Consider the following 71355-nt stretch of genomic DNA (forward strand, 5'->3'; position numbering starts at 1 on the left):
CCCAGCAGCTGGCTGCCCGCTCTGGCCCTCACTGGGTCCCTTTTTTCCCCACACATCAGTGAGGTCCACCCAGCCCCTGGGACTTAGTTTGCTGTTCTTACGGGGGCTCCTGGCAGATGTAACTCCCGGACAGGGCGTCTGCCCATTTCTTTCTTCTCATCCAAGGCATTGTGTTGGCTGGCCCTCCTGCCAGGACTCTTTGTGTGTGTGTGTGTGTGTGTGTGTGTAAGTGTGTGTGTTTAAGTGTGTATGTGTTTAAGTGTGTGTGTGTGTGTGTAGAGGCTGGTGGTGCTCTGGACAGCTTGTCCTCTCCCAAGCCATGGATCTGGGACCTAGAGATGATGGGGGAATCCACGCTGCTAGCAATGGAAGGAGGGGGTGCCCAGTCCCAGGACACCCCTGGTTTTCTCCCACGCCCTGTTGCTGTGGGCAAGAGGCTGCTCCTGGAGCCTCAACACTTCCCCAGGGCCACGAGAAGCTCGCAACAGGAAAGTGACAGTGAGTCATTGGAAAAGACTGCAGTTTCATCTTTCACCCGTGCTGCTCAGATACACCCCTGAATCACCCTGAACACAGCCCAGCTCAGTTTGTGTAGGACCCCTTGGAGGTGACAGCCACTCTCGGAGGTCCTGGAACAGCACCCGGCAGGAGGCTGCCCCACCGAGCAAGCAGGCGGGCAGCACAGCACACCCGCTCTAATGCCGGGAATCAGGTCAGCGGTGGAGCCTATATCCTTCCAAACCCGGCTTGCAGGCCTCCTCTTCCAGGAAGGCAATCCTGATTCCATGCAAACCTGCAGGTGTGCTAAGTCACTCCAGTCATGTCCAACTCTTTGTGACCCCATGGACCGTAGCTTGCCAGGCTCCTCTGTCCATAGGAGTCTTCAGGCAAGAATACTGGAGTGGGTTGCCGTTTCCTGCTCTAGGGGATCTTCCAGACCCAAGGATTGAGCCCGCCTCTCTTATGTTTACCTGCACTGGCAGGCAGGTTCTTTACCACCTGAGCATCCTTTTAACCAGTCCCGTTGGCTGGTAAAACAGGACTCCACCTGTTTCTCTAATACTCTCTCTGAGCGCTTCCAGCACCCCGTCCAGGAGCTCAGGTGGCCGACCTTTTTCTGCAGGCAGGAGGGTGAAGAGAGAACAGATACTGCCTCAGCCCCTGGGGTGTGCAGGACAGGCTGCCGGGCCAGCAGCCATTGCTTCGCCTCCCCTGACAGACGGGACGGGCACACCCGCTCTGGCCTCCCCTAAGCGGCTGTGGCAGGGCTCGAATTAAAGTTTGTCCCTGAAAGAGCTTCCAGCCCAAGAGCTTTCTGTCTTCTCACCGGTCCAGGGAGAGAAGTGAGCAGATTGGATGAAGTGCCTGACCTGCCTGTCTCCTCGTCTCAGAGCTGTGGCCATGAATTCCTGAGCTTGCCTTGCCCGGAACCACAGAAGGTCCCGAGGTGCGGCGACAGGGAGGGATCCATGCTGTTATTTTTATCTGTGGATGACAGTCGTCTCAGGCTCTGCAGGCTTTCGGACTGCTGAGAGGCTGCCTTCTGGGTGGAGAGGAGCTTGTCCTTGGGACGCCCAAGGTCTCTGCGGCAGTGAAGGCCATGTCAGAGCTCCTGGGGGCCCTGCTCGAGCCCGGGAGAAGCAGGCTTGCCCAACACCCCAGGTGCTTGGCCAAGGACCCCAGGCTCTATGCAGGGTTCTGCCTGACTTCCGTGCTAAGGGCGGAGGTGGCTACTGGCTTTCACAGCTGCTCATCAGGGCTGTTAGTTCTCCCAGCGCCCTGTCCCCTTCGCCCTCCCCCCGTCCCCAGCTCCATTTAATGTCTCCTCCAGCACAGCAGCCTGTCTTCCTGCAGGTGGAGGAGAGAGATGAGCTTTTGACCACAGTGTGAAGACAGCAGGAAGTGTGTGAGAAGCTCTCAGGAGGCCTCAAGAGGGAGGAGGGGGCCTTTAATGTTTTCTGAGGGCTCATCTTACCCTCCATGTTCCTGGGACATGAAGCAGTTGGGTTGCAACCTAGTCTGGTGGAGAAGACCAAAGGCTGAAATGCAGAACCCTGAGAATCTTCTGCCACTGCCTTGCTGTGTGTCTTGGGGCAAGTGGCTGACCCTCTCTGGGCTCAATAGTAAATGGAGACAGAGGGACCAGAAGTCTGGCAAATGTTTCCCTTCCTCTGCCCAGGGAAGGCCAGCCCAGGGGGATGTGGGCAGCCCCAGAAAGACTGACCCCTTCAGCTTCAAGGAAGGCAGGTTTGGACCTGGGGAACTGCAAGTGAGACTGTGCAGGGAGCACCCAGCCCGGTGTGGATGGGCAATGGCACCTGAGGATCTGGAGGAAGAAGATGAGGGGTGGGTGGGTGCGGCCAGAGTGGAAGCCTTGAGGCCCCTAGCCCTACTTCAAAGCAGGCTGAACGCGGCTTAGTGTGTAGGGCTGGAAGCTGCCATTGGGCTCATGACATCTATAAGTTGCAGGTTGGTGTGAATAGAATCATAGTCCATAGCCCACAGGCTCCTCCGTCCACGGGATTTCCCAGGCAAGAGTACTGGAGTGGGTTGCCATTTCCTTTTCCAGGGGATCTTCCTGACCCAGGGATCAAACCTCCATCTCCTACAGTGGCAGGCAGATTCTTTACCATTGAGCCACCGGGGAATCCCAGATAGAATCATATTGCTCACTAAATAAGGAGCTGTAGATAAAAAGGGCAATAATATCTTCACTGATAACTTATCTGTGTTGGGCAGCACGCTAGTTGCTTTATATGTGTCCTCCCACTCACTCTTCACAGTATCCCAGGGAGGCGATACTGACAGTATCATCACTCCATAGACCAAAGATAGTGGGGCCCAGAGAGGTTAAGTGACTTGCCCCGAGTCACACAGCTAATAAGCAGCAGAGCAGAATTTGAACCCAGCCCTATCAGAGCCAAAGTCCTGGCTCTTTACCTCGGGACTGAATGGTCTTTTTGTAAGAACTCTTTTTAAAAGGTGTATTTATTTATTTATACGTAAGCAAATGTGTAAAAGCACTTGGCTTGTGCTACGTCCCAGTTGCAGCAGGTGGGATCTTTCAGTGTAGCATGTGGGATCCAGTTCCCTAACCAAGGACTGAACCTGGTTCTGCACTGGGACTGTGGTGTCTTAGCCACTGGACCACCGGGGAAGTCCTCAGACCATCTCTTAGTAACAATAGTGAAAGGCCTGGAGGGACGTTCACGGGGCAGGTCTCCTTCAGGGCCCTTCGTTGGAGGCTAAGCTGCTAGGTCTAGCTGGTTGTGTCTGGCTGGTCGCTGAAGATGCCTCCTGGAGCTTCATAGCTGGAGAAAGAAGTCTTCCCCCAGAGTACTAGCTGCTCCATCTGCAGGGTCCAGCCCGGGCCTGCCTGTCCAGCTGGCAGAGCCCACGTCCGGGGCGGGGGTGCCCTGGGAGACTTGGGTGGGTGGCAGGCGGGGGACAGCTGCTCTCTGGGCGTTTCAGTGTTTGAGTGGAGTTCCGGCCAGAGGGGCCAGGTTTGGATGGCTGTTTATCTAATTCTCTTCTCTGCAGAGAAAGAAGTGATCAAACTCACGTAGATGGCACACACACACACACACACAGAACTGTGGTTCTTAGCAAGAGGACCTGAGGAGAAAACACCTGGGCGCCCTGGGTCTGCTCGCCCTGGCACACCGCTCTCATCGTGGCACCTACTCGACACAGACATTTTAGGTGCAACCTCAGCTTCTCAGCTGCTGGGGTTTCCCACCTGGTCCTCCTGGTCCAGTACCAATGAAGGATATCATGATGTTTCTAAAACACTGGCATCTTTTTATTTTATTCTGCCAATAGCCAGACCTGGTGTGGGTCTGCCTGGTGGAGACAAGAGGGTCTCCCAAGGTGTCTACTTCAGCACGCACTCACACCCAGGGGCCCTGGGGGGCCTTAGTGGCCTGCCCCTCCCCCACAGCCGCTACTAATGGGTGGCAGGGTCCCTTCTTTGCTCTTCCTTCCGCAAAGGAGTGACAGCCGCAGGCTGGTGGGTCCAGGTCCTGCCCAGGCACCACTGAAGGGTGATCCCGTGCTGGGTCAGGCTGAACTGCCCAGCGACCCCCTCTGAGGGGACCAGGAGAGAGAGACAGGGGCTGGCTCCAGGCACCCCAATGAACCCAGATACTAATCCTTAGAACTGACCCCTTTGGGCTGGCAGTAAAAACTTGGGGTTCCCAAGTCCATTTGCTCACAAAATGGACTGTTTCTAAGAGGTGATGTTGAAACTCCAAGTCCCTGTTTTGGATTCCCAGCCGATTACTGATGGCCAGGCCTTTGCTTACAAAAAGAATTTCTAATTTTACTCCAAGACCTGCTCCACGGTTTCCTCTGCAGAAGGATCTGAATATTCAATCCTTAAAAATATTTGATTTTCAAAATTAGACATCAGTGTGAACATACGAGAGACAAGTTTTTGTATAAAACAAGGTTTGTGTTGGTCAGCAGAGGTGGACACGGGCCTGGGACTGGGTGCAGTGGGGTGGGCTTGAGGTGGAGGGAGGGCGGGGAGGGCCTGACCCAAGCGTGGTCACCTTGTGGGTGTGCACACGTGAATGCTTGCTTGTGTGTCTGTGGGAGGCTTTCCACTGTCACATTAAGGTGGGGGTACTAGTGGGAGGCAGCGTCCAAGGCCACACAGCCGTGTTCCTTCTAGCAGAACAAAGCACACAAGATCTTGGGATGCAGGAGCCAAAAAACAAATAAATAAAACAAGCAGCCGGGGCTATAAATAGATGAAGGCAAGAGAAGCTCACAGGCAGCCACCCACTCCCTCCCCAGTGGGAGCAACAGCGGGAGGCCAGTTCCACAGCCCTAGATGCTCGTCCTTGGCCTTGGGCTGGGGGTGGGAGAGGCCCAGTCCCCCGATCTTCCACCTTCCTCCAGGGCCGGAGACTGGAGACCTCAGAGGAAACCCTTTTTGCAGCTGCTGTATCAATTCAGCCACCATTCAAGTCCCTCCTTCCTTCCCTGGTCTAGTAGACCTGGTCTCCTCTGCGTGTGCCTTCTTCTGCTCAGGGCAGAAGGCGGTTCGCTCCTGGGACAGGGTTGAGGATCCATGGATTTTTTTTTCATTTCCCACCTGGCCTCCTATCCTCATCTCCAAGGCAGTGCTGACCTGTGAGGGTGGGCACAGATGCTAGAATCCAGGGAAGCTCTTTGTGGTGTTCCATAGCTCTGGAAATGTCACCTGGAGTCCATCTGAAGTATTGAGCCTGGCTTCCTCACCCTCTTGCTTAATACTTTCCTCTCTGAAGTTTTAGGAAGTATCTTGAGAAAATGGCCCATCCATCCACCCATCCACCCACCCATTCATCCATCCGTGCACCCATCTTTCCATCCATCATCTACCATCCTTCCATCCATCCACCTCACACATTCACCTACTCATCCATCCATCCATTTTCTATCCATCATCAACCATCCTTCCATCAACTGACCTACCCATCCATCCATCTGTCCGTCCATTTTTCCAACATCTATCCATCAGCCGATTAGTTGATTACTCTGTTAAGCGCTAGTGGTAACCAGTGAACTCTTCACCTGGTTCTCAATCCCACTTTGCTTGCTGTTTGACGTGGGACTTGGACTTTTCCCCAGGTGAAGGCAATTCAGAAAGATCAGAGCCGTGGTAGGAAAAATACTGGTTGCTATGGGAGCTCACAAGCAGGGCTCTGTGCCAAGGGATGTTTATTTCTCAGCTCTTGCATGCAGGTAGGGATGGGAAGCTTTAAAGGGACTATACTACCTGACCACATTGCAACCAGCTCTAAAGTGTGTGTGTGGGGGGGGCGGGGGCGGGGGGGTCAGTGGTTCACAGGGTCAGTGTGGCTTAGAACCAGAGAGAGGATGCACAAGGCTGCAGGCTATCACTGTGACAGTGATAATGATAGTAATAATCTTCATCACTTGCTGAGTACCTCCTATGAGTTGGGCATCGTATCAACTCCTGTGCCTGGATCCTTCCACTGAATCCTTTCAACAACCCCATTTTACAGAAGAGGACTGAAGAGTCAGAGGGATTAAAGTCCCCTGGCCTGAGGTCATCACCTGGGTGAGTCCAGGCATCATGAGCCTCATAAGCTGTGTGACCCTGGTGAGGGCTCTCAACCTTTCTGAACTGCATTTTTCTTCAGCAAAAAGAGAGGATCTGCTATGGAGAGGAGGTGCCCCATTGTTTTGAGCCTGTGAGCTGCATTTTAATGTCAAACTCTTTGAGGATCTCTTCACATGCTGTGCTTTTATTTTTAGGATTCATTGGTTGAGAGAACTCACAATGACAAAAAGCTACTTTGAATTCAGCCGTGGTTTAAAATGAATTTGTATCTGATTACTCGTCACCACATGCACAGGCATCTGAAAAATAACCCTGAAGTGGGCGTTATTTATTCCGTCTACCCGTGCGGGTTGGATGTGTGGATCTTGGTCTCTGCGTTAAGGCTGAGGCGCCCCAAGGGTCAGGCCACGTGCTGCCCCTTCTGGATCTATGTTCCATATCCAACAAACCCAACAACTGCTACTTCCTCATCCCTCCGGGCTAACGGTGAGATAAGGCAGAAGCAGACCGGACAGGGGGCAGAGAGACCTGATGGAAACTTGGGTGAGAGGGTCTGTAAGGAGGCCCGTCGGTGCGGCCAGTGCCTGGCTCACCACGGCTCCCTCGTTCACAGCAGCAGATGGTCGATTCAGCAGGAACCCACGGCCTGGGGCTCAGGAAGGGTCTCCTCCATAAGTACCTTTAACACACCAAGGACTGTAATTGGTCTTGTTGGACCCAGAGGGGCCCACGCAGAGGTGGGACCAGGGACTCAACTGGGAGAAGCCCATGACTTCTTCTGGGGCAGGAGGGGGCAGAAAGAATCGAGGAGGGGCCTGGGGAGTCTGGCCAGTTTTGTCCAAACCCGGCTGGTTTTGGGGGCTTCCCTGGGGCGGAGCTTCTTCTTGGAGTCCACTTGGGACCCCACAGCAAGCAGTGGTGTTGGCACAGGCTTCCACCGCGGGACTACTCCTCAAATATCCGGACTCCTCCCCAATCTCAAGGCAGAAAAGGCAAAAGCTTGGGAGTCGGTCGGCTCCCTTTCTTTTCGTTGTTCTTCTCTGAGATTAGATTTGGGTTGACTGCATGCAGCAGCCTCGGGGCCTCCCCCGCCCCACCTTCCTGCCTCCCTCCTTCCTCTTAGGCCTCCTCCCCCATCTCTGACCCTCCTCTCTCCAGGACCCAGGGCTCAGTCATGACGCCACTGCAGGCAAAGGAAGCCCGGCAGGGTCCCCGCGGTCTCTCCCTTCTCTGGACAGTACATGGCCGCCTGCTTGGGGAGTTAGGCTGGGTGCATGGGGGACACAGTCTTCTGAAAACCACTCAGGAACTGGAGTTGGACTTGGGGTCTTGCAGTCCATTGACTGACTGGCTTCAGGGTCATATAACATGTTGATAAAGGAGGACTGAAAACGTGGTTGAGGTTTTCTTGGATGCCGTGTTCATCCCCAGTGCTCTGAGGGAGCTGGCCGTCCTCCTGCAATGTCTAAACTCTCCCCATCCCCTACCCCATGGGTTTCCCTCACAGCTCCCAGTTCCTTCCCATCATCACAGTTTGCAAATCACCCTGAGAGAGTTGAGTATGACAAAGAAAGGGCAATCTCCAACCTATCAGGGAGGCTCTCTGGAAGAGCTGATTGCTATTGTTCAGTTGCTCAGTCGTGTCCAACTCTTTGCGACCCCATGGACTGCAGCACACCAGGCTCCCCTGTCCTTCACTATCCCCCAGAGTTTGCTCAAACTCATGTCCATTGAATCAGTGTTGCCATTCAACCATCTCATCTTCCATTGCCTCCTTCTTCTCTTGCCCTCAGTCTTTCTCAGCATCAGGGTCTTTTCCAGTGAGTCAGTTCTTCGCATCAGGTGACAAAAGTTTGGAGCTTCAGCGTCAGCATGTCCTTCCAATGGCTATCAGGGTTGATTTCCTTTAGCATTGACTGGTTTGATCTCCTTGAAGTCCAAGGGACTCTCAAGAGTATTCTCTAGAGGTGATGCTTATGATGAAAAGTGAAGGGTGCATAGGCGAGACATGGCGGGACCAGCAGGTGCCCAGCCTGGAAGGGGGAGAATGTGGCCCTGAGGGACCCTGGGGGCCTGCAGGGAGGATGAGGGAAGGATGAACAGGAGCCTGGTCACGTGGGGCTTTGAGGACCACGAGGGACCCGGGGTTGCCATGGGAGAGGGCTGTGATGGCTGACTGTATGTGTCAACTGGACTGCCTCACAGGGCACATACAGCTGGTGAAAAGTTATTTCCAGGGGTTTCTGTGAGAGTGTTTTTCTAGAAGAGATTAGACTGTGAACTGGGGGGCTGGATAAAGCAAACCACCTTCCCCAGAGTGGGTGGGCGTTATCCAATCCATTGAGGGCTTGAGTAGGGCAGAAAGGTTGGAGGGAGGGAGAGTTCTCTCTGCTTGACTGTTGAGCTGGGATACGTGTCTCCTGCGCTCAGGTTGGAACTTACGCCGCTGGCTTTTCCGGTTTATAAATGGCAGATGGTGGGACCTCCCAGTGTCTGTAATTGTGGGAGCCAATTCCTTACAGTAAACCAACCTCTTTCTCTCTTATCTCTGTCTCTCCTGTTGGTTCTCTTTCTCTGGAGATCGCTGGCCAGTACAGAGGCCTCGAGGGACCCTGCTGTCCACTGTCCCTGGTGGCTGGGCATGAGTCCACCCAAACGTTTAAGGTGGTGTGGAACCCAGCCACTCCAAGGCAGCCCTTCCATGAGAGTGGGCTCAGTTCCCCTGGCTACCAGAAGCCTCCTGACATCAAGCCTGCTTCCTCAGTGCCACCGCCCTTCCCTTCCCTGCCCTCCAAGGGTGCCAGGGCCACAGACTCATCTCATCTTCCCCTGGCTGCCCTTCACGCTTCTGAAGACCCCTTCCTCACTGCCTCCGGTAAGACATCGCTCTGCGTCCGTGGGCTGCACACTCCTGCCACATCCCAGAGGATGCGATACGGCACCATCAGGGATAACGGCTCAGCCGGTAATGTGGTAAGCCACTCTAGTCCTATTCGACTCTTTGCAACCCGTGGACTGTAACCCACCAGGCTCCTCTGTCCATGGGATTCTCCAGGCAAGAATAATGGAGTGGGTTGCCATGCCCTCCTCTAGGGATCTTCCTGACCCAGGGATGGAACCCTCGTCTCTTACAATCTCCTGCATTGGCGGGCGGGTTCCTTGCCACTAGCGCCACCTGGGAAGCCCGTAACGCCCAGCCTTTAACTGCTTACTCCACGTGGATTCTGTGTGACTCTTTCCTGGCCTCAGGCATCTGAGCCGGCGATGAACTGGACCCAGGTTGCGCCCATCAGCTTTCTCTCCTGGCTTCCTGGGTCGGAGTCCCCTGTTTCTGGCCAGGCTCTAGGGCAGATCTGCTGAGGGCAGCTCTTTCCTGCCAGGCTGAGTAGCAGGAAGCAGGGACAGCGACTGGAGGAGGAGGAGAGACCGGACTACCTGCTGTCTGACCCTGGCTAGCGCTGCTCTCACCCTCGCTGAGGGCCCGCACAGCTCTGCTGGGGGGTCTGTGAGGCACTGAAAAGCCAGCCCACTCCCCCATCAGTGCAGGTTCCCCTCCGGCACCCAGAGTGCTTGGCAGCACCGTTTCTCCACCCTGCCTTCTCTCCCTTGCCATCCTTACCTGCCTCCCTCTCCCGGTCACCAAATGGGCACACTCTCATGTGTTAGAATCCCCTCTGAAAACAGGTGCAGAGGCCAGCAGGAGATGTGCTCCCTGGGGGTACAGGGGGAGGGCTAGTCTTGGGGAGCCCATGGCACATGGCGCTTCTAGTAATAAGATGGAGGGCCAGCACAGACCCCTGCCTGCTGAGCCCAGACAGGAAGTCCTCCTGTTTACTGTGCTGCCACTAGGGCCTCCTGGCACAGGTGCCAACGCGTGCCCACCAATTACGGTCCAGGTCTTGGGGTTTGTTTCCTCCCTGGCCACTTCCCCAGCCATCTGGAGCCTGGGGAATGCCTCTTGTCTCTAAGAATATCATCTCCTTGGTGTAAATGACTCCCTTAAGCCCGCCACAATCCTACTCAGCCAGGCTGTGATTAGGATGATAACTATTATTCTCATTATTGTAATTAACAATAATGGTGCGACAACTCCTGCTGAGAGCCCATGAAGCCCCTGGCTCGGAGGGGAGTGCACGGAGACCCTCCTCCAGGGATGCAGGGCAGCGTCCCACTATATCCTGTGACCCCTGGTGCCGGCCTGCTCCACTGACCCCAGGTCACATGGATTGGGGACCGTCAGGGTGGAAAGGACTGGCTCCTGCTACTTGGCACAATTGTGTCCCTTCACAGAAGGGCCATGGGATCTATGGTGTGAAAGGACGCGCCCAGGAGCATCACGGGAGTTAGTGGCAGTGCCCAGGTCACACCTCGGTGGCCCAGCCCTGGCCTTCCTCCTGCTCCTCCCTGTTCAGGACCAGTGGCTCAGGCCAGCCGCACGGGCCAGTGGAAGGGGAGGGTAGACCCCCACTGGAGGGACCAGGATGCTCATCCTCGCCAGCCTCTGCCTGGAGGGCTTGCTGAGGGTGGGAGAGATAGGAGCCTGGGAGGACCATTCTGCAGGACTCTCAGTTGTCATCACAGCCCCCTGGATTTGGCACAGAAGGTTGTGGGATGCGTGCTCTCTTCTAGGCTCCCTCTTCCTGGAGCAGCACCCACCCACTCACTTTACCTTTCCACAGTGGGCACACCCCTGAGAGAGCTCCATTTTTAGAGACACACGCAGGTGTTTGGGTGACTGCACACGCTGGCTCCATAACCTTTAAGTGGTATTAGGCGAACAAGTCCTTTGAAAGGCGGTGGGCTGCCCAGGCACCCCCTCCAGCACAGCTGTCAATACCTGGCCCAGGTCTCTCTTGTTTGCACAGGTGGAACCCCTGCACCCTTTGCCCTCCTCCCTTGGCAGTGATGCACTGACTTTGGGGACAGCACAGTCAGGCACCCTCCTCTGTGGCCAGGGCTGGTGCTGGACTGGCCTTCCCGGCTCCCCGCCTATGGCCAGGGCTTACCCTCCCTGCCTGCCCTCCAGCCGAGAGCCCAGTGCCAGCTTTTATACCCCCTGCCCGCCTCCATGCTCTCGCCCTCATGAATCTTTCACGGCACACTGAAGGCTGTTCAGGTACACGCCAGGGGGGCACTGCGGAGTTGCAGCTCCAGCAAAGAGCAAGACAGAGGAGGCATCAGCCAGGGTGGGGAGATTGTGGAGGCATGGGAGGGGTTGGGGAGGTAAAGACCTGAGTCCGACCGCAGCAGGTGAGTGACTGGTGGAGTCAGCCGCTTCCAGCATCTCCCAGCGGTGGGCACTGTGGCTGGGTTCACGTGGATGCGTGAGCACACACACACACACGCACACACATGTGGCGTTGAAGAGGGGTCTTTGCTGGGTCTTGGAAGGGAGAAAGAGAAATGGAGACAGAGGAAGAGGGAGGGGGAAGAGGACACGAGAGATAGGAGCAGAGAGGGGAGAAAGGATTGGGAAGCAGAGCCACCGGAAGGACCCGGGGTGTGGCCCTGACTCCCTGGTCATTTCAGGGATGTTTGTCAGGTGAGACGCCCCCCCCCCCAAGTCCCCCTCCCCCATACTCAGCAGACAGATGAGGCCGCAGACACAGGACCTCCAGACACAGTCCCCAGGCCTGGAAAGATGAGCTGTGTGGGCCTTCCCCCAAGTCAACAACTAATGTGTGCGTCGAACCAACCTTTCGCTAACTGGGAGGACACAGAGTAAGGAGGGGGAGGTGGGGATGCCGTCCAACTCACTGCGTGAGTCAGACGCGGACGCCCAAACATTCCATGGTCTCCTCCAGAAATTACTGGCTGACCTCGCTCACAAATGTGGGCGCAACAGTCCGGAGCCAAACACCAGGCGATCAGACCCGCTGCTGTGTAAAAGGGTGGATGCACCATGACCAAACTGGGTTCATTCCAGGAATGGAGAGATGTTTTCACAGAGGAGATTCTATCAGAGTAACTCACTGCATTAATGGAACAAAGGAGAAAGACTCTACCGTGGTAGAGCCTGACAGAGCATCTGTCACTTGTGTTCATCTCTGTTTCTAGCATTTATAACCACACCCATATCCACATTTAGTGCCCAGAATACATAAAGGGCTTCTACAAATCAATATGAAAAAGACAGACTACAAGGGTATAAAAAGGTGCTCAACTTCATAATCATCATTGAAACATACATTAAAATACAATGAGATAGCACTGGGCTTCTTAGGTGGCTCGGTGATAAAGAATCCACCTGCCAATTGCAACTTAGTGGCTAAACAACAGCAGTTATACCCTATGTACTCAGTTGCCCAGTCCTGGCCAACTCTCTGTGACCCCATAGACGGTAGCCTGCCAGGCTCCTCTGTCTATGGGTTTCTCCAGGCAAAAATCCTGGAGTGAGTTTCCATGCCTGCTTCCCGGCCTAGGGATCAAACCCGCCTGTCTTACGGCTCCTGCGTCGGTAGGTGAATTCTTTACCACTAGCGCCACCTGGGAAGCCTTTGAAAAGGAAGAAAGTGAAAGTGTTAGCCCCTCGGTCATGACCGACTCTTCGCGAACCCATGGACTGTATCCTCTGTTCACGGAATTCTCCAGACAAGAATACTGGAGTGAGCAGCCAGGGATTTGAAAGAAGAGTCAAGATCAATCTCTCGCCTGGAAGTCAAGTTGGTGGCTGTCTAGGTGGAGGGAGGTCTGGGACAGGAGGAGGCAGGAAGGGACCTGGGGGGGTCGGCGGTGTTCTCCTTTGGTGCTGACCTGGTGTTGCTCACACAGGTGTGCTACTAATACTTTGTGAAAAGTCAGAGTCGGACACACAGTTTTATGCTTTTCTTTATGTGTATTGCACTTCAATGAAACAGCTGATGCACCCTCTAGTAGCCTCTAAAGGAAACTTCTAGAACAGGGTCTGGGGTCCAGCCAAGGATGTCTACTTTGGGCTTGGATTCATGCAATGGGAAGCTCTTGACTCACAGAGGTGTGAGATGTGACTATTGTGGTTTTTTTTAAAATATTAATCTTATTCCTTTCTAGTTGTCGATTAATAATTTCTTATTCTGTCTTTGTCGTTTACTTGGACTAGTCTTTCAGTACATCTTGGTGGCTCAGCTGGTAAACAATCTGCCTGCCATGCAGGAGACCCCGGTTCGATTCCTGGGTCTGGAAGATCCCCTGGAGAAGGGATAGACTACCCATTACAGTATTCTTGGACTTCCCTGGTGGCTCAGTTGGTAAAATTTCAGCCTGCAACGGGGAGGACCTGGGTTCGATCCCTGGGTAGGAAGATCCCCTGAAGGAGGGCATGGCAATCCACATCAGTATTCTTGCCTGGAGAATCCCCATGGACAGAGGAGCCTGGTGGGCTACAGTCCACAGGGTTGCAAGGAGTCAGACACGACTGAGCGACTAAGCCCACACAGCAGGTTTTTGTCCATTTATTTTATTCTTCTGGTCCAGGATGTGTGTTATTTTTTAATTAATTAATTTTTAGTTTTGGCTGCACTGGGTCTTTGTGGCTGCACACGGGCTTTCTCTGGCTGCGATGAGAAGGGGCTGCTCTCTAAGTGTGCAGGCTTCTCATTGTGGTAGCTTCTCTTGTTGCGGAGCACGGGCTCCAGGGCATCTCGACTTCAGTCACTGTTGCCTTAGCACTGGTTTGTGCATCAGAGAAGCAGGAGGCTTGGCCTGTGGGGAGGAAGTGTCTGAGCTGCCCTGGGGTGGGGGCCGGAAGCCTGGATCATCCAGCTCAGCTTGGATGTTGGGTTAGGCTGTCTGTGCTCTGCGCACATTATCGATAAAATATTGGACCCGCCCACTCGTAGGTTTCTGCAGGTCGAATGAGCTAATGTGAAGGCCTATTAAGAGGCCCAGGGAGGTAAGGCATTGTTATTATTTGTTATGAAATGTCACAGGCATTCCTGCTGGGTGACTCATGGGGCTTGGAGACTTGGAGAGTTTCCCTTCCAAATAAGGCTGGTATATGGAGCTTCTTGTTGAGAGCCTGCGGGAGCTGGTCTCAAGGCCCTGCTAGTCCCACCTGGCCCCCTCTTCTCTTGAAAGAGAGACTGGCCCCAAAGAGAGTGATTCTGGGGTCTTTGTTGAAACTGATGAATTGCCTCCCTGAAGTTAATGAGGGCTGCGCCCCCAACCCCAGCATCAGGCAGGTGGAAGGGGCTAAGAGTCACCTTCATGAACATAGGAGGCTACCAGGGCCTGGTTTCTGGGTAAAAAGACAAAGAGAAAGATGGAGAGAGCAGTAACTGAGAGACACAGACTGGTTTTCTGGCCAGGATTTTGGAGGGTGATACTTTCTCCCATTTACTCACCACCCTTTGCAGCAAATCATAGGTAATATCAACACTGCCATTTCACCTTCAGGGCAGATTTGTTTTAAAAGTTGCCCGAACTCTTCTCTCCTCCTAAGTTGCAGTCTTTATGACTTTTCAGGAGATTCAGGCAGAAGAAGAAGACCTCAGGGACTAATCGGATGCTTGCCTGCGTGGTCTAGGCCGGGTGAGGGGTTGGGACTGCTCTGGAGGCCTTTTCCAGGTAAGTGGGAGAGGCGCTTCTGCAGATCCGTGTGATCTGTGGGTGGCAGCTGCCTGGAGGACCTGGCTGTCATCGAGGAGGGAGTCTGCCTCAGGAGAGGGAGATGCAATTCTATTCCCACCTCCTCATTTCACAGGAAAGGGGTTGAGACACAGGCTCTGAAGCTGGGTCTGTTGGCTGTGTTATTTCCAGGTCTGTGATCTTTCCTAAGTTACTTAACCTTTTCTTCACTCCACTTCCTTATTGCCTTAGCACTAAGCACTATGCGTGTGTGTGTGTGTGTGTGTGTGTGTGTGTATACTCTACTTATCTCTATCTATCTATATGTTAGCTATGATTTTCTGTTACTCTCATTAAAATTTTAACAGTTTGTGACTATTTAATTTACCTACTTTTATTACATCAAGTATCTGTTATATGCCAGGCACTGTCTTGGGATTTAGAGACACAGCAAGGCACAAAAGAGAGTCCTTGTGTTGATGGCACCAATGAAGCAGGGGAAGCAAATAACGAAGATGTGAGCAGTTCCGGTGCCATCGCTTGGTGGTCACCAAATCAGTGGGCATGAGTTTGAGCAAACTCTGGGAGACAGTACAAGACAGGCAGGCCTGGCGTGCTGCAGTCCACGGGGTCACTAAGAGTCGGACACGACTGAGCATCTGAACAACACGTGGTGATGAGCAGCAGAGGGAGAGATGAGAGAATGCTGGGGGTTGCCCTTTTAGATCAACCTTGAGCCACATCTGGCTCACTGTAGCCCATGTTTATAAATAAAGTGTTATTTGAATTCAGCCACGCTCCCTCCCTTGCGTGTTACCTATGACTGCTTTTGAGTTGGGTGGTTGCCGCAGAGATTGTGGCTCCCAAAGGAGACACTATTTACTATCTGGCCTTTTATGGGAAAAGTTTGCCAACCCTGTGTAGACATGAGGTTGGGGAGAGCCACTTAGGGAAAGGGAGGAAGTGCACCCCTCCAGTGTCTGTGGGAGGAGGGCTCAAGGCCCCAGAGCAGCAGGCGCCCTGGCCTTGAGGGTGGATGCGCCAGGTGTGCCCAAGGGCGGTGAGGAGGATGGTGGGAGTAGGTGAGGTGGGGATTGCAAGGGTGTGGCTCTTACTCTGCAGGGTTGGAAGCTACAGGCAGCCTGCTGTGCTGACAGCCACATGGTGTGTAGATGGGGTGTGTGTGTGTGTGTGTGTGTGTGCTGGGAGCAGGGGCAGGGGACCTGTTTGGATGCTACTGTGCTGACCTAGTTGTCCTGAACCATAGTGACCGCCTGGGGAAGGTGAGAAGTGGTCGATTCAGGATAAATGTAGAAGGTGACAGTGCCAGGACTGGCTGATGAGATAAGAATATCGGGGCTTGTTTTTTAATTGAGGAATCATTGACATATAACATTATATTAGTTTCAGGTGTACAACACATTGAGTCAATATTTGTATACACTGTGAAATGATTATCATGGTACACCTAGCTCCCCTCCATCGCTGTACGTGGTTACAGAATTTTTTTCTTGTGATGAGAGCTTTTATGATTCACTTTCTTAACAACTTCCAGTATTATTAACTATATAGTATTATTAACCATAGTTGCCATACTGTATATTATACGTGACTAATTATTTTATAAGTAGGAGTTTGTATGTTTTAAGTCCTCTCGCTCATCTTGCCCTTCATGACCTCTAGCAACCACCAATCTGTTCTCTGTATCTATGGGCTTTTTTTTTTTCTTCTTTTTTGCCCTTTCTCTTGTCTGATTTATTTCACTTAATGGCATAATGTCCTCAAGTTCCATCTATGTTGTTGCAAATGACAAGATTACATTCTTTTAATGGCTGCACAATACTCCGTTGTGTGTGTGTATTTCTTTATCCACTCATCTGCTGGTGGACACTTAGGTTGCTTCCGTATTTCGGCTGTTATAAATAACATTGCAGTGAAGGTGGGTACAGATATCTTTTGGAGTTAATTTTTTTTTTTTTTTTTTTGAAAAATACCCAGGAGCAGAGTTGCTGGATCATAGGGTAGTTCTATTTTTAGCTTTCTCAGGAGGCTTCACACTGTTTTCCATATTGGTACAGTGGCTGTACCAATTTACGTTCCCACAAACAGCACACAAGGGTTTCCTTCTCTCCACAGCCTCACCACCTCTTGCTATTTCTTATCTTTTTGATGGTAGTCATCCTAACAGGTGGGAGGTGATATCTAATTGTAGTTTTGACTTGTGTTTTCCTTGGTTAATAACATCTTTGAGCATCTTTTCATGTACCTGTTGGCCATCTGTATGTCTTCTTTGGAAAATGTCTATTCAGATCCTTTGTCCCTCTTTTAATTGGTTTGGTTTTTTGCTGTTGACGTGTTTTAGTTATTTCTATATTTTGGATATTAACCCTTTATCAGACAGATGGTTTGCAAATATTTTCTTCCACGCAATAGGTTGCCTTTTCTTTTTGCGGGTGGTTTACCTTGCTGTGTAGAAGCTTTTTAGTAGGATATAGTCCCACTTGCTGATTTTTGCTTTTGCTGTCAACTGAGAATCTCTGTTTTTAATGCCTTGGGGAACTTGTTGAGTGAATGAATGAAGTGACTTCCTAGGGCTACTGAGCTGGTCAGTACCCCAGCAGAACTTGGAAACCATGGGCTCCCATGACCCGCTCTGCCCCATGGCTGTCCTTCTAGAGGCTCCAAGGATGAGGGTCCTCCCTGGCACTAGCTGAGTGCTGACCTGTGGACACTCTGGGGGCCATAGATTGCCTGGACACCCAGGGACCATCTCAAATGGGTCTGCCTCTCTCGCCTCCCGTAGTGCAGGCCAAGACTTCCTCTTGAGCAGCCATGGTCTTCAAGTCCGCTGGAGGGGACAGAAGGAGCTACTGTTTCTCACCCACTCGAAACCCACCTCATTATGCTCCTCTCAGCCCTGAGACCAGACTTGCAGGGGAAAAAGTTGGAGCTGAGTCCTGGAGGAGTGCTCAGGGAGGGTTTTCATCACCTTTAATGATCTAATACCAACAGCAACCTGCTAATAGGTAATCTCCGCATTCCTATATTTACACTAATTAGTTAATATCCATGGAGGGCTTTGAAGGTGCCTGAGCCCAAGACGTATGCCAAGGACAGTGACTCATAAGAAAAGGAGAGACAGCCCAAGTCTTGAAGCCATCACCCACCTTGTGCATCACACGGGGGCATCACGAGGGGGCTGCAGGCTCTGATAAGCTGCCTGATGGGTGAGACATCTTTGGGGAGGGAGCAGAGCCCTCTGGTGCTGGGGGAGCCCACCCCTCTCCGCTCTGCTCCACATTCAAGCCGTCTCTGTGGAGACCTGGGGGCACCAGGGAGAGGAGAGGATGAAGGATGTCTGCCACCCAGAGTACCCCAGCATCCCACCCATACTCATGGTCTGGGGCACAGCCAGCCTTTCAAGCTTGTGTGGGGAGGTGCTGGCCAGGTTTGAGCTGTTTGAGGTCAGGGCTGAACCTCCCTTGGTGCCCCCATTGCGGGGGGGCTCTGGCAGCTGACTTGCTAGGTTTTCTTCTCCCGTACTTCCCATGTGAAAAAAAGTGAAAGTGATAGTCTCTCAGTTGTGTCCAGTTCTTTGCAGCCCCAGGGACTGAAGCCCACCAGGCTCCTCTGTCCATGAAATTCTCCAAGCATGAACACTGGAGTGGGTTGCCATGCCCTCCTCCAGGGGATCTTCCCCACCCAGGGACTGAATCTGGGTTTTCTGCATTGCAGGCAGATTCTTTACTGTCTGTGCCACCAGGGAAGCCCCGAATGCTCAGTAAACGTCCACAGGCTTGATTAGCTCTTCTTGTGGATGTTTGGAGAGACACCTGTCGCCTTGCCATGGGCTGTGACTTCTGGAGATGCTCCAGCCCCACCGGGTCCCCCTGCCCCACTGGGTTGAAGATCTGTTGGTTAGATTCCTGCCTGACACCTGGTCTGCCCGCTGTGGGGGTGGGGCAGCCGAGAGTCACCCTTTGATTCAGCGCCTGGAGAAATAAGGAGGGGTTCAATGGTGGCCTCCCTTGGAGAGAAGTCAGATCCCTTTCTTTGGCAAAGGCTGTAGGGAACCTTCACTCCTAAAGAAAAACAACTTTATGCAGATAAAATTCACAAACCATATGTTATGGGCTGAATTGTGTCTCCCCCCAAAAGCTGGTTACAGGTTTGGTTTTTTTTTTTTTTTTTTGATAAAAGTAAGACCATGACTCTCACACCAATTCACAAGGGATATGTGCCAAAGATTTTGTTTAACTCATCAATGAATGAAAACACCGTATGATGTCTGATGTTAGAACTGGTATGATATTAGAACTGATTCCAAGAACTTCACGTTAGAAAGGCTAAAGCAAATGTGGAAATATGCAAAACTGGTCACCATCCACAGGGCAGCAGGCAGTTGCATTCCATGAGATGTGGTGCTGTGTTTAGCCGCTCAGTTATATCTGACTCTTCGCAACCTCCATGGACCGCAGCCCACCAGGCTCCTCTGTCCATGGGATTCTCCAGGCAAGAATACTGGAGTGGGTTGTCATGCCCTCCTCCGGGATTCCACTAGATATTCAGCTACATTTCACTGGACACAGTTTTGTGTGTTTCTGTGCACAAGGATAACTGTGATGTTATGAGCTTTCTCAGGCAGCCCTATTGCACTGTTGACTCAGGGTGCATGACCACTGGCCAGTACCCTTATTTGTGTGGCTTGTGTGACTAGGAACAGGGTAAGGGGTGCTTGTGGCTTTGCCTGTGTCCCCAACTTATTTTGGAGCCCTCCATGCAGACCCTGAAGCAAGTGCTTGAGTCCAGGCGTATAAGAGAGGTGTGGTCCTCGGGAGCACCGGTAGGGCGGTGGGCTCTTGAGAGACAGTATGGAACAGAGGTCATCTCCCCACAGAGCAAGGGGCCTGGGCTGTGTCCCCACCAAAACTCACTGGGTTTTGACTGCGGCTGCTTTGGTGGGAGAATGTGTGAACTCCCTGGTCTTTTGGCTCTGGTCCTAGGGCCGGGAAGGAGATCCCGGTGCTGGTGGTGGGATGTTAGGTCAGTGAGCCCAGAAATGGAAAGGGCTGCAGGGATGCGAGCGGACCCCCGTGGACCCTTCCCACCTCCATCGCCCTCAGATTAAGCCATGCCAGCCTCTGTCTCTCATCCGTGGAGTTCTCCGGAGGAGGCAGGAGGTGGTGGCGGTCTTCTGTTCTCTCCTGTAGTGTGTGAAGGCAGCATTATTTCCATGCCTGCCCAGGTGCTTTTCACCTGACCTCCCTGATTCATTGTTTAAAGACGTTGCCTGCCTGGGACAGACGACAGAGTACCTGACTGTTAGGGGCTGGGAGGCCCGGGCTCTGGCTGAAGCAGGAATGCAAACCTGGCTACCCTTGGGACTTCCTCAGGGTAGGGAGGAGGGGCAGAAGAGGGCCTGCCTCTGAAAGCCACCTGCCCTCCTCAACCAAGTCTATGTGAGTCACAGGAACCGGGAAAGGGAATATAAGCTGCCCATAGCTCAGTGGGCTTGAAGGTGAGCCGGTGGCTGAGTGGGTGGCCTCTGGGAGTCAGGTTCTGGTGGATTGCAACAAGGAGTGTGAGGAAGACTTTCGGAAGGAGAGGGCTGTGCTCCATGATTAGGGCTGGGGGGCTACAAAAACTCACGGATGGGCTTTTGAAACTGGAACCCTGACTCGTGCTTTCAGAGTGGCAGTGGTCTCCCTCGGGTGGCCGGGGTCTGCCGGGGTCCCTGCCTGCCTGTTGCTCTCTCTGCCAGTGGTGCTCCCGCCCCACCCACTCAGGACCCTCCCGATGGTCCTGCTTCTTTTCTTTTTTGCCTCTGATCCAGACAGCGAGGGGGCCTGGGCCTCCCAGGCAGTGGAAGCCTTCGTCAGTCAGGGAGGAGAGAGAACTGCCAGGCCCGGGATCGGTGGCCGGCCAAACCAGGCCACAGGGTTTCATGAAGAGGATAACGATTCCCAGAGGCTGGGGGTGGAGGTAAGGGCAGAGAAAGTCTGTTCCCATTTTAATTTTTCCCTTTTGGCAGAAACCAACTTTTCTGTAAAAACAATGAAAAATCTGGGTGGAGTTTCCTCCCGAGAGCAGCTCGGCCCTCCTGGGAGGAAAGCTCTGTGGGCAAGGAGAAGGGAGGGGCCTAGCTGAGGGGCAGGGCTTGGCTAGAGCGGTGGGACCTGTCTGGAGGGGCGGGGCCTGGCTGGAGGGGAGGGACCTGGCTGGAGGGGTGGGGCCTGGCTGGAGGGGAGGGACCTGTCTGGAGGGGCGGGGCCTGGCTGGAGACAGAGGTGCCTGTGAAGGCTTTTGGACCAGTCCTTCAGGAGATGGCCTCTGGCCTGCCAACTGCTGCTGCTTCTGCTGTTGACCTGTGTCCTCTGTTGACCTGGGGCCTGCTCACCACGTGAACAGCTACATTGTGGCCTTAACCATGGTGGTCATTCTGTGAAGGTCACTGTTGTCTCCCAGGGACTGGCCATCGTGGCAAAGGTCCTGGTGACCTGGGGGAGAGGCGGCTGGGCCGATGCTGGTGAGGCAGAGAGCTGGGGTTGCCGGGACAGCCCTTACCCCCCGGCGGAGGGGGAGAAACATTTCTTTGAGTGGGAACTTGACATCCCACTGTCCTCGCTGCGTTTGGCACGTTTAGGACCTCACATCCGTGGGTGGTGCACGTGTAAGGCAAGTCCTACAGCTTGTTCCTGACCATGTCCCTGGAGCCTGCGGCGGCTGCCTGTCCCGTGGACCAGTGTCCTCTCTCTGACCTTCCCGAGCATTTACTTTATGCCTTTACGTAGTTGCTCTCAACTGTCTCTCTAAAGACCCATGTAGATGTCTGGCCTGGGAAGTCCTCAGAGATGTGGGCCAGACCTCCTGCCCTGGAGCCACCCAGACAGGTCTGTGGGAACACCTCCAAACACCCCACACCCCTGCGTTTGCCAGAGGAAGAGACCTGAGCAGTCCAAGGGGTGTCAGGGAAAGTTCAGGGTCCTGTCTATTGAATGGAAGATGCCTCCAAGAATCGGGGGCCCATGAGCAGCTTGGGGGTTGGGGCAGAAACCCAGGGGTCAGGGCTTTGAGTAAAGCGGAATCGGCAGCGTGGGAGCTATGGTCAGGAACTCGGGTGATGAGACCTGGGCCGCTGCCCAGTCAGAATCAAGTGGCCAAGTGCTAGGAGCCGCCTGGAGGCAGAGGACTGGCTCTTGTCCAAAGCAAGGTGGGCGGGGGCAGAGTCCTGGAACCAGAACTCCTGGCTGCACAGGTCGGGGCCGGGGAGGGCCCCCCCATCCCTTGTTGCCCACTAACCTTTGCCCCTCTCCTTCCAGGCCTGATGTAAACACTCAGAGGGCGGGACCTGCCGGCAGCCTTCTCTTTCTGTGCTTTGTGCTCAGAGTCACCCCCCTAGGTAATGGTAGTGAGTAGGAATAAAAATCCAGAGCTCTTGGGCTTTTGTGTTTCTGGAAGAAGGGGAATAAATGAATGAAGACAACTAGACACGCAACAGCCTACCTGCCTGCTCGGCTGGCAGACGGACGGCAGAAGCCACCGGTGGCGGAGGGTGGTCCCCGGGGGACCTGGAGGCTGCCTGGGGAAAGAGGGTGCTGCTAGCACTGGGGCCTCCCCAGAAGCCAGTTCTCCTGAAGACAGTTCTTCTTTGTTTTCGTTAGGGAAGATCTCAATTAGGCTAATTACAGTTACAAAAAAAAAATTATCACAGAAGAAAGGAGGGGAAAAAAAGAGAGTTCAGTTAAAAGCAAATATATTCAGAGTGATGTTATGAACTCAGCTCACCCCTCTAAAATTATCCTTTAACCGTTACACGCTAATTACCCACCTTTTTATTGTTTTAGACAGGAAGAGATTTCTTCTCTTTGGAAGGGAATAGATATCCAGAAAATATTGCCACGTACTTCGCAGGGGACCCAAAAGAACCCACCTTTTTGATAAAAGCACGAGGAAACTGGGATGGTTCTGCAGAGCTGAGAGCTTTGCCTTAAAAAACATGGGAAAATGAGCCTTTCCTTTGTGACGATTGCTCCCACCATTTTTTTGTCTGTTTGTTTTCAAATAGAGTAATTTGTAGTGGATCCCCAGGACCTGCTTGGTGTCAGCCTCTGTGCAGCTCCACCTGGAGGGTCTGGTGAGTGTCTGATGGCCTTATTATTTGCATCATTTTGCTTCTGGGGTAGGGGTGGGGCCTGGTTCCCTATCAGGGGCTGTTGTTGGCCTGACTCAGGGCTGAGCCATGAAGTCCAGGCCGATGGATGTCTCTGTGACAAGGATCGTGTGTGTTGGGATCATGGCCCAGGTAACAGGTGAGACAGGAGGGCTGGCCTCTGGGGTCAGGGTATCAGTGATGCCTGTGTCTGTCCAGGGAATTAGTCGGACTCCTTTGTGTGTTGAAGCAAGAGGACAAAAATCTTTTGTCAAGTCACATGTTCTAAATTTTGGTTCAGACAGTGAGCTCAGTAGACCACAGAGCAGGGTGGAAAAGGGCAACGGGGGCGGGGACAGGGAAGCCCCATGTCAGGTGGTCCCAGCTTGTCTGCTCCTGCTTTCCCTTCCCTGTGGTGGGTATCTTGGGGTTCCGGAGGGCAGGTGTCATCTCCTCCACAGAATAGACATGAAATCTCCATCCTGGGAGCCTGACTTGTCCAAGGTCACTTGGCTGTAGTGGAGGTTTTCAATTATGGTTCTGTAAAGCCCAGAGTTCATGACTTCCTCCTCCCTGCTGGGATAAGTCTCGAGGATACCACTGTGTGGTCCGGGAAGTTGGGGTGGGGTGTGCATGGAGCGTCTGAGGCCCTGGAAGTCCCCCAGCTGGAGAACCAGGGGTCATCCCAGCAAGTGCCACCAAGGAAAGGCCCCAAGAGGCCAGCAATGAAGTCCTTGTCCTGGGAGGAGGGAGGTGCAGAGAGAGAAGGTCCCAGTTGGTCTGAGGACTTAGGGACTTCTGGACTGTAGAAGTCAGCCTTTGTTCCCCAGAGGAGCCCAGATGTACTAGAGTCAGGGTGGGGACAGCCCCACGAAGCTCCATTCAAATGCTCCCTTAGAGCACTGACCGATCTCCTGATGGGAGTAATCCTGGGCCATCTGCCCCAACTGAAGGGTCCTGCTGCCTCAGCCCCCTCCTCTACTTCTTGGGGTTAAGATTGTACTTTAATCTTTACGCCGTCTTTCTCCTCAGTCCCTTTGCCCTGCCAGCAGCTGCCAGCCTTGGTTGTGCCTGCTCCCTGGACTCATCCTGCTTGGTCCTGCATGCCAGCTATTCCCCGTTGCTCTGCCATGGCCAGGTGGCCCTATCTGGTCTCAGCCGGGAACTTCCTACTCAGACACACACTCAGTTCCTTGCAGATGAACTCTGGCCGCTAGGGAGAATTGGGGCTGCCTTAGAGAAGCAGTTGTATGTTTATTCATTAACTCATCCACTGACACATTTACGGAGGGTCTCTGATGAGCGGGCTCCGTGCTAAGACAGGGGAAGCACCTTTGGAAAGCCCGCCATGCCAGATCCCCTTGTTATTGCTTTGTTTAGGGGGAGTAGTGGTGTGTCTTGCTGAGAGGTGCTGTGGGTGAAGGCGGTGAAGGTGAGTCATCTCCTTGGACATTTCCAAGACACAAGATCCAGAGACCTGACTGCTCCATCCCGAGAGCCAAGAGGTCCTCAGTAGAAGGGCCACACACGAACACACAGTGTCTACCGAGTGAGCCAGCTGGGAGACAAGTCACGACCCTCTGGGCAGGTAGGACCCTGAACCCAGGATGAAGGCCCAGTCAGTGTGCTCCAAGTGACAAGGTGGGGCTGGAAGGCTGGGAATGGCAGGTCGATGGGCTTCTTGCAGCAACGGCCCCGGAGGACACCATCTGGGAGGACAGCTGTTTCCAGGTGCAAAGTGTCAGGTGACAGGGCGAGCACGGGGACGTGTGCAGGGGGCCAGCTTCTTTACTGAACCCCGAGCGGGCTGTGCTTGGCAGCATCTGCAGGAGTACCTTGACCCGGAAACCCTGGGGTCACGGGCTCAGGACTGCCGCATCCTCAGGTACTTACCACCCACCACTGGGGCTGACCTCTGTGAGTCCTCATGAGGACCCAAGGAAGTGGGGGTCATTTTACAGAGAGGAGGGTCAGTGATTGGCCTAAGGCTGCACAGATGGCCACTAAGCAGAGCCCCGGGACTTGAACTCAGGCTGTCGATGCCTCACTGCCTCCTGTTCAGCGTGACCCCATCTGATCTTGTTCCTTCCCCAGACCCACCCCTCCACTATTCTCATCTGGTGAAGGCCGCCTCCACACTTCTTCTCCCAGAGCTGAGAACTGGGTGGAGCTCTGGTCCTGGGCTCCGCCCTCGCTCCGTGCCCCCAACCTGCAGATCCTCCTTTGTCCCTTTTGTGCAAACACCCAGTGGGCCTCCTCCCTGGACGGTGGCCCCGCCTGCTGGCTGGTCTTCCAGGCTCCCATCCTCCTCTCTGTCCTGCCTGCCTCTGCCCAATGCGAATCTGACTGAGTTCTTCCAGCTGCACTGCAGGCTGAAGGTCATGCTCCTTGTGGGGGCACAGTTGGCTTCCAGCCTCTAAGCCTGCCCACCTCTTCTCCCTCCCCTCCCTATCCAGGAGCCCCACTGGGGCAGCCTCAACCACTGGCTCTCAGAATGCACTTTGTTGCTCCAGGAGTCCACTCCTTAATCATGTCTCCTCTGCCCAGAGCTCACACCCACATTCCTCGTCTGTTTGGCAAACTCCTATTCATACATCAAAACCCAGCCTCTCATTTACCTTCCATTCTTTTGCCTTCTGGTCTACTTCTGACTACTCTAAACATTCTGTTGTGTCCTGATCACTTATTGTGACTGATCTGCTCACCAGTCTCTGCCCTCCTCTGGACTCTGAATCCCCACCCGCTGAAGGCATAAAGAGATGTTGGAAGCATCCATTTCTGCTCAGCATCTAGCAGAGCCTGGCTCAGAGTGAGTGCTCAGTAATGCTGGTTGGTGGTGATCGGTGGCCCCAGTCCTTGCCCACCTGCCGTCCCTCAGCCTCCAGCTTGTGTACCAGCCTGCAGACGTGGGAGCCTGCCTGTGCTTTACTAAAGGGCCTGCTTCTCTCTCGTAGCCTCTGTATTCTCTGCCCAGAAGACCATCTCTCTTGTGGCCTGAGCCCTCTGGTCTGCTTCTCCACTTCTTTGCTCAAAGAGCTGGTCATGGCGGAGGTGAAAAAACAAGATGCAGTTTTCCTCTGCAGAAAGGAGTATGTTCCAGCCAAGTTGGCTGATGAGTGATTTTCTGCAAGTAGAATAATTGGACATGTGTTCCCATGGCAACAGTGCCTTTCCTGGAAACCGTTTGGAAGGGAAGGCAGGAGGCGAGGGACCAGCTCTGGCTTGCTGGCTGCTTCAGAGCCCTATGGGGTCGGGCCAGGCAGAGGCTGTGGTGCGGCCTCACCATCAACCCATCCCTCACACTGCTGCCCTGGTCCCGGGGCCACAGGAATCATTTCCATGTCCTGCTCAGAGATGTTCTGAGCTCACACCCACAGTTCCCAGAATCTGTTGTTTCGCCCTTCCCATGAACACAAAACATCATTTTAAAAAATACATTTTTACAATGCACGCATTCATGATTTACAAATGCTCTCATGAGCACTGCCCTGGGGTGTTCTGAAAAAAGCCTTGGAAGGTTTATGACATTACAATTCCCATTTTACAGATGTGGAAACTGAGGCTGGCCCCAAATAATTGACTGGTACCAGTACACTGGGGAGATGCCAGGCAGGGGTGATCCCTGCCTGGGAGCTCAGGACACTCTCCGCCTGCCTCCGATGGGAGGTGGCCTCGCCTTAACCTCCCTCCTCCTAGCGGGGAGTTCTGGTGACTCGTCTCTGGAAGAGAGTGGCTCCCAGGAGGGGGATGTTTCTGGCTGCTGCTTCTATGTGAGATTTCGTCAGTGTCTGCCTCCTTCTCCACAGCCTGAAGGATACTGGCCTCCAATAAAAGTGGTAATTGGATGAGGAAGAATCAAGCCCATGCTTTTCATCTCTCGTCATTTGATCTGGGAAAGCTCCCAAGTCTATGGAGTAAGAGCCACTGTGGTGTCTGTCTGGAAGAGAGAGTGTGTGTGTGTGCGTGTGCACATGTGCGCAGGTGAGGGCAGATGGAGGCCAGGGGTGAGGATTCTCCCAGGGCTGCAGAGGCTCTGAGGACCTCCAGCTGGGTCCTCACTACAACAGAGGCGGTGGGATCAGCAGAGGGGCCTCTGGCGAGGTGCTTGGTGTTCTCAGATGGAGCCCCACCCGCAGACTCTTCGTTCAGTACCTCATCCACAGCGAGCCCTTCCTTCCCTGTCCGCCTAGCTCTGACTATAACTTCAAGGACATTCAGTGGGAACAATGGAAAAGGGTCACACCTTAAACTTTCAGAACTCCTTCCCATGTCGTTGACGTTTTTCAACCGCTAAGTCCTGTCCAACTCTTTGTAACCCGATGGATGGCAGCATGCCAGGCCTCCCTGTCCCTCGCCATCTCCCGGAGTTTGTCCAAGTCCCCTCCCAACTGGCAGGGAACTGAGAAGCCGGCATGGAGATTGCTGCACCGGCTGTAGCAGGTGAGCTGGAGGCCTCGCTGCTGGGTGTGTGCAAATTATAGATGTGTGTGTGTGTGTGTGTGTGTGTGTGTGTGTGTGTGTGTGTGTGTGTGTGTGTGTCTGACTTTCAGACACACATATACACATGCACAGTGAAACAACCAGCCTTCTGGTCGACCCTGTCAGGGGATGGAGGTCTGAGTCAGAAGGTTGCACCCCTTGTGTCTTCTGTGTGTTCCTCACTGTGTGTGGGGGGAGATTCGTCTCCTCTGAGTGTGTGGTTGCTGCATCTCCCAGCCCCTTGAGGTGGTCGAGGCCGTGTGACCTGCTCTATGAGGAACGTGAGCAGGATGACGCCTGCCATATCCTGAAGGGAGCGTTGAATTGCCTGTGTGAGACTCACTAGCGAGAGGAGGGGCAAGGCTGGACCACGCCCTGGAAGGCACCCAGTCCCCCCAGGGTAATCTCATGAGCCAGAAATAAACCTGTCCTCTTTTTCAACCTTTTGCTTTCAACACTCTGTGATATTACAGGAAGTGTATAGTTTGATTTTTTTAAAAAAATAATAAAAAGGACAATCTTTGTCTTTTAGTTGGAGTATTTAATTCATTCGCATTTATTCTTATTACTGATTTGTTAGGATTTAAATCTACCATGGTACCATGGGTTTTTTACTTGTCCCACCTATTCTGCATTCCCTGTTATTTCCTTTCGTGCCTTCTTTTGGACGAATCAAGTAAATGCTATTATTTCATTTCCTCCATCATAAGCTTGTTAGTTAAACTCACTTATTATTCTTTTCATAGTTATCCTACTAGAGGTTGTAACATTCTTCCTTGACTTATTACAGATTAATATAAAGGAAATATAATACTTTTCCTACTCGCCAGGCAGTGCCAGCACTTCAGAAAAATGAGTGCTTTTACCATCCTATTGCCTTGATGAAACTTTTAATAATATGATCTATTTCAATTTACAACATTTAATGCAATTACTAACACATAAATGCATTTAAAAATAGGATCTTTTTGGACATCTTGTTCCATAGTGCGCTCTCTTCATTCAGAAATATATTGCAGATGTTCGAGATCTATCATATCCTGTTGAAAGTTTGTGTAGTCTTCCATTGCATGGAGTTGCATCACTGACAAAGACAATTCCTCCTTGATAGACATTTATTCTGTGTACCTTAGAATAAAGCAAGAGTTTTTAAACACAGGAATTGTCTGTATTTGATCTATTAGACTTCAATCAATGCTGTTGTAAACAAGACATTAAATGTCAGTTTGGAATGCAATACAGTAAGAGGCTACCTTGTGAAACTTGTGAATATGCCCCGCAGGATGAATGAATCAAACAAAACAAAATGAAACACTGTCCTCATATCAAGTGAATGGGCCCCTGTGGCCTGGGATGAAATTTCCAGTGGAACAATGCCTCCTGAAAATTGTTCGATGACCCCAAAAAAGGGCGTGGTGGTGATGAGGACCCAGGCTGAAGGTGAACAGGATGAGATTATTGTACAGAATACATGGGTGGGAAAAAAGTCATATTTTTAAACTTTATTTCACAGAACGTGTTTTAAAAGGTCTAACTTAATTAAGAAAGTAAGGAATTCCTTGGTGACCCAGTGGCTAGACTTTCACAGTCGTGGCCCAGGCTCAATCCCTGGTTGGGCAGCTAGTGACTGCTCACGGTGAACGATGTCAGATTCATGATCTCTGAAGAAGATCTGGCTTCGGGACCAGGGACCAGGCTTGATCACTCAATAGCTTCTGAGTAGCAGAGTTTTATTAAAGTAAGAAAAGGGACTGAAGAAGCTTCTGACATAGACATCAGAAGGGGGATGGAGAATGCCTCCCTTGCTGCTCTTATCAACGCCTTATATACTTTTTTCAGACCCGCTCCCCCAACTTACCTCTTAAATTAACAAGATTAGAATGAATAATAGAAAGATTTTACTTTCAGACCCGCTTCCATAATGTGCATTTTAAGATGACAGGATTAGTCAGAAGGGTCTTGCTAAGGAGAAACATGTCCTCAAGCAAGATATATTGTTATATTGACTAAGACAAAGCAATGTAAAAAAGAATATTTGTCCTTTTCTCCTTGAGAGCCCCAGACTCCTTTCTCCTTTTTGAGGGCTCCAGACCCCTTTCTCCTCCTCAGGAACCCTGGACTTCTTATCAACCTACCTAGGAATTGACTCTCTCACTAGAATCCTGCAAGTCACGTGACACGACCAAGATATACACAGTAGGTGATCAATTTGAGTATGCTATTCTAACCCTAAAAAGGAGGTATTCTATTTGGCCTCTCTCCTCTCCCCCTCCTCAAAAATAAAATCCTCCCTCTTTTTTTTTGTGCCTTTGTTTTTGGTTCCCCGAATATTTGAGTTTGTGTTGTATAGATCAGCCACTCACAATTTCTTTGGCTATTACAAGCAATCCTGAAATAAGCATTCTTAAACTTTCTATACTTGAGATTAACTTGGAAAAGTGCTATGTCAACGGATATGGCCACTTAAAAATTTTATGTATGTTGTCAAATTGCCCTCGTAAAACTTATAGCAATTTGTCTTTCTAAAGTGGTCCATGATAGTACCCATGGGCAGCACTTTATTAAGCTCAGTGTTTTTTGAGCATTTCCTGGGGAATTGGGTTGGGCTTAGGCTGAGAGAGGAGTAGGGTGACTTCTGCTCTGGGTACTCCCAGGGTGGCAGGGAGGTTGCCATGTGACTGGCCACCCGGCTGGAGGCTGAGGGGTTGGAGATGTGGCGGAAATCCTGCCGGGAGACCCAACCCTGGGCTGGCTCCTGTCTCCCCAGCCTGTCTGTGCAAGGCAACTCTAAGTGCTGGGCTGCTCTGAGAACACCTGACCTTGGGCCCCATAAATTCTGCTGCGGTTGTTGCTTAGTTGCTCAGTCATGTCTGACTCTCTGCAGCCTCAAGGACTGTGGCCTGCCAGGCTCCTCTGTCCATGGGATTCTCCAGGCAAGAATACTGGAGTGGGCTGGCATTTCCTTCTCCAGGGGATCTTCCTGGCGCAGGACTCGAATCCGGTCTCCTGCACTGCAGGCAGATTCTTTACCGACTGAACAAGGGAAGTCGTTTATTTCTCAGGCTCAGAGAACAATTCAGATTGTACAAAAGGCTGATCCCTCTATAGGGAAAAACTCCAGTCACACCTAAGTGCACACGGGCTCTTAGGGCAAAACAGTTAGGGGTGAGTCTTAACTTGTGAAAAGAGGTGATCCCCGCAGATAGCCTAGGACCCCCTAACTTCTACTCCTGGAAGGGTTGTCAAAGGGTAGTCTGGTTCCTTGCCCTGTGAGACCTCAGTCGCCTTCTCCAAGGACTCTCCTGTAGGTCCCACTGCCCGGTTCGTCAAGAACGTGGTGAGGAATCTTTACCTGTGATGCTGGAGTGCCAGCTGTGGTGGGGGTAAGTCCCAGGCAGTGCTGAGAGTGCCCAGAGAGGGCAGGGCAGCCACGCCCACTGACCTGGCTGCCAGGTGCGGTACCTATAGCGAAACTCCCCCAGGAAAGTCGCAGGAGCGATGCCTGAAATTTACATGCCTACAGTTCATGTAGAAGATAAATGCATGAGACCTGTGTCTGCCTGTGTGCACGCCTGCTGCATGTGTGTGAGTTGCGTTTGGGTATATGTGCATTTTCCATGCAACCCCTGTTGCCATTTTCTCCACAGTGTACTGTTTCAGGCATGGAAATGCATATTGATCCAGATGCTCAGAGTTTGGAGAGTTGTATCTGTCATAAACCGTCCTCAAATTAAGTGCCTGTGATTTCGTGGCTTTCTATGGGTTGGCTGGTAGTTCTTTCCTGGGCAGGTTTAGCTGACGGAATGGTCAGGTGATGGCTGGAGTGGGGCTGGGGGTTCCAGGACCACTTTACCCACCTTTCGGCTGCTGGCAGGCCCCGTGTCCACGGATCCCAGCCGAGGCCACCCATCTCTGCTCTGCGCGGCCTCTCACCCCCGAGGAGGTGAGTCCCAGCCTCCTCCCTCTGGGCTCAGGGGTCCACAGTGCACAAGCGCTTTCCCAGCCTCCGTGGTGTCGTGCTTGCTGTCCTCACACTGGTAAAGCTGGTCATGCGACCAGGCTCAGAGCCAGCAACGCAGGGGCTGGGGTCATAGCTATAGGCAGGCAAGAGCAAGCCGGGGTTATGCCGGACAATAATCTACCCCAGACGGGCAAGAAGATGAAACTCTCCTTGGCCAGCAATATAATGAAGATAAAACTCGAATGCTCCACCATCCTAATAATTGAAAAAAAAATCCCACATTACTCCCAAGGTAAACCAGTAGTGGTCAATCTGGGGACTGATCTTCTGATAGAATCTATACTTTCTGGTTCAATCGGTGTTCAACATGAGAGGGACTTTCTGCCCTCCAAGGTTTCATTATGGGCTTGGCTGCGGGAAAGTTAGCTACCTGTGGGTCAGTGTGGCTGCAACCAGTGCTGACAAAGAGGGTTCATGTGGTGGTGTCGGGTGGGGGAGGGTACAAAGTGCCCTCAACCAGATCTCTAGCTGGGTGGTTTTGCTGTTTAATGCGGTTTGTTGCTAACAGCTACATTTCAACTTTTTCCAGCGTGTTTGAAAGCGTCGGGCTGTAGAGCCCTGGGGACCAGGCATCTGGCTGTCCCGTTCTGTGTAGATACTGAACATGGTGCAGAATACAGTGGAGCTGGCATGGATGGAGCCCTGGCTGCCAGTTCTCACCTGATGCCAGTCGCCTTCACTTCTGCCCATTTGGAGCTGGAGGGTTCCAGGGGCCCGGGGTAGAGGCAGGCCCTAGTATCACCCTTGCCTCAGAGAGGAGGTGGTGGCTGCTGCAAAGGGCTTCAGACATGCGAAGGGATGTCTGGTCCTTCAACTCCAGCCACGGCAACTCTGATTTCCCTGGGACCCTGATAGGGATTGTCAGCCCCTTACTTCTGAGCCCGGACCCGTCTCCTCTCCCCTTCACCTCTCCCGCGTGCCCTTTCCTGCAGGCTCTGTCCCCACCCCGGGAGGAGAATGGGAAATGACCCAGCAGATCGCCTGGAATAGAATATTCAAAGACCCCTGATTCATCGGAGGGCCTTGGCTGCCAAGGAAATTCTCCTGAAGGCTTTCTTTTCTTCAGCAGCTGCTTCCCAGGGTCAGGGACTGACAGCGTTTGCGTTTCTGCCAACTGTCTGTGACTCAGAGGCTGAGGCATGCAGGAAGGAGAGTGCTGAAGATCCAGATGTGGGGTGCGGATGGGGTAAGTGGGGGCCCCGCGTGTGGGAGCAATGAAGATGGTAGCAGTACAGATACCCGCCGACCAGTGGGGGTGTGTGTGGAGCCTTTCTCTAGGCCAGAGCTTTGCATATTTGCTCTCCCATAATTCTCATCACATCACCCTTGGGAATGAGGGTGGAGGCATCTGCTAACACCCTGATTGGATGAGGAGGAAGCAGAGGTTGCTAGAGAGAGAGTGTCTTTGATTCCAAAGTCCCATCTCTTCAAGGTCATGAGATGCTGCCTCTTGGGCCCCAAGGTCTGTCCCCAAAGCAAATGAAGGTCAGGCTCACAGAACATGGAAGACATTCCCAAGGCAGCGCTGAGGGGCGGGGGTGGGGGGGCGGGGTGGGTGGATGGAGGACCGCTGGGCATCAGAAGGGAAAGGGAGAGAATGGATCTATATTGCTCATCTCAGGTGAGGCAGGTGCCCTGTGGGTCTCTCTGGCAGGCCGCTCTCTGCTGGTGCAAGCCCGTGGAGGCCCGGAGACAGTGGACACTCCTGTTCATACACATGGGGACCACTCACCGCCTCTGAAGGGCAGGTGTGAGCAGGTGGGAGGTGAATACAAAAGGCCATGAACAAGAACCCGGCTCTTGAGAGCTGAAGCTTTCTCAAGCTAACGGTCCAAACAGCAGAGCGGATGAAGAGCTCAAAGAAACGAGGCAAAAAGTTTTCTTAACAACTGTGGTGTCAGGCCCTGAAGACAAAACCACCCAGCTGCAGACAGCTCGGAGCTCTGGCATGCCTGGACCCCTCCTCTTTCTGCCCTCTGCAGCTGGCGCAAGCGCAGTGCTGTGCTCAGCCCCCTCCACCCCAGCTGGTACCCTGGCCTGACTCCAAGGCGCAGAAAGGCCATGCAGTGTTCTCTCTCCTTTATGGTCCTCAGAAGCTGTGAGTCATGTGTTTGTATTTTTAGCAACACGCAGGAATCTGCTGCATGAGAAGGAATCAGAGGGACACTTGCACGATTAACCTAACAAAGACAATTAATTCGGATCAAACACACAGGGAGGGGGCTGGCCAGACCGTGTTCCTGGAGCCAGGAAAGGTGGGCAGGGCTGGCAGTGCCCCTGGGATGAACGTGCCCCAAGGATTTCCCTGGCCAGTGACATGGCGCTGCCTTTCTTGGAGGGTGGTGGGCAGGGTCCTGGAGCCCTGGGCGTTGTGGACACCGGCCTGGCTCAGAGCAAGCCTGCCCCACTTGGAAAGGTTGGCGAGCTGGTGTGTTGAGTACTCAAGTTGCCAAACAATCTGCATGGCCTCCTACGAGTGCTGCCCACTCTCATCACAAGGTTTTTTTCCCCATCCCCATCTCCACCCTCAACCTCATCCCATGCCCATCACCCAGGAAGATCTTGACCCGCCCAGGCATCTCACTGAACACATGGCATGTATTTTCCCATCGACTTAATCCTTCCTAATAGCCCTGGGAAGTAGTCACTAAAACCATCCCATTTTGCAGATGAGTAAACTGAAGACCAGAGAGATTTGGGTCTGACCTCCTCAGAGGGTAACCTGAGGATGGGAGCAATTCTTGAGGGCTCCCTAGACTCCCCCAGGGCTCACTCGTGGCCTCTGAAGGGTGACCAGTCACCACAGCCAGAGAAAAGGAGGTCTGTCCCTACAGTTTGGGGTCGGTCTCCCAACTCACCCTGCCTTTTTTTTGTAAAGTAGATTCTGAGTTAAGGCAGAGATTTCTAAGTCTTTATTTAACTGATTCAAAAAGCAGGTGACAATATCTTTAGGTCCCCAGGAGTGGGGTCTGTGTTAAGGAACAAAAGCGGGTAAGGGGCACAGTCCTGGGTTAGGGCGCCGGGCCTTCTGGAGCTTGGGGAGGGAGGCCCGGCGACAGGGGAGGACACTGGGGCCCTGGCCGAGCCTCTGTGCTCACCAACTGCGGGAACCTGGGCACAGCCCCCAGGGGCTTGCTCTCTGGTCCTAGCCTAGCTGACAAGCCACGCCCGACCCGCCTGTGAGGGGAACGGAGAATTAAATGGAGCCTGTCCCCTTGGGTGTGGCACGGGGCACCCCATATCAGTCTCTTGTAGCTGCTGTGACAGCTTAGCACAGGCCTGGGGGCGAAAGCAGCAAAGATTTATTCTCTGTTGGTCCTGGAGGCCTGGAGCCCGGCATTGGCTGGGCTGTGCTCTCTCTCTCTGGGGCTTGAGAGCACGATCTTTCTTGCTTGCTTTTTTCGGTTTCTGATTTCTTGGCTTGTGGTTGCATCCCTCCAGCATCGTCACATGGCCTTGTCTTCTCTCTCTCTCATCTCTCTCAGCCCCCCTCTTATAGGATACTTGTGATTGCATTTAGGTCCCACCAGAAAAAAACAAGATTGCAAGTTAATCACATCTGCAAAAACCCTTTATCTAAATAAGGTCACCTTCATAGGTTCCCTGGGATTAGGACATGGACATATCTTTTTTTGGGGGGTGGGGGCTGGGGGTTGAGGGGGGGAACACCAACACACTCCTTGCTGGAAACAGCCTGGTTCCCCAGTTCTCCTGGGAAAAGCTGAAACTCTTGACCTTGGTATCCAAGATCCTCTTCAGTCTGGTCCCTGATTCCCTCTCCAGTTTCATCATTTATGTTGATTCTAACATATATTGCATGCTTAGTCGCTCAGTCAGTTCTGACACTGTGATCGCATGGACTGTAGCCCAACAGGCTCCTCTGTCCATGGGATTCTCCAGGCAAGAATATTGGAGTGGGTTGCCATGCTCTCTTCCAGGGGATCTTCCCAACCCAGGGATCAAACCAGGGTCTTCTATGTCTCCTGAATTGCAGGCAGACTCTTTACCCGCTGAGTAATCTGAGAAACTCTCATCATTTATTGCAAACTTATAAAACATGAATCTGATACACATCATCATTGTCATCATCGTAATCATATTAACCGTTGTCTATTAATCACCTCTTCCAGGAGGCAGTATTGTCTAAGAAACGCCCTGACCTAGAAGATATAAACCATCCTTTCGGTGTCTGCTCTGACTGGCCCCTTGGGCAGTTTTTCTAACATTTTTGGGCCTCCGTTTTCCTTCACAATCACTTGACAATCTATGTAATGAAGTGGTTGAGCTTTACACAAAAGGAAGGTTAAGCCTATGTCTCAGTTACTTATCTTACAGGATTGTAGGGAAGATGGAATAAAGGTGGGAAAGCACTTTGGTAAATTAAAAACAGTGATGCAAATGAGGTGTATGATAATTCTCCTCCCCCTGGGATGTGGCCACCTGGATGCTGGGTGGGCCTGAGCTTCTTGAGACAGAATTGTCGTTTATCACATCAGCTCCCTTTGGTCCTGGTAGAAAATGCAGGAGCGATTTCCGAGGGTCGGATCCCATAGAGTGGCGGCACCTCACAGCCCCTGCTTTGGTTCAGAGCTGTTTCACCCTCTCTCTGGCTGCCTTGTACTCTTGGGAGGCCAACAGAACACCCCTGAGTCCCCAGGATGCTCCAAAGGGGAGCAGCCTTGTGTGAGATGCCCCATTGCAGACATCAACAGCACCTGAGCCAGGAGGATGCTCCAGGACCCAGCCCCCTGCAGCCAGCCTTTGCCCGGGGAGCAGACCACCTGGAGAGGCTGTCCCCCACCACTCCCAAAGCACCAGTTCAAAACTCATTCACTCTGTTACTCAACAGTGCTGGGCATCGCAGGAGAAGCTGCCAACTACCTACCACCTGGCAGGCATGACCTGAATCACCAGGTATGAGGAAGCTGGTCATTCACGTCCAACCCACTGGTTCCAGCTCCGCTCCCCTGGCATCTACCCAGCTGCCTTGACCTGGTGGTCCATTTTTTTGCAAAGTCCCCCCTCTCTGTCTGATTGGCATATGTATATCGGCACCCAAGTCCCTCACCCCGTTCAGGCCTCTCAGTGTCTTGTAGGCTGATCTCACAATGGTTCTATTGAGATTGCCCTCAGTTTTAAAGTTTATAAGCATAAAAATTGCATGACAACATCAACTGCATTTCTGAAAGAGTCTCAATCACCCGTGAGTCCTAGTTTCCACCTAGGCCTCCCCCATTCCCCCTCTTACCTGCATCACACACATCTTTTTAAAATTACTTTATTATTTATTTATTTGGGTGCATCGGGCCTTAGTTGAGGCACCCAGGATCTTCACTGTGGAGTTCAAGCATAGTCACCGGTGGCATGTGGGATCTTAGTTCCCTGACCAGGGATCAAACCTTCCTCCCTTGCATTGGAAGGTGAGTTCTTAACCCTGGACTACCAGGGGAGTCCCACACACTACATCTTATGGCCCCCCTGCTGCATGTTCTCAGTCATCTCTGATCTGATCACGCTCGTGTGTGCTTCCTGCTTAGCCGCTCAGTCGTGTCTGACTCTGCACCCGTGGACTATAGACTGCTAGGCTCCTCTGTCCATGGGACTTTTTCCAAGCAAGAATACTGGAGTGGGTTGCTTTTTCCTCCTCCGGGGGATCTTCCCGACCCAGGGATCGAACTGGCGTCTCCTGCATTGGCAGGTGGATTCTTTACCTCTGAGCCATCTGGGAAGCCTGATCTGATCCAATTCGAGTTTCTCAAATACTGCTGTGTATTTGTCAACTCGCACCTCCCTGACACTGAATCCTTAGCTCTCAGATCTGCCAGGTTAGTCGCCCTGAGTTGTTCCTTCTCCTCACTTGTACCCGCTCCTTCCCCGCCCTCTGGCTAGGACCTTGGCTGCCCCAGGTCTGATGTCCCCTCTCGAGCTGTAGTCCAGCTCATTTACCCTCCTCTGTGGTGCTTTCCAAACAATTCCAGTTCATTTCCTGGACTTCAGGAGACCTGTGCTGTGAATTTGCTTATACAGGAACCATGTGGTTCTCTATGCTGAAGCTGAAGCTCCAATACTTTGGCCACCTGATGTGAAGAGCTGGTTCATTGGAAAAGACCCTGATGCTGGGAAAGATTGAGGGCAGGAGGAGAAGGGGCTGAAGATTGAGGGCAGGAGGAGAAGGGGCTGACAGAGGATGAGATGGTTGGATGGCATCACCAACTCAATGAATATGAATTTGAGCAAACTCTGGGAGATGGTGAAGGACAGGGAAGCCTGGCGTGCTGCAGTCCATAGGATCTCAAAGAGTTGGATGTGACTTAGCGACTGAGCAACAATAACAGTGTGGTTCTCTATTACTTTTAAAAAATATTGAAAACGTCATCTGGGCTGTTATCTAAAGAAACAATACTTTATTTGTCCCTTTGAATTGTTATTATTGAAGAAAGTTGGATCTATTTTTAATCTGTAAAAATTTTTCCAACCTTATATCAGGAAGATTTTCAAATGAATCTATTTAAAAGAGGTTTTTCCTCTAAACTGGATGGTTCTTTCCATCAGGCAGGGATGTGGTCCTGCCTGCGATCATGTGAGCCTGCCCTGCAGGTGTGTTTGAGATGCTGCTGCTGAGTCCTCTCTACCATGAGGAGATCTGCCTTTTTCCTTGACAGGTCTACCAGGAGGACAAAGAAGTAACATTTATTGAGCATCTGCTGTATGCAATGGACTGTGCCAGGTATAGGCTGTTTCTTAGCCCTCAGAATCCTCATACCTGGGAGGGCAAAGGACCTATAACCAAACCCAAGATAGGGTGCTCAACAGAAGAGTTGAGAGTAAAATAGAGGAGGGGGACCCATGTGGGCAGGAAGGGCAGTGGGGGTTCTACCTGGAGTCGACACTTTAACTGGGTTGTGGCTAGCAGGGTGGGGGTAAGAAGGCAGAGGCTTCTAGGTTGAGGAAATGGGGGTGTGAAAGAGCCCATGGGGCCTGGGGCTCCATGTGACCCAGTCAGGGTGCAAGATGTAGATGGGAGAAGGAGCTGGAAAGCTAGTCAAGGTCAGATGGTGAAGGGTGTTGGGTGCCAGGCTAAGGATTTGGCAGCAAATGCGCTCAAGTTGGAATCAAGAGGGCTCCACAGGGGAACAGGTCTGCGCAGGGGAACATCACTGGGTAGGAAGAATGTAGGGGAGGTGGAGGGTGTGGGGGCTGATTAGGAGGTAAGTGTATAGGCTCATGGGAAATGGTAGACGCCCACGTGGGCAGGAGTGAAGATGGGGATGGGTCAGAAATACTGCAGAGGCAGAACCCAAAGGTGACAGGTGGGCTTACAGACCCGCACGCGAGGAGGGGATGGCATGGTCCCCATCACTTCTTGGAGAGCTTCTTTCCAACCCCAAGGTGGTTTCACTCTTAACATCCCGCTTGCAGCTCAGTGGAGCCTGAGTCTCAGGTAGTGGTGCTGAGTCCTGCCTACAGAGATTCCTGGTTTTGAGGACCTTAGGAAATGGGGGCCACAGAGGGCTGGGGATCAGGCGTCTGGTATTTTAGCACATCAGGGAGGGGATTAGAACTTGACTTTTTTTCTCTCTCACTTTAGCCTCTTCTGTGCTGTTTCTTTTTTTTTTTTTTTTTAGACCTCTGTGCCGGGTGCCCATTATGGAAAGTGCTGTTTATGTCCAGGGCCCCTTAAAAAAGGCAGCTCACGGCTCCCTGGCTGCGGTCCTCTCTGCTTGTTTCCCTGGCAACCGGAGGCAGGGAAAACAGAACCTGTCAGATGGAAAATGTCAGTTACAGCAGATCTGGGGAGAGGAAAGATGGGGTGGGGTGGAGGGAAGGAGAGGAGGGAGGAGAGGGGAAGGGGAGGACAAGCTGGCGGGGATTGTCAGGGTTCGTCCCGACGCCCACCCTGGGCTAGTGCCCTGGCTGGCCCAGAGGAGCTGGCCAGTGGGGAGCCTGGCTTCTTGAGGGAGGAGGCTGCCACCCCGAGCAGGGGGCCTGGAGCCTCTTGGAGGAGAGCGGAGGAGACTGCCAAGCAGGATTAGCAGGATGGTGCCCCGAGGCGGCCGTCCCTTGCTCAGCTGATTATCACATTGTTTCAGAGGTAATTTGGACAGCTTCAGGCACAGAGCCCCGCGTGTTCTAGAAGCCCCTCCAGCCCCGCTGTTTGAAGCTTGGGGCAGTAGAAGGAGGAGTTTTGGGGGAGGAAAGAGATGTCAAATCTTGGCCATCCAAAGACTCCGGAACATGCTCCCACTCCTGCTCTCTGTATTGATCCCCGTCCCTTGCTTTGTGTCAATTGATCAATGCCTCTTTAAAACGGTTAAGAGAGAGGTTCAGACGGAGCGTTAATATTCATCAAAATGGACCCCTCTCAAAATGAGAAGCAGAAACAAAAGAAGGAGGTTTGCTGAACAGTCTATTACGAGGACAGGGAGAAGCAATCAGTTAATGAGACTGGATGCCAGTGAGGTGTGTGGGTGACTTCTAAGAGTAGGGAGAACACGTGAGTGTGTCTGCATGTGCGTGTAAGAGCATGTGTGTGCGTGCAGTGTGGGCGGTGGGCATGCGCTCTGCCATCTCCTGCTGTGGTCTTCAGAAATTGCTGGAGTCTCCCCAGGCTCCTGATTTCCTGGGAGAAACTCTACTGGCCTCCCTGGGTGAGTGGACCCTAGGCAGCTGGGGTTGACAGGCAGACACCTTCACTGTGTGATTGTGTTGCTATTCAGATGGTGTTTATTTAAAAAAAAAAGAACACAACCTCGGAGGCAGGCTCAAAAGGAGGAGGAGCCACGATTGGGTCTATTTATCCAGAGTAGCAGCAGCCCCATTGCAGGGCTTCCAGGGTTGGGTTACCTGGGGGGAGTCTTGGGAGACGCTTCATCAGCGAGGCTGGACGTCAGACAGCAGCATGGTCCTGTTTCATGGATCTACTAACCCCAGGCTCCTCTGATTCTTGGGTTGTTGGGGTCTGACAACTTGATTTCCAGCTTCCTGGTTGGAGTCAAGGGTGGGGGGTGGGGGACAGGGTTCAGCCCATACAGCCTTGGTTTAAGCTATAGGAGGCTGAGGCAGGGACCAGGCTCTCTGGCCCAGGAATATCCCTGGCTGGGTGCACATTCAAGGGGCAGAATAGGGACACCCGAAAATTTAGTATGCATCTCTGGTATGCATCCTTGCAAAGGAAACAAACAATGCTTCCAAACTTAAGACAAAAAAAAAAGCAACAAGGCAACAACAGCAAATCCTGACACAATGACCCCCAGACTTCCAGGTTCTGGCGTTTGCTCTCTAGGTAAACCCTCCCAGCAGAGGTTCACGGAAACCAGAGCTTTTATTCCAGCGCCAGCTCTCCGCCTGTGTTTCTGGGTGGAGACCCTGCCCCTTTCTCCCATCTCGGGGGGCCTCACCAAGGACTCCCACAGCGGGGCACACCATCTGTTCACTCTGCAGCTGAGCGGGAAACACAAGCTGGTGGCTCGAGCTTCTGGAGGTGACTGTCCTGTCCTCGCGGGTCCTGACTGTCTCAGAGAAAGCTGCCCTGCTGGTGGTGGCATAAATCACCACTCCACGTGCCTCCCTCATAGACCATATGGACCTTGCTGTCAGGCCGGGACAGACTTAAATGATGACATTTTTCATCTTGATTGACAATTACCTTCCCCTGGAAGTTGGGGAACAGTCTGGCTACAATTACATCTTGTACAATAAAATGAGGGAAATAAAAAAGAGGGTTATTGTTTTATGAAGATGGTCTCTGACAGTTGGCTAAGGAGGTAATCTTTATTCCCGCTGCTCTCATGCTTTATTATTTTATTAAGAGTTAACTCTCGATTATCCACATGTGAGCCAAAGAGATGACTTTATCCCTACAGCTGTTAGGACTTACTGTTTTATCATTATTGGTTTGGATTTGTCCCCAGGCTCCATTATGGGCATTAAAATAAAAAAAAAAGCCATGATTCCTCATGCTTCTCAAGTGCCCATTTTGAATTATGTGCAGTAACTGTTTATAAAGTCAATATCACTCCTCCCCTCTTGGGTGAGTGGCTTTTTTTTTTTTTTTTTCCACTGTGGTAAAATATGCATTGCCTAAAAGCTCCCACTTAAACTATTTTAAATACATTTCAGTGGCATTTGGTGCACTTGAAGTGCTGTGCGACCATCACCGCTATCTAGTTCCTAAACATTTTTATCACCACAAAGGAACCCCCACAACACACAGTTCTGTAAGGAGAAAGGGTAGGGTGTCCCTGGAGCAAGAGAACCAGACATGGCTTTCTTGACATCGTAAGAGAAGCCTTTTTGGTCTAAGTCGTTTTGTGATCTACGTTTGGCTATGATGTTTGCCCTTAAACTGGTCTCAGTTATCAGTGATCTTAGGGAAACTAACAGAATGCAGGAACGAAGGAAAAGCAGTCAGGAAACCATATGGGCGGGGTGGGTGGGGTGGGAGGGAGGCCCGAAAGAGAGGAGACATGTGTCTGCATAGAGCTGGTTCACTTTGGGGTACCGCAGAGACTAACACAATGTAAAGCAACTGTCGTCCAGTCATTAAACTGTGTCCAGCGATTTGCAACCCCACGGACTGCTCCTCTGTCCACTATTTCCCGGAGTTTGCTCATATTCATGTCCATTGAGTCAGTGATGCTGTCCAACCATCTCATCCTCTGCTGCCCGCTTCTCCTTTTGCCTTCAATCTTTCCCACCATCAGGGTCTTTTCCAATGAGGGTGTTTTTCCTGAGGCTCTTAGCATCAGGTGGCCAAAGTACTGGAGCTTCAGCTTCAACATGAGTCCTTCCAGTGAATAGTCAGGGTTGATTTCCTTTAGGACTAACTCCTTGATCTCCTTGCATTCCAAGGGATTTTCAAGAGTCTTCTTTGGCACCACAATTAGAGAGCATTCAGTCTTCAGCACAGTTATACTTCAATAAAACAAAACAAAATAATAGGTTGGAGATAGAACAGAGTCCTAATTCCTCCTCAAGAATTTATCGATACATCACAATCTGATACGGTCTTTAAGCTCTGATATGGTCTTTAAGACCCCTCCCCAGGTGGAGGATGAAATGATGATGCTGATCCTCCTGACTTTAATCAACGAAGGCTTGGACTCTGTCCATCATTGCCCCGTGAATTCTCTGCTCAAGCCCCTTCACGTACAATCAGTCACACTTGCTTAAAAATTCCCCAGTTTTGCCTTTCAGGAAGGCACTGGGTAATACCCCCTGTAGTCTCCTTATTTGCTGCTAGTAATGAGAAATCCTTTCTCCTCCCAATCTTTGGCTTGATTGTGTCTTTTGGTTCGACATCCACCAAGAGGTGAACCCAGTTTTCAGGTAACAGTTCTGCCCCGTTCCTGTCTTTCTCCAGCCCCCGCAGCCTTCACTCTGCTTTCTGTCGCTATAGATTCACCCTTTCTAGACCCTCCGTTTGAAGGGACCCATGCCCTTCAATGTGGACAGCCTCCAGCATCGACAGTGGTTTGGTTTGTCGCCTTGAGAAACATCTTTCTGAGGCCAGATGGCAAATGAGCGGGCTTCCCCTCTGACTCTCCCCACACAGGTGGGTGGAGAGGGCGGTCAGGTACAGCAATGCTGGTCTGGAAGCAAAAATTGACTTTAGATAAACCACGAAGTGGATGGTCAGCCACGGAAAATTGAGAGGTGGTGATGCTCATTTATACCCTCTCTGATAGAGATACACACTGCAGGGGGCGGCGGGGGCGGGGGGAGACTTAGCAGAGGGAGGGCTCAAACCGGGACAGAGCAAGAGGGATTCAGGTCCTCTGAGGGGACTTCAGCAGCCTCTGCCAGAATGGGGAGGCTGCCAGCCGGAGCTGACTGCTGGAACGGACGCGTCTCAGCCCCTCACTCATATGCCATCTTTCCTCCAAGAGGCGAGACTCATGGTCTAATGTCAAGAGCAGTATCCCTGGGCCCTGAATTAAAATGCTCCCATTCTTTAAAGGGGCTTCCCTGGTGGCACAGATGGTAAAGAATCTGCCTGCAATGCAGGAGACCGGGGTTTGATCCCTGGGTTGGGAAGATACCGTGGAATAGGAAACAGCAACCCGCTCCAGTATTCTTGCCTGGAGAATCCCACAGACAGAGGAGACTGGCGGGTTATAGTCCATGGGGTCGCAAACAGTTGGACACGACTGGACGACTAACACTTTCAAGCTTTAAAGAGGGAATATTCTTTTAACAGGGCTCCTAGATTTCACACTCTTAGCAGGCTCCCCAGACTCCATTTTCCCATCAGATTTTCTTCCTGTGAAGACTCAGTTTACACTGGCTCAGGACAAAAGTTACATAGCCAATAAAAGAGGATTCTAGCTCTGTCTGACTTTCTGTGTGCACTCAATTTTGGGGGGGGACAGGGTCTCAAAGGGAACTGGGGGAGGTGGGAAGAGGATGGGGTGGGGAACAACCCAGGGAGGAATTGCTCAGCAAATCAAGAAATTGCTCAGCAGCACAAGTGGGGCTGCAGTCCCCCAGCACACCGTCTTCTTGTAGCATTCTCTTGCTATCAAGCTCGCAGGTGCTCATGGGTATTGACCAATTATCTTGGGCCAAAAGTAATGAAGATGAAATTTCTATGGCCATCTGCTCTGTCCTCCCACCTCCTAAGTCCATGGAGTTTGGAAGAGCCTTGAGCTCCTTACCTCTCAACCTTGGATCTTCTCATTGCTGTGCTGGCACCGTCCATAGTGGGACAGAGAAACTGGGTCCCCTGTGCACCTCCATCCTGGCCCTCCAGCTGACCTCCTCTGCTCAGGCTTGGTCAGGACCTGTCCCTGAGTCTGCCATCTTCACTCATCACTGTCAGCTCCTGCGTTGTCCAGCAGGCAAAGTGTGGAGTGCGTGTTGGGGGAGGGAGTGGGAATGGAAACCCACCCTGCCAGAATCCAGGTGGCACACACAGGCTGGGTCAGAAGTGAGTGGCGGATGAAACGCCAAAACACCTAGATGTTTTTGCAGAGTGCTCCCAGTTCATCCTCCCAATTTCTGCATGGCACATTACACTCAATGCATTTTATTTATTTTTTAATTTATAAGATTTTAAAAGTCTGGGCCATTTTAAACATCTTTATTGAATTTGTTACAAAATTGCTTCTGTGTCATGTTTTGGCTTTTTGGCCACAAGCCATGTGGGATCTTAACTTCCCCACCAGAGATCAAATCCGCATCCGCCTTGGACGGTGAAGCCTTAACCACTGGACCGCCAGAAAGTCCTACACTCAATGCCTCTTGAAAATTAGGGAATGAAGGACTGAAGCTCACCTGGGTTCCTGCTCACTGACCCTCCAGGATATGCGAGGCTGCAGCAGTCCTGGCTATTTGCAGCTGGCCTTTCCTGGGTTGGAATACCTTTCCTCATTCCTTAGTGGCTTCCAGTTTGTTCCTGCTGGAGGGGAATACGATGCTCTGGATTGCAGGCTTGAATTCCTCCCCACACCCTTCCTGAGTTCTTTATATAAATACCCGCTTCATGGCCGTCACCTACTCCATCATAGAGATCCATCAAATGAACCAGCCGAGCCCATAAATTATTGCACAAACCATTCCAAACAATAAAGGCAATTTTACTTACTGAACCATTAAATTTACATACTTAAATTAGGCCCAACCAGACGTCGCGTGGGGATGTCTTGGGGCCAGGCAAACAATGAGTTTCAGGAAGCGCTAGCTCGTGTTTCCCCACCTCTCACATGAAATTAATGGGGTGCTTCAATTTAATCATTATTACAATCACATCTTTATTTAGTTACTTAGCTGGGTTTGACCTGCTGCCTTGGGCAGCTCAGGACTCACCCTGGTGCCCTGGGCTGTTCCGACAGCGAGCAAGAGGGCAGCAGGAGGCCAGTGGGTGGCTGCCAGGGCCGCTCTGTCCCAGGGACACTGCCTTGGCAGATACTGTTTCTGCCCGCAGGATGTATTTGAGGATGCCTACAGTTCTCTCATATCTGGAAATCAGAGCCTACCCTGGGGAGACACATAAGGGGATCTCCCTTGACCCCCATATTGAATCTGACACTGAGTCTGGCCAATACATGTTTTAAATATTTCTTGGCTCTCCACCTTTTTTCCATTCCTAATCCCTGTGTCTGAGTTCAGGCCCCAGACTTTGTGCCTTTGGCATTAATCCCACATCATGCTCCGGTTGCCAGAGCAGCTTAATGAAAAATCTAAACCTGACCTCCTCTGCTCCAGCCGGGAAGGCTTTAGGCACAGCCCATTGCCCATGGCAGAAAGATGATTGATTCCTGGGTGTGGCATTCAAGGCTCCTCCTGCCCTTCCCTGCTGCCCCTTTGTTCTTTCAGTTTGGTTTCCGGTCAGTCCCTGCCTTGGCCTTTGTGGTTGTTTAGTTGCTAAGTTATGTCTGACGTGTTGCAACTCCATGGACTGTAGCCTGCCAGGCTCCTCTGTCCATGGGGTTCTCCAGGCAAGAATACTGGAGTGGGTTGCCATTTCCTTCTCCAAGGGATCTTCCCAACCTAGGGATCGAACCCGCATCTCCTGGGTTTCCTGCATTGGCAGGCAGATTCTTTACCCCTGAGCAACGAGGGAATCCCTGGCCTCAGCCTTTGTGTGCGTGTGTGCTAAGTTACTTCAGTCTTGTCCTACTCTTTGTGACCCTATGGACTGTAGCCTGCCAGGCTCCTCTGTCCATGGGGTTCTCCAGGCAAGAATACTGAAACAGGCTCCTTCAGGGGATCTTCCCAACCCAGGGATCGAACTTGCATCTCCTGTGTCTCCTGCATTGCAGGAGGATTCTTTACCACCAGCGCCACCTGGGAAGCCCAAAGCCTTGGCCTTCACTGTTCACTAAAACCAAATTGCCTGGAGTGAGTGGGCCCATGCACTTCCCGTGGTCAGCCCTGCCACATTCCCCAGAGACTTGCTTCTCTAATGCCTCTTCACACCTTTCTTTTCTCGGGTACCTATAATCTGTACTTTAAAGCAGCTGAGGCATCATTTTCCCCATCTCCTCCATGCAGGTTGGGCTAAATGTCCCAGGCATCTCACGAGCCTTCTTCTCTCACTCACTGCTGTATTTGGAACGATCAGTGAATGTGCCCGGCTGGGGTACCAATTATTTCTTTCTGAGCCCTCAGCACCCAGTAGAGTCTGCCATACAAGGATGCTCCAAAACGTCTGCCAGGTAAATCCCTTAGGGAGAAGAGACAGCAGCCTGCACAGCTGACTCCCCGACACTCTGCCGCCCTCAGTGCTTGAAGGCTCTTACTCTTCATTTGTGTGTGAGTTAGACCCAGGACGGTCTGGATGGAGAAACACTCCCGCAGTCACGGGGCGGGTACCCAGGCTTCCTGGTGCTTTTTTGGACAGTGGTGGAAATTGGGTTATAACTGTGTGTGGCCTGGAAACTACCCAGAAGATGTCAGGAAATTTCTGGTTCAGTGGTAACAGGTCCTTGGTGCTTGTTTCCTGGCCATTTTAAGAAGTGACTGAGGACAGATCCAAGAGTCAGTTTGCAGGGGGAGGGATATCTGAGCACCACACAGGGGTGGGGGCACTGCTCGCTGTTTAGGGTAGACACCTACTGTCTGTTGAGGTCTCTCTGGTTCCCTTCTGAAAGGGAGGTGGGGGACGCTGGTTGCCTCTGTCTATCCCTGAGTACATTAGTACGTATCTATTCATAAGATGAACTGTGTCACAACTCATCCTTGCTGGAGTATCAGACTTAGAAAATACAATCTCCGAAAGGTGCTGGTTTGCATAGATGCTTGTGTAAGAAGTGCCCCACCCCCATGAGGTTGGGAGCACCCACCTGCAGGGCAGGGACCTGGGCTTCCCTACTGTCCTACACCCAGGCTGGGCCTCTGCATGGCATGTGTGTTTGGCCTACAGCTGTGCTCCCAACAGAAGTATAATGCCAGACACACCTGTAATTTAAAATTTTCTAGTAACCATGTTAGATAAGTAAAAAGAAAAGGGTGGAATTCCATTGAATTTAACCTAATATATCAGAAGCATTATTATTTCCATGTGTCATCAGTATGAAAACTATGAATAAGATGTTTTGCATTGGTTTGTGTGTGAAGCTTTTGAAATCCAGTGTGTATTTTACATCTGCAGCCTCCCTTGATCTGGACCAGGGGCTCCTGAGCCCCGTGTGGCTGGTGGCTACTTAATTGGACAGGGACGGGGGTTCACCGGCTGATGGCAGAAAATGCTTTTGTGGAAATGAACATCCTGAATGCTATGGCTCTCCGTTCCTCCAATTAGGCAGGTGGGGGTGGGGGAAGCAGGCACATCAGCTGTTCTCCCACCAAACAATACCCAGAGCTGCGGCCAGAGATAGAGGAAGAGGGGGTGTGCAGCCCCCAGAATCTCAGATGCAGCCAACCCTCAATATACAGGCTCAGCAGAGGCATCGCGAAGAGTTATTTATCAGCTTGGAGAGGAAACAGACGCCTTAAAATGAGGACCCCACTGACTCTGCTGCAGGGATGCGGAGAACGCAGGCTCCTTCCACGAGCCCTCTGAGGGAGCCCAGCCCAGGATGCGGGCCCATCGTAATGGAGTGAAGGCTTCCAGGCAGCCAGCAGCCGGCCCAGAATCTAAGCTGGGCCTCCAGGATTTCCTATACTGCAGTGCCCACAGTCACTCACAGGCGTCGTGATTAATGGCTGGATACCCTGGTGTGAAAGCCATTTTAAAAAATGGCATTTTTGTCACGGACAGTGTTCCACATAGAGTAAAGGTCATACATGATAAGAGCATTATCCATATTTCTTGGGCAAACACGCTTAACCTTGTAGAGTATCATTCCTTGGCGGGCAGTGAGCCATCTCCTGTGCTTCAGAGGGGCCAATGAGGATTCTTTTTTTTTTTTTTTACCAAAGAGGATGAGAGACTAGACGATGGCACCATGCAGGGGCTTCAGACAATACAGTGAATTGGCTGCCGGCTTCTCACTGCGCCTGTGGGCACAGGGCACGAGGCCGCACAGCCTGTGACAAGCCAAGGAGAAAAGAAAGTTCTTCTGGACGCTCGGCAGCTGCTCTCAGCAGCTTTGATTCCTCCAGATGGCTTTGGAGGGGCCTGCCCCGTGGGGGTGGGGGTCGGGAGGAAGGCGTGCTCATCTCAAGCCTTGGCCGCCCTGTCTGGCACTTGGCCCTCCGACAGTGTGGCCTCCGCAGGAATTCAGACATGGCTCTGTCTGCTTGATAAGAATGAACTGGATTCTTTGACTTTGAGCCCATGGAAGGCCAATGACCAGACAACTGATCTACCTGCATGGAGTGGAAGCCCATGCTGTGCCATACCCTGATTGGAGAGCCACAGGGGAGACCTGAAAAATAAGGTCAGCCCTTGATGTCAGCAACTCATGGTATGAGTCTGCTCAGCCATGATCCCGGGAAGATGGCTCACAGCCTGAGATGTGTGTAAAGGAACAGAGGGTGGTGGGCTGCAGGCCATGCTCCTTGGGCCATGAGAGTGATCAGAGGGCTTTATCCCTGGCTCTCAGCTTTATAGCCCCCATCACTCACTTACACCTTATCACCGCTGCATACACGATGCTGGGACACCTCTCATGGCCTTCTCTCCGACGGCCTTTCTATTCTCCACCTTGAATCAGTGTCCCCTAACCAAATCCTATTACAGATCCTTCTGGGCTTTCAGTCCTAGGGGAAGGAGCGTGCCTGTGTGCTAAGTCATTTTAGTCATGTCCGCCTCTTTCAACCCCATGGATTGTAGCCCGCCAGGCTCCTCTGTCCATGGGATTCTCCAGGTAAGAATGCGGGAGTGGGTTGCCATGCCCTCCTCCAGGGAGGCCCCAAAGCCTGTGAAATCTTCCTGACCCAGGGATTGAACCCATGTCTCTTAGGTCTCCTGCACAGGCAGGCAGGTTCTTTACCGCTCGCGTCACCTGGGAAGCCCTTCTGAATCCGGCTGAAGTCCTTCCACCCAGTAATGGTTTTCAGAGACTGGTGTTCTGGTAAAAGTTTGACTATCAGCTCTCTGAAAAACCAGTGTGTGTGCATTTATTATCAATTTTCCTGATAGAAAAGCGCACATTTACAAACAACAATAACATATGCAATACTCCCTATTGTAAATCCTATACAATGCATCGTTATTCAGAATGGTTTCGCTAATATTTTTTTCTGTGCTCTTGTGTTTGTAACCAACCTATGGTTGCAATGGAACCCAAAATTGATCATCTTTTTTTTTTTTTTCTCTTCACAGTGTAATGGCATTAAATCCATTTTAATGTGAATCTATATTAACGTTCTCTCTGTCACTTTCCTAGGTCTAGGCAACCAATAAAACTATGCGAAGAGTTTGCATAGAGTTTGCCACTTTCCGTGGTATTTTCCGTGGTGTGGATCCTCCTTCAAACAGCCGATTTTAAACTAACCACATGCTGTCCTTGAATTCAGAGCTGGAAGGAGACGCGCGCTAGTCAGCACTATATACTATTTCCACCATCCCAAGCGTACCGCTAAAGATAAAATGTAGTGAAATTATCAGGAAGTGGAGAACTTTGCATTTTTTATTTCCACGGTTTATTCATAAAATTTATTTAATTGGAAGTTTAATTTTTAATTGTTGGATTTAACAACCAGCTCACAGGATTCCTGAGGAGTGAATCATTGGGTCTCTGGGGCAGGTAGAAGCCGGCTCCAGCACACCGCTGCCCGCCTCTGAGAGCGTTCTTTGCCTCGCCTCTTTCTCTCCTCGGGCTGCTCGCTCTGAACTCTGCTCTGGCAGGCTTTCTTTGAGCTCTTCCAGCCCTCTGAGCTTCACCCCTCATCTTTGCTCTGCTTGGAACTCCCCTCTCCTTGTCCCTTTGCCCAGATACCTCTGCCTTCCCCTGCCCTGCCCTCCTCCCCTCTTCCCTCTCCTTCCTTTCCCTTTTTACTGCTCATAGGTTCCAACCAGGAGCCTGGGGTTTAAATTACTCACATTATTTTCTTACCTCCAGTTGCCGCAAATAACATCACTGCTGGCTATTTGTAATTGTCACAGAGACTTCTCTGCATTTACCCTGGATTCCGCCTGCCCTCGCTGGGCGGCCGAGGCGCAGGCCGTGCAGAGACAGAGAGCAGCAGGGAGGGGGCCGGCTAAGCTCTGCCCTTCTGGCCACTCCATGCCCCATCCTGTGTGGCGAGGGCTTGATTGCGGGTTGAACGAGAAATGGCATTTGAATGACTTTGTGGTTGCCCCAGCTTTTTGCCTTCAACAAAGGCATTATCAGAAGGTCACGTCAAGAACAGAAATCTGGCCTTCCCAGGTGGCTCAGTGGCAAAGATCCACCTGCCAAGGTAGGAGACACTTGTTCAATCACTGATCCCAGAAGATCCCACATGCTTCGCAGCAACTAAGCCCCATGCAGCACGACTATTGAGCCTGGGCTCTAGAGTCAGTTTACTGCTGAGTCACAACTACTGAGCCCGTGTGTTGCGACGACTGCGGCCCACGAGCCCTAGAGCCGGTGCTCCCCAACGAGAGAAGCCCCTGCGGGGAGACGCCTTGCACCAAAATGAAGAGCTGCCCTTGCTCTCCGCACCTAGAAGAAGCCCAAACACAGCAACGAAGACCCAGTGCAGCCAAAAATTTGAAGGGGGGAAAAAAAGGAACAGAAATCTTTAAGGAGAGTAACAAAAATGGCCAAGGAATTAGGAAGAGGAAGTATAAAAAAAGTCTAAGGAAACCAGGATTTCCCCCATCCTCCTTCTAGATCAGGCCCCTCCTCCTCAGGAGCCCCAAACCATCTCAACCAACACCATCCTTCCCCAAGCTCCTCCTCCTCGCGTCCACGTGGGCACTCTGGACATGTCCTCCTCCCTTCTCATATCCAGGCACTCAGGACTCTGTCCCAGAGAGTCCAGAACCCTCACTTACCTCCTGGATCTCTGCCTGGGCTGGAGGGGCTGTCCACCCTCACCTGGATATGACAGTGGCGTCATCCCTGGGTCTGCTGGCCGTGGCCTCGTCTCTCCCACCCAGCCTCCCCTCCATCCCTGGGTCCCTTTCACCTGCTGCCTGGACCCAGCCTCAGACCTGCTACAACCCTTCAGCCGCCTGCTGGATCCGTCTTCTACTGGCGCCACCGCCAGGCCCGTCTGTCTCCGCTTTGCTTCTGGCTCTCATGATGGTATTGCCCGGTGGCTAAATAAGCCTTCTTTCTGCACCTCTTGAATTTCCCTGGAGGAGTGACGAAGAATCCACCTGTCAGTGCAGGAGATGTGGGTTCGATCCCTGGGTCGGGAAATCCCCTGCAGAAGGAAATGGCCACCCACTCCAGTATTCCCGCCTGGGAAATCTCATGGACTGAGGAGCTTGGCAGGCTATAGTCCATGGGGTCGCAAAGAGTCAGACAGGACTTAGTGACTAAAACGAACAACACCTATGGCCACCTGGCCAACTCCTTTTTATCCTTAAACCCAGCTCCATCATCCCCTGGTTCGGGAGGCCTTCCCTGATACTTACCTGCCCAGGAGAGGTCAGAGCCCCTCATCCGTGACCTCTTGCTTTCCTCTTCACATGCTCAGCACTCAGCACAGGTACATGGAAGGCCAGCACTAAGGGCACATTTAATAAACAGAACAAGACTTTTGGGGCATGGACAGGGGAGTGGTACATGAGGAGGGTGTGTGAGAGGGGTGAGTGTGGCCGTCTGTTGATGTGGGGAGCGCTGTCTGGGTGTAAGGGCAGGTGTGCTCCTGGCTTGCAAGCATGCATGTCATGCATAGGGTGAACATTCTTCATAATGGCCTTATTTTGGCTTCTCTAAATTGGCTCCTGATGGGCTCAAGTGGGTCCCTGGCATCTCTGAGGCTGGAAATTCCGGATGCTGCAGTAATTGTCCTAGCTAATTGCCAGGAAGCAGCAAGCAAACAAGAGGGTTTTTTTTTTTTCCCCTCTCCTCCTTAACTGGATTTTTTAATGCTAATTAGAGTTGTATAAGGTGTTACTCTTGAACCTGGAGAGTTAGAGAAACATTTGCATTAATACCTGGGAAGCTGCCATGAAGCTACTTACTATTTTAATGAGGTTCTGGTCATTCAAGAGATGCTCCAGTTTGGGGCATCTGTGTGTGCAGATGCGTGTGGAAGGAGTGTGTGTGTTTGCATATCATTTAAGGGGCCTGCCTTGTGCTTTGGCACTTGCACACTGGGCTGAGAGGGGGCATGTTTTGTACCCTTCTCCCAACAAACCCTCTCTCTCAACCCCTCCTGGGTGTTGGGGGGTTGGTGATCAGGAAGTCAGGAGAAGTAATGAGCTCATACATTCTGGTCCTCACTTTTCAAGTCTCTTACCAGTGTTAATTAGGGCAATGGCAACCCACTCCAGTACTCTTGCCTGGAAAATCCCATAGATGGAGGAGCCTGGAAGGCTGCAGTCCATGGGGTCGCTGAGAGTCGGACATGACTGAGCGACTTCACTTTCACTTTTCACTTTCCTGCATTGGAGAAGGAAATGGTAACTCACTGCAGTGTTCTTGCCTGGAGAATCCCAGGCACGGGGGAGCCTGTTGGGCTGCCGTCTATGGGGTCACACAGAGTCAGACACGACTGAAGTGACTTAGCTTAGCTTAGATGACATTAGTGGTAAAGAACTGGCCTACCAATACAGGAGGATGTAAGAGATGCTGGTATGATCCTGGGTCAGGAAGATCCCCTGGAGGAGAGCATGGCAACCCACTCCAGTATTCTTGCCTGGAGAATCCCATGGACAGGGGAGCCTGGAGGGCTACAGTCCACGGGGTCACAAAGAGTCAGATATGACTGAAGTGACTTAGCACACAGCACACACACCAATGTTAATTAAACTCCAACCACAATTTTCTAGATTAGAAAGTGAAGGGGAAGCCATTCTCTGCAGCCCCAGCAAGGGGACTGAGGAAGAGGAGAGAGAGTCTTTGACTTTGACTCAGCCTTTGTTTCTTCCCCTGCCCCCTAAATCCCAGGCCCTTCCCATCACCACTTCTCTGGTGGAAAAACACATTCAGAGGCACCAGGAAGAGGGCAAGTCTCCATCAAGGGGAGGCAGGCGGTGAGCCTGGAGAACAGTTTGCAGGGTCCTGGTGCTGTTTTCAGGGAGCCTTAAGGGAACCACCAGACCCCACGGCCACTTTAGTGGTGCAGGTGGAGTGTGAGGGCTGGGGCCGCAAGAGGGCCATTCTCATCCACCCAGGAGCCTTCCTCCGCCTTGCTCCTCTGCCTCCAGCCCCAGGGGCCCACCCCAGGGACCTACTCCCGAGACACGGGCTCTCACTTTCTGGCTGAATACGCCCCATTCTCCCCACCTGTTGTCCCCTATCCCCTTCCCTGTACCCCATACGCAGCTTCAAAGGCCCCGCTCAGGAAAGCTCATGGAAGCTCCTCAAATCTGCAAACCTCACAGAAGGCCTAGATGTCAGCTTGGCCCGATTTTCTAATTTCATCTCCTACAAGCTTTTGGGATGCTAACATGATTAAGTTCTTCACACAATTTATTAGCATCATGTTGGAAATCCAATAGTATATTATACTGTCTGAGTAATCCAATTAGCAAAACGTATTTATTTAATGGGAACATTAGCCACACGTGATCCCACACCAAGTCCCATCCCAGCCAGCCTGGCTGTCCACGCTTTCCCCTGGTGGGAGAGGCACTGGGTTAGCAGGAGCAATTGTGAAGGAGAGAGAGGCCGCCGGGCTTCCCAGGTGGCGCTAGTGGTAAAGAACCCACCTGCCGTGGTATGAGACATAAGAGACGCGGGTTCGATTCCTGCGTGCAGAAGATCCCCCGGAGGAGGGCATGGCGACCTACTCTAGTATTCTTGCCTGGAGAATCCCATGGACAGAGGAGCCTGGCGGGCTACAGCCCATGGGGTCGCAAAGAGTCAGATGTGATGGAAGTGACTTAACACACACGCAGGGAGGCAGCCACCTTACGGGGTGCGGCAGAGGTGTAGGGTGGCCCTGACTTTAGCCTAAGCAGATGTTAGCACCCCCACTTCACAGATGAGGGAACAGGCAGCTGCCTAGGATTGCCGGCTATTGAGGGTCTGAATTTTTTGCCGAGTTTTTGCCACGCGAGCACCCCCTCTCCCTGGTCTGTTTCTCTCTCTGGGGAGGGTGGAGGGGGAGTGATCAGGAGTTGGTGCTGTCACCCAGTCCCTCTTTCTGATGGACGTTGAAAAGAGACTGGCAAAGTGACAAGGATCCCAGCTAGTCCGACCCTCCTAAGTGGGTGGTGGGGGCTCACCCCCTTTGCCGGTGCAGCCCCAGTGGGGAGGAGCATAGTGGGTCCTGAGTGCTGTGGGGAGGTGAAGGAAGAGGCGTAAGCAGGTGTGCTGGCCTCCCGCCAGAGGGAATGGCAAGAACACAAAGGGACCTCCCTCCAGGGCTGGGCATTCTCAATGCAGTCTGTGTACTCCAGGATCAGCCCCTGTGCATGGCACCCCACTCGCCAGAGGCCCCCAGACACCCAGAAGGACACCCAGCTGCCAACTTGGGGCTCCCAGAATCACAGCAGACCCTCGAGCTCCCCCTTTCCTCTGCCCAGAAATCGCATTTTAAGGCTCCCTATGGAGTCCACCGCCCCTCCCGCCTGCGCGCCCCCAGACTAATCGCTGCAGTGTTCTGCCTTCCACATTAATGACAGGTGTGCTGGGGAAGAAGGCCGCCTCCTGCCAGTGGGTTTCACTGACATCACACCGCTCAGCACGGAGCAGCACACCCTAAGGCAACTGGAATCCTAATAGGTTCCTCTAACTGCCTCCTGCATCAATTTTGACACCAGGCGCTTTCTTCTTTCTCCCCACGGCTCGCTTTATAACTCTGTCATTGTCATTGATTTTGACTAAAAGAGGGAGAAAAGGCCCGCTCGTGCTCTTACTGGGCGAAGTCAGGGAGGCAGAGAGCTCTGGGGCGGGCCGGGCCAGGGGTTGAAGCAGGAGGCGGCCCGCGGATTCTCTGGGGGACGGTCAGTGAGGGGGACGAGGGGGCTGGGCGCCGATGGCAGCAGAGCGAGGCCCCTGGGGAGCCCCTGCCACCTCCTCCCTCCACCTGCGATCTCGGGGCATACACCTGAGGGAGGTGGCACGGATGGTTCCATTTCAAAATGTGCCCATCTGGGCGCTAACAATAAAGAGAGGCTGAGTGAGTCAGTGCCCCCCATTCCCCCAGCACACAGCACGTTTAGCTTAAGGCCGGGATCGGGGGAGTGGTACGTGGCCCTGTCCGAGACCCCTGACCCGAAGCTCTCTCTTCAAGGGGAGGGACTGAGCATCCTCCCCTCCCCCGGGACCCGTGGCCTTTCTAACTCTGAGGAGGGCAGGGCAGGGCAGGGCAGGGCAGGGGGGTCCTGCTGGAGGGCCCCGTCCTCTCATTCTTCCCTTCCCTGTTCCCGTGTTTTCTTTGCCCCACCTGCTACAGGCCAGGAATTGCCCCCATGGCAACCTGGTACGGTGAACCGCCTTTGCATTTCCAAGGTGTCCAATCCTCCCGGGCACCTCCTCCTTCACTGGGTCACCAAGGGCCTGTCGGAAGCCTGGCTCGGTCCAAGTCCAGAGAAGGGCACAGAGAAGCTCTGAGGGGCCTCCCACATGGCAGAGCCCCCTAGCCAGCAGGGCCCTCTGGAAGTCAAGGCCAGCCAGAGCCCTCCTGGGGGGTGAGAGTTCTGCTACATCAGGCAAACAAGGAGGTGGCCCATAAAGGATGACCTGCAGACAGGGCACCTTGTGGGGCAGGGGCATCTGGGGACAAAACCTGACATCGGGCTACATGGATCCTAGGAGTCCTTGGTTGGGAGCGCTGTCCTCGGGGGCCAGAGCTATCGGCCCATCCAAACCGTGGAGAGACCCCCTCTGTGGGCATCCAGGGAGCGCGAGAAGCAGGACCGCCAGGGCAAACTGTTTTCATGCTGCTGCGTTCTTTCCAGGGGCAGTTTTCCTCAGCGGTGTGGCCAGATGCGTTTCACTGGAATGCCTGAATAGCACTTTCACCACCTTTTGATCAAATCCTTTGACCCATTTCTGGCTTGAAAAAATGCACTGATGGGAAGGAGGGGTGGGTGCAGGCCCCTCCAGGCGACAAGGCTCTGGTCTTGGAGGAGGGCAATCAGGGGCAGGCGTCTTCCTTGGGGAGGCGTCTTTTGCGGGGAGAAGGGGTCTTGAGTAGTGCCCTGTGGATGGGCTCTTGCAGGCTGGGTAGAAACAGTGATGCCACTGCCTGCCTTGCCAGGGGTGCCTGGCAGCTGATTCATTGGACCTGCACGTCATGGACCCTGAGGGGGCAGTTCCTGCTTGTCCTGTCTCCACTCTTCCTGTGGACACAGGTAAGCAGGCATCTCAGGACTAGGTTTTAGATGCTATTTCCCAGTGGGACAATCACGCACCTAGCTCACTCCTGGTGGCCCCGCACGGGGAGCTGGCTCTCGTGGGATCTGCCCAGGCCAAGCTGGCAGGTTTTTGCATTTGCAAAGCCAGGGCAGAGAGGAAGCGGGAGGGGCAGCTTCTGGCCCCAGGCGTCTTGGCAGCTCTTCCCCGGCCAGACTCGACCTCCACCTCTGCCACTGGTCGTTCTGCCTCTTCCGGGCGGAGCGGGGTACAGTGCCTGTTCTCAGGGGTCTGCTCGGTTTCCTCACCCAGGCTGCCCAGTGGAGGCCGTGCCCACCAGCTTAGGGGGCCATCTTGACCTGAGGCTGCCTTGCCGCTGTACCGTGGGCCTCCATGCAGCGTAGCTGTGGCATCATTTATCCTGTCCTCTGCCAGCTTGGCTGGCCTGTCTTCTCTCCTACTCAGGGCCTCAGCCTTTCCCAGGGCCCTGTTCTTGCTGGAAGAGCAGGGGGGCACCCTGGCCCTGGCTCTCCCCCATCCTGTCTCCTGGAGTGCAGTGCCTGGTGGTTGCAGGCAGCCCAAAGGCTGGCTCAGGCAATGGGGAAATGAACAGCCTTCTGGAGTGCCAGCTCCCCAAGGGCAGGCCCTGCTGGCATCTCCAGTTACACATCCAGCACCAAGAACAGTGTCAGGCATGGAGCAGAGCTCAGGGCACACAGTGCACAGATCAGTGATGAGAGAGGTTTCCCCCAGCCAGAGTGGGCATGTTTGCACTCTTCCCACAGAACAGAAGCCTGACTTCCGGGAGGCCCTGGGCCCTGGGGAGAGAAGGCACAGATGTGAGTGAGGTGGTTGTGTGGTGGGATGGATGGCAGAGGCTGAGGGGCGGGAGAGGCAAGGGAGTGAGGACAGACCCTGGAGAACTCCAGAGAGGCTCGATCAGCAGCGACTCCCTTATTAGAAGTCCCTCCTCTGGCCAGAGTAGCAGATAGGCCACCCCTTTGCAGTAGCTACAAGACTAGGAGGCAGTGTTGTACAATACTTAGAGCACAGACTTTGCACGGTCCATCTTGCTGTGTTACCTTGGGAAGATGTCTCAACCTCTCTGTGCCCCTTTCCCCACTTGTTAAATAGGGATGACAGCAACAACAATAACAATGCCTTTGCAGAGTTATTATGAAGATTCAGTAAGATGGTGCATGAGGATGCTTAAACAGTGCCTCACATGCAGCTAATTTTTTTTTTTCTAATTTTTCTTTTTAGAGAATTTTACTTATAAATTCTACTGGAACCCCAAATCAGGTAGTGCAAGATACATTTTAAACACAGCTCAGTTCAGTTCAGTTGCTCAGCCATGTCCGACTCTGCGACCCCATGAATCGCAGCATGCCAGGCCTCCCTGTCCATCACCATCTCCGGAGTTCACTCAGACTCACGTCCATCGAGTCGGTGATGCCATCCAGCCATCTCATTCTTGGTCATCCCCTTCTCCTCCTGCCCCCAATCCCTCCCAGCATCAGAGTCTTTTCCAATGAGTCAACACTTCACATGAGGTGGCCAAAGTACTGGAGTTTCAGCTTTAGCATCATTCCTTCCAAAGAACACCCAGGGCTGATCTCCTTCAGAATGGACTGGTTGGATCTCCTTGCAGTCCAAGGGACTCTCAAGAGTCTTCTCCAACACCACAGTTCAAAAGCATCAATTCTTTGGCGCTCAGCTTTCTTCACAGTCCAACTCTCACATCCATACATGACCACAGGAAAAACCATAGCCTTGACTAGACGGACCTTAGTCAGCAAAGTAATGTCTCTGCTTTTGAATATACTCTCTAGGTTGGTCATAACTTTTCTTCCAAGGAGTAAGCGTCTTTTAATTTCATGGCTGCAATCACGATCTGCAGTGATTTTGGAGCCCCCCAAAATAAAGTCTGACACTGTTTCCACTGTTTCCCCATCTATTTCCCATGAAGTGATGGGATCTTACGCAAGTAAGATGGTAGGTGTTATAAGAGGGCATCAGAGGGCAGACACACTGAAACCATACTCACAGAAAGCTAGTCAATCTAATCACACTAGGACCACAGCCTTGTCTAACTCAATGAAACCAAGCCATGCCTACGGGGCAACCCAAGACGGGCAGGTCATGGTGGAGAGGTCTGACAGAGCGTGGTCCACTGGAGAAGGGAATGGCAAGCCACTTCAGTATTCTTGCCTTGAGAACCCCGTGAACAGTAGGAAAAGGCAAAATGATAGGATACCAAAAGAGGAACTCCCCAGGTCATTAGGTGCCCAATATGCTACTGGAGATCAGTGGAGAAATAACTCCAGAAAGAATGAAGGGATGGAGCCAAAGCAAAAACAATACCCAGTCATGGCTATGACTGGTGATAGAAGCAAGGTCCGATGCTGTAAAGAGCAATATTGCATAGAAACCTGGAATGTCAGGTCCGTGAATCAAGGCAAATTGGAAGTGGTCAAACAAGAGATGGCAAGAGTGAACGTCGACATTCTAGGAATCAGCGAACTAAAATGGACTGGAATGGGTGAATTTAACTCAGATGACCATTATATCTACTACTGCAGGCAGGAATCCCTCAGAAGAAATGGAGTAACCATCATGGTCAACAAAAGTCCTAAATGCAGTACTTGGATGCAATCTCAAAAATGACAGAATGACCTCTGTTCGTCTCCAAGGCAAACCATTCAATATCACAGTTATCCAAGTCTATGCCCCAACCAGTAATGCTGAAGAAGCTGAAGCTGAACGGTTCTATGAAGACCTACAAGACCTTTAAGAACTAACACCCCAAAAAGATGTCCTTTTCATTATAGGGGACTGGAATGCAAAAGTAGGAAGTCAAGAAACACCTGGAGTAACAGGTAAATTTGGCCTTGGAATGCGGAATGAAGCAGGGCAAAGACTAATAGAATTTTGCCAAGAAAAGGCACTGGTCATAGCAAATACCCTCTTCCAACAACACAAGAGAAGACTCTACACGTGGACATCACCAGATGGTCAACACAGAAATCAGATTGATTATATTCTTTGCAGCCAAAGATGGAGAAGCTCTATACAGTCAACAAAAACAAGACCAGGAGCTGACTGTGGCTCAGATCATGAACTCCTTATTACCAAATTCAGACTCAAATTGAAGAAAGTAGGGAAAACTGCTAGACCATTCAGGTATGACCTAAATCAAATCCCTTATGATTATACAGTGGAAGTGAGAAATAGATTTAAGGGCCTAGATCTGATAGATAGAGTGCCTGATGAACTATGGAATGAGGTTCGTGACATTGTACAGGAGACAGGGATCAAGACCATCCCCATGGAAAAGAAATGCAAAAAAGCAAAATGGCTGTCTGGGGAGGCCTTACAAATAGCTGTGAAAAGAAGAGAGGCGAAAAGCAAAGGAGAAAAGGAAAGATATAAGCATCTGAATGCAGAGTTCCAAAGAATAGCAAGAAGAGATAAGAAAGCCTTCTTCAGCGATCAATGCAAAGAAATAGAGAAAAACAACAGAATGGGAAAGACTAGAGACCTCTTCAAGAAAATTAGAGATACCAAGGGAACATCTCATGCGAAGATGGGTTCGATAAAGGACAGAAATGGTCTGGACCTAAAAGAAGCAGAAGATATTAAGAAGAGGTGGCAAGAATACACAGAAGAACTGTACAAAAAAGATCTTCATGATCCAGATAATCATGATGATGTGATCACTCATCTAGAGCCAGACATCCTGGAAAGTGAAGTCAAGTGGGCCTTAGAAAGCATCACTATGAACAAAGCTAGTGGAGGTGATGGAATTCCAGTTGAGCTGTTTCAAATCCTGAAAGATAATGCTGTGAAAGTGCTGCACTCAGTATGCCAGCAAATTTGGAAAACTCAGCAGTGGCCACAGGACTGGAAAAGGTCAGTTTTCATTCCAATCCCAAAGAAAGGCAATGCCAAAGAATGCTCAAACTACCGCACACTTGCACTCATCTCACATGCTAGTAAAGTAATGCTCAAAATTCTCCAAGCCAGGCTTCAGCAATACGTAACCGTGAACTCCCTGATGTTCAAGCTGGTTTTAGAATAGGCAGAGGAACCAGAGATCAAATTGCCAACATCCTCTGGATCATGGAAAAAGCAAGAGAGTTCCAGAAGGACATCTATTTCTGTTTTATTGACTATGGCAAAGTCTTTGACTGTGTGGATCACAATAAACTATGGAAAATTCTGAAAGAGATGGGAATACCAGACCACCTGACCTGCCTCTTGAGAAACCTATATGCAGGTCAGGAAGCAACAGTTAGAACTGGACATGGAACAACAGACTGGTTCCAAATAGGAAAAGGAGTACATCAAGGCTGTATATTGTCACCCTGCTTATTTAACTTCTATGCTGAGTACATTATGAGAAACACTGGACTGGAGGAAACACAAGCTGGAATCAAGATTGCTGGGAGAAATATCAATAACCTCAGATATGCAGATGATACCACCCTTATGGGAGAAAGTGAAGAGAAGCTAAAAAGCCTCTTGATGAAAGTGAAAGAAGAGAGCAAAAAAGTTGGCTTAAAGCTCAACATTCAGGAAACGAAGATCATGGCATCCGGTCCTTCTCCAGTGGACCACATTTTGTCAGAACTCTCCACCATGACCTGTCTGTTTTCGGTGGCCCTACACGGCATGGCTCATAGTTTCATTAAGTTAGACAAGGCTGTGGCCCATGAGATCAGATTGGTTAGCTTTCTGTGATTGTGGTTTTCATTCTGTCTGCCCTCTGATGAAGAAAGATAAGAGGCTTATGGAAGCTTCCTGATGGCAGAGACTGACTGAGGGGGAAACTGGGTCTTGTTCTGATGGGCGGGGCCATGTTCAGTAAACCTTTAATCCAATTTTCTGTTGATGGGCAGGGCTGTGTTCCCTCCCTGTTGTTTGACCTGAGGCCAAACTATGGTGGAGGTAATGAAGATGATGGCGACCTCCTTCACAAGGTCCCATGATGTACTGCTGCACACAGTGCCCCCAGCCCTGCAGCAGGCTACGGCCAACCTGTGCCTCCCCAGAGACTTCTGGACACACGGGCAAGTCTGGGTCAGTCTCTTGTGGGGTCGCTGCTCCTTTCTCCTGGGTCCTGGTGCGCACAATCTTTTGTTTATGCACTGCAAGAGTCAGTTTCCCCAGTTCTGTGAAAGTTCTGGCGGCTCTGTGGTGGGGTTAATGGTGACCTCCTCCAAAGAGGGCTCATGCCATACCCAGGTCTGCTGACCCAGAGCCCCTGCCTCTGCGGCAGTCCACTGCTGACCCATACCTCTGCAGGAGACACTCAGACACAGTCCTGGCTCAGTCTCTGGGGGGTCTCTGGGTCCTGGTGTACACAAGGTTTGTTTGAGCCCTCCGAGCATCTCTGGTGGGTATGGGGTTTGATTCTAAATGCAATTTTGCCCCTCCTACCATCTTGCTGGGACTTCTCCTTTACCCCTGGATATTTTTTTGGTGGGATCCAACATTCTCCTGTCATTGGTTGTTGAGCAGTGAGTTGTACTGAACTGAATTTTAAATAAACTTCAGAGGAAATTTGCCGGTAATAAAAATAGCCAAATGTGGATGTTGATAAAACCTTCAGGAAACGAGAAGCCTGGATTTTACACTCCACGACCACAGCTGGGTGTGTGATCTTGAGGGGTCACTTGTCTCTCTGGTCTCTGGATGAGCCCCTAGTTCGGGATGTTAGGGATGGAATGGCCTGGACAGGTGGCTGCTGGGGTCCTGACTTGGTCTTGCGACCTCTCCGTGTGGAGTGATGAGAAATCTTAGGCTCACAGCTTGCTACTCCAAGAGCAATCACATACTATTCTTGTGGCTCCTCTGTGCCGCACACTGGCCTGTGACCACGATCCGCAGTGAAGAAACCGAGGCCCAGGTAGTTAACAACCGAAATCGCACCTTCCTGGCCATCAAGGACCTGAACCCAAGTCTCTGACCTTTGCCCAGGGTTCCTGTGGCCTCACAGTCTGCGGGTCTATGAGGCCTGTTTGTTTGTTTAAATTTATGTTTTTATTTTTGGCTGTGCTGGGTCTTTGTTGCTGCGCACAGGTTTTCTCTAGCTGCAGCGAGCGGGGCCTACTCTCTGGCTGCGGAGTGTGGGCTTCTCACTGCGGTGGCCTCTCTTTCGTGGAGCACCGGCTCTAGAGCATGTGGGCTTCCATAGCTGTGTGCAGGCTATGTTGCCCTGAAGCACGGGGATCCTCCCAGATCGGGGATTGAACCCGTGTCCCCTGCATTGGCAGGCAGATTCTTAACTCCTGGACCACCAGGGGAGTCCTGTTTGTTTTTAATACATGGCCATCTACGGTATTAGCAACCCAGACAATCAATGCCAATGTGTCCAGGGAGGGGGCTGACCGGAGTTTGAATAGGAATATTCTGGAATGTGCTGTTAGGGGCACATGACAGCCATGGATCAGGGATCTGGTGCTTGAGAAGTTACAAAGTACTCTGTTCACCTTATTTTGTCTATTCTTCCCAATGGCCTGTGAGGTCTTCATCCCATTTCACAGATGCAAATAAGGCTCAGAGAGGCAAGGATTTGTCCACAGTCCCAGCGCCAGCAAGCACTGTAAAAGCAGGACTTGCACTCAGATCTTTGGGTTCTGAGTCCAAAGGCACCCTCTCTGAGATCCACTAGCATCCCATGACCTGGTCAGGGCCCAAGGCCCTTTGCTCCTCTGAAGAAAACTCAGGCAGAAGTCTTGTCCTGTTCTCCAGGGAAACCGTGCCCTGCCATTGACCCATCACAGCCCAGGGGATGCTGGGAAAATCTTTCTCAGGTGCAGAGACCCCTCCCTCACCCCATATTTGTTCTAAAAAGAGAGCCATCTACCCCAGGGAACATTCCCCAGGAATAATTGCTAAAAGGCCTAATTTTGGAGATAACCACCGTTATAAACGTCTCATTACTTTAATTAAAGTCTCATCCATCACTGACACGCTGTTCCCCGAAGCAAAGGGGCTCAGGCAGCAGCAGCCAGTATGTGATCCATGAAGAACCACAGCGAGGGTTTGCAGAGCAGCCTCACCCAGCCTCCTTGTTTGAAGGCCAAGGGCCCCGCCAGACCTTTCACGAATTTCCCCCTCCATAGCCCCAGTAATCTGCACCCCTGCAAAGGCCCTCCCTGCCCCAGCTGCAAAGCTGAAATGACACTGGATGAACCAGGCTGTGACCATCTTCATGGGGAGAGGTGATACCAAGAGCAGGGTATCTTGGGACACAGAGGGTGTGACCCCAACACGCATTCTTGTTTTGTGGTATCGGGATGTATCTGCCCCAATGGGGGTCCTTATAACCTCGGCTCACGCAAAGCCCATTATTTACGTTGGTCTGTTCAATGTCACAGTAGCTTTGGGAGAGTAATATACCTGTTTAACACGTTTAGGAACTGAAGTCCAAGAAGCAGGATGGAGTGGCCCGAGCTCACTTAGCTCATAGTGTGGGCTTTGAGGTTTGCGTGTGTGTCTCTGGAACTTTCTACATAAGCCCTGATTTCAGAGAAGTACCGCTCATCAAAGGCAAGGGTGGGACCTGGGCCAGCCAGCCATAGGAGGGTTGAAGGGCAAGACCGGAGCTGATTTGGCTACAGCAGAGGGGGAGAGGCATGAGAACCTGAAGTTGCAAGTGGTGGGAAGCCGAGTGCCCCAGTGCTGGGCTGAGTGGGCATGGGGGTGGCAGATGAGGACTTCCCGGCAGGAAGATGATGGGGAGGTGACGATGGACAGGGGTGGTCTCTGGAGTGTCTCCCACAGGAACTGGGCCCCAGCCGGCAGGGCCCAGCCATAGAGCTGCCCTTCAAAGACCAGGTGGCTGTTCCCGAGATGTTTCACAAGGCAGATACCAGGAGATGATGGAGACACTGAGGTTGAGAAGGGGCCTGAGTCAAATGGGACAAACATTGCAGGGTCTGAGGGTTGGGTGGGCTTGGACCCAAGGCCACGGGACACCAGGCACACCTATGTTAAGAGAGGCTGGGGAGGGATTGGGAGTAGGAAGCTGGGGTAGGGGCAGGAGAGGGAAAGGAGTGGAGGGGTGCAGGCAGACTGGTGGTTCTGGCGAGAAGGAAAACCCCTGGGATTCCTGGTGGAATGAAGCCCAGGGGACCTTGGACAGGAGTGGGATGGGCTTAGATGTCACCTGGGATCACCCTGGGCCTCAGGATCCAGATAAAAGGGCCCTCACTCCCTTTTCCATCCTGGGGGTCCACCTGACTACACCGATGTGCCACCTCTTCTCCTAAAGTTTTGCCTTTTCTAGAATTCCCTATAAATGGAATCATACGATACATGGCCCTTTGGGTCTGGCTCCGTTCACCCTGCCTAGCGGTTTGGATGTCCATTGTTTTGTGTTTGTGAGTATTAGCAGTTCAGGCTTCTTTACTGATGAATAGTGTCACAAGCTGGAATCAAGATTGCCGGAAGAAATATCAACGACAAACTTAGATACTGTATTAAAAAAGCAGAGACATCAGTTTGAAGACAAAGGTGGGTGGATTCAAAGCTGTGGTTTTTCCAGTAGTCATGTATGGATGTGAGATTTCGACCATAAATAAGCTTGAGTGCTGAATGGATGTTTTTGAACTGTGGTGTTGGAGAAGACTTGAGAGTCCCTTGAACAGCAAGGAGTTCAAACCAGTCCATCCTAAAGGAAATCAGTCCTGAATATTCATTGGAAGGACTGATGCTGAAGCTGAAGCTCCAGTACTCGGGCCGCATGATGTGAAGAACTGATTCATTGGGAAAACCCTGATGCTGGGAAAGACTGAAGGCAAGAGGAGAAGGGGATGATGGAAGATGCGATGGTCGGATGGCATCACCAACTCTGTGGACATGAGTTTTAGCAAGCTCTGGCTGATGGTGAAGGACTGGGAAGCCTGGCATGCTGCAGTCCACGGGGGTGCAAAGAGTCGGACACAGCTTAGCAACTGAACAACAAATGACAAGGGACCCACTGGGTGAAGAGATCTGCCTATTTATCCGTTCACCTGTTGATGGACAGTGGGGTTGGCTCCAGTTTGGGGCAATTATGAATAAAGCTGTTGTGACTGTTTGCCCACCCGTGTCAGTAAGAATATACATTTCCTTTTTTCTTTGACCAATATTGAGAAAACGGGCTCACTGGGTCATACGCTACTTGTGTGTTAAACTCTATGAGGACCAACAAAATTGTTTCCCCAAGTGGTTGGGCCTTCCTGCGTTCAGCTGTCAGTTCAGCTCAGTCGCTCAGTCGTGTCCGGCTCTTTGCGACCCCGTGGGCTGCAGCACGCCAGGCTTCCCTGTCCATCACCAACTCCTGGAGCTTACTTCAAACTCACGTCCATCGAGTCAGTGATGACATCCAACCATCTTATCCTCTGTTGTCCCCTTCTCCTCCTGACCTCAATCTTTCCCAGCATCAGGGTCTTTTCCTATGAGTCAGTTCTTTGCATCAGGTGGCCAGCATATTGGAGTTTCAGCTTCAGCATCAGTCCTTCCAATGAATATTCAGGACTGATTTCCTTTAGGATGGACTAGTTGGATCTCCTTGATGTCCAAGGGACTCTCAAGAGTCTTCTCCAACACCACAGATGAAAAACATCAGTTCTTTGGTGCTCAGCTTTCTTTAAAGTCCGACTCTCTCATCCATACATGACTACTGGAAAAACCATAGTTTTGACTAGATGGACCTTTGTCAGCAAAGTAATGTCTCTGCTTTTTAATATGCTGTATAGGTTGGTCATAGCTTTTCTTCCAGGGAGCAAGTGTCTTTTAATTTCATGGCTGCAGTCACCATCTACAGTGATTTAGGAGCCCCCCAAAATAAAGTCTCTCACTGTTTTCACTCTTTTCCCATCTATTTGCCATGATGTGATGGGACCAGATGCCATAATCTTAGTTTTCTGAATGCTGAGCTTTAAGCCAGCTTTTTCACTCTCACTTTCATCAAGAGGCTCTTTAGTTCTTCATCAGTTTCTGCCATAAGGGTGGTGTCATCTGCATATCTGAGGTTGTTGATATTTTTCCTGGCAATCTTGATTCCAGCTTGTGCTTCATCCAGCCCAGCATTTTGCGTGATGTACTCTGCATATAAGTTAAATAAGCAGGGTGACAATATACAGCCTTGACCTAGGATTCTCGATATGGAACCAGTCTGTTGTTCCACGTCCAGTTCTAAATGTTACTTCTTGATCTGCATACAAATTTCTCAGGAGGCAGGTCAGGTGGTCTGGTATTCCCATCTCTTTCAGAGTTTTCCACAGTTTGCTGTGATCCACACAGTCAAAGGCTTTGGCATTGTCAGTAAAGCAGATGTTTTACTGGAACTCTTGCTTCTCCGATGATCCAGCAGATGTTGGCAATTTGATCTCTGGTTCCTCTGCCTTTTCTAAATCCAGCTTGAACATCTGGAAGTTCACGGTTCACATACTGTTGAAGCCTGGCTTGGAAAATGTTGAACGTTACTTTGCTAGCATGTGCGATGAGTGCAATTGTGCGGTAGTTTGAATGTTCTTTGGCATTGCCCACCCACAGAGATTGCAAGTCTCACCTGTCCCTTGCCACTCCCTCATGCTAGGATGAAGGAAAGATCCTCAAGCCAAGATGAACGATTTTTGTTGTTGTTGTTATTTATTTATTTTCTGTCTTTTGGCCATGCCACCTGGCATGTGGGATCTTAGTTCCCTGACCATGAATTGAACCTACATCCTCTGCCTTGGAAGCTCAGAGTCTTAACCACCGGACTGCCAGTGAAGTCCAGGATAAATTTTTAAAAAAATCTTTTCTCTTTATCTTGAAAAACTAATTTCAATACATGGAAAGGAATCTGTCATATTACTCATAAGTAGTAAACATAATAATGAAATGCATACCTGCAAAGCCCCAGCCGGCAGGGCTAGAAGTCACCCCACCCCTGGCCACCACTGCCCACCACCAAGCCTTCTGGGATTACCATTCCTGGCCTTTTCAGAAAAGATGTTATCCTTATATGCACACTCATCAACACTGTGATATTCATAGCACTGGGTTTTCAATTTTCTTAAAAAAGAGACTGTGTGGTTCTGGTTGGGGTCTTGTTTTGTTTTAACCCAGTAACCCTTTCGAAGGACGAGTCAGGGCCTGATATGCAGGAGTCTCTGCCTTGCTAGAGAGAGACAGCATCCACTGGGAAACAGTGCAATTTATTTCTCTCTTCTCTTATCGATGGACATCTGGACCAGAGATTTGCTACTGCATCTGAGTTGCTTTAAATATTTTTGTACGTGTCTCTGGATCTGTGGCTGCAAGAGAGCCCCTTGGTAGACACGCCAGATGAGGGTGGCTGGGTCACAGGCCATGGGAACATCCAGGATGAGACCTCTTCCACCCTCTTCTTCATCAGTCTCTGTCTCCTGAGTCCCTGCCAGATGCCAGCTTCTGTGCTGGACAGCAAAATCATGCTGCATGCAAGGTTCCGTTGTCCCATTTTATGGACCAGGGTCCTATAGCTCAGAGGCCAAGGGCCGCTTTCTCAAGGCCACATAGCTCATAAGTGTCTGGGCCAGAACGAAGCCCAGATCTCATCACATGGGACAAACTCCTTGATCTCAAGGCCCCGCTGCTGCCCCCGCCCCACACTCGGCTTTCTGGGGTGTGTGTCTCTGGGATGGTAGAGGCTGCCTAGCTGGCCTGTGATCACCACCTCCATGGGGTGTACAGCGGAGGTCCATGCATAGGCTGGTCCCCCACCACGACCCCCGGGGAGCCCAACGCAGGGAGGAGGGTAGATTCCCAGCTCCTGCCTCTCTCACATTTTACTTTCTCTTAAATGGCCACAAGAGATGCCATTTCCCGGTACAAAATCTGGCTCCATCCAACCGTTCCAGCAAATGGCCCATCAGTTCAGCCCATCCACAGGCAGCAAAAGAAATGAATCAGACGAAGGGAGTGAGCAGGGATTTCTTTCCCTTTTTTTTTTTTTCCTCTTCCTGGGGTTAAACATCCCAGTTTGAGGTAAAACAAATTCCTCGCTGGAGCTGATCACCTCCAGCTGGGCCGCAGAAAGCCCCATTTAATCAGATCATTTAGCACTGAATCACGCTAACAAGACGGCTGGGCTGGGCTGATTCTACCCTCCCGAAGGCCAGTCTCTGGGGGATGAGGACGGTCTGGCAGGCAGGCTGCTGGCAGGCTCTGGAGGGCAGGCAGGGGTGGGCTGGAGGCAGCCTGCCTGCCTCGGGTCATTTGAGGACCCGGTGAGGGGAGGGGGGGTGCTGTCCTCAGTCCTTCGGGGTCTGCTGTGAGCGCAGGAAGGAGTTCTTCCTGGACCTCCGCTGGGGGCCCACAGAGAGCTGGTGGGATGAAAACTAAACCAGGAGAGGCCAAAATGGGGCCCCAGAGGCTAAGGAAGCCCTGCCCAGACCCCAGGCAGGAGGAAGACAGCAGCCCCGCGGAGAATGGGCAGCTGAGGACGCGCACTGGCTGTCCCTGCTGGCTCTGCCAGCATCCTCCAGCTTACAGAGCCTTGCAGTCCCCACGCCCTCTTCCTGCTCCAGCTTCAATCTCTTCACTCACACTGCAAATTCCGTCCTCTGCCAGGGACTTCTTGTCCCCCGGGACTTGCAGTAGTAGTATATTTGCTCAGTTTTGTCCGACTCTTTGTGATCCCATGGACTGTAGCCTGCCAGGCTCCTCTGTCCATGGGATTTCCCAACCCTGGAGTGTGTTGCCATTTCCTTCTCCAGGGGATCTTCCCTATCCAGGCATTAAACCTGAGTCTCCGGCATTGCAGGCAGACGCTTTACCATCTGATCCCTGGGGATTCCTCAGTTTCAGAAAGGGGAGGAAAGGAAGGAGTGGGGAGGGAAGGAGATGAAGGGAGAGAAAGAAAGAGAAAGAAAGAGAAAGAGAACCTTCGGCATAGGCAACATGGCCACTTGCCTGGGTGTTATAATTGAAGAATCACAAAGATCCTGCCTCAAATAGATCCCTGTCATAGAGCTTCACCCTCCCTGATATTTCCAGCAAGGCCACCAAGAGACCCTGCTTAAAATGTCAGCATAATAGCTGAGAAGAGCAAGGCATAAATTCTCTGGCAATCATTCACACCATAGTGAAAATTAGAAGCCAGGTAGCCCCAGCATCCTCAGCTGATACTCAGAGGACTGGACACCAGGTGGAGAAGCTGAGGCCAGCTGGTGTCAGCCGTGGAATCCTTTTTGGCGGACACCTATTCATCTGTGAACGACCACTGTATCTCAAGGGACTTAGCCTGGTGGAACCCGGGGGAGGAAATACTAAAGATTCTGCCCGAAGCCATGGTAACAGCAGTGCCTATCTCCATACTCCCCACAGAGGCCCTGGCCCTTCCGCCTCCCATGTCGTTTTGCCCTCTTGCTTGGTTCCTCTAGATATCCTCTCCCTTCCCATCCCCACTGTGTATTTGCCTCAGTCGTCCTGTCCTCCCTTCTCAGGAGAGCTCTTCTGAGCCCCAGCCTGCCCTCCTATGTTTTTGTTTACGGCTGTGCTGGGCCTTGGTGGCCGTGTGGGGTTTTCTTTAGTTGTGGCGAGCGAGGGCTACTCTCTAGTTGCGCTGCACAGCCTTCTCGTTGTGGTGGCTTCTCTTGTCAGGCCCCAGGGCACGCAGCCTGTGTTAGTTGTGGCTCCTGAACTCGAGAGCACAGGCTCAATAGTTGTGGTAAATGGGCTTAGCTGCTCCACTGTCTGTGGGATCTTCCTGGGTCAGGGATTGAACCTGTGTCTCCTGCATTGGCAGGCAGATTCTCTACTGCTAACCCACCAAGGAAGCCCCTGGCCCTGCCCTTCTTGTTGGAGACAAGCTTTCCAGCACTGGGGGGATGCCCAAGGTTTGTGATCTACATACATCTCTTCCTCCCCACACTGAGCAGCCCAGTGATCTACGGACATGTCTCATTAACCACAGCCACACCTTCTAGAGACTTGGCCTCACCCCTGGCCTCTGCGGGGTGTGCTACTATCACCCCATTTTACAGATGGGGACACTGAGTTCCCCCCATTCTTCTGCCCCAGCACCAGCTTTGGGTTCAGTTCAGTTCATTTCAGTCGCTCAGTCATGTCCAGCTCTTTGCGACCCCATGGACTACAGTACTCCAGGCTTCCATGTCCATCACCAACTCCTGGAGCTTACTCAGACTGATGTCCATCGAGCTGGTGATGCCATCCAACCATCTTATCCTCTGTCATCCCCTTCTCCTCCTGCCTTCAATCTTTCCCAACATCAGATCTTCGCATCAGGTGACCAGAGTATTGGAGTTTCAGCTTCAGTATCAGTCCTTCCAGTGAATATTCAGGACTGATCTCCTTTAGGATGGACTGGTTGGATCTCCTTGCAGTCCAAGGAACTCTCAAGAATCTTCTCCAACACCACAGTTCAAAAGCATCAATTCTTTGGCACTCAGCTTTCTTTATAGTCCATCTCTCACATTTACATGACTACTGGAAAAACCATAGCTTTGACTAGATGGACCTTTGTTGGCAAAGTAATATCTCTGCTCTTTAATATGCTGTCTAGGTTGCTCATAGCTTTTCTTCCAAGGAGCAAGCATCTTTTAATTTCATGGCTGCAGTCACCAGCTTTGGGTAGATTCCTTTTTAGACTAGGTCCCTATGCTGTGGCCCTCCCCACAGCTGTGCCTGGAGGGGATGAGCAGCCTGGACTGTGCTCTGCTGGGTACTCGCAGCAGAGCTGGGAGTTTTAGGGGCTCTGAGGTAGTTTTGTGTTTGCATTTGGCTTCTGGTCAGTCTGCTGGCTCTTTCA

Source organism: Capricornis sumatraensis, chromosome 8 (genome assembly GCF_032405125.1).
Source record: "Capricornis sumatraensis isolate serow.1 chromosome 8, serow.2, whole genome shotgun sequence".
NCBI classification, from domain to species: Eukaryota; Metazoa; Chordata; class Mammalia; order Artiodactyla; family Bovidae; genus Capricornis; species Capricornis sumatraensis.